Below are 72,089 nucleotides of genomic sequence, written 5' to 3'. Positions count from 1 at the left end.
TAAAGCTTCTGGGTGTGCCCTCCAGTGTAAGCCAGCAAGCAGGCAGTGTCAATCCCTCTGCTACCCTGCTCCCTGTCAGTCAGAGCTGTGTCTCTGCAGCCCCAGACTGCCAGGGGTTACCCAGCTTTGGGGGCTGATATTAGGATGTGCTCTGCAAAACTAGCAAGGAAAGAGAATGATGAGCCTAGAAGCCATCTGAGAGAATCTGGGGCCTAGTGTCCAAACCTTGTGGAAGATGTAGACATTGTGACTCATTTGGTGAAAAATCGACCCTGGTTAGACCTCTGGTGTACCAAGACCATTGCCTACCATGCTGACCAATACTGTCTCACTGATTCCTTGTACTCTCCCATCTGACTGTATGTACCCATCTTGTCTTATACTTAGATTGTAACCTCTTTGGGGTAAAGACTGTCATTCCGTTCTGTGTTTGTACAGCACCTTGTGCCATGAGGTCCCGGCCTTAACTAGAGCTCCTAGATGTTATGGTAATACAAATAGTAAATAATAATAAACAATGAAGGGAGATACAGGTGTAACATAGCGCCACCCTATGAAATTAATGGGGCTATTTACAGAGTAAGGTACTAATCAGCATGAATAACAGTGGCAGAATGAATAAGAATCAGATCTTTGTGTGCTCATCGCAGAATAGTCTTTACACACCAGTTTCATGTTCTTATTTGTTCCTTCTCTCTTGTTCTGCTTTCATTCCTCAAGGATCTTGTAATGAATGTTACTCAAGGGAAAATTCTACTCCTGGAGACTCTGCCTGGTAATATTTTAAGAAAGGAGGAGAGCCCTGGTTTTTGGCCATGATAATGCCACCTTTCATGTTCCTGTGTTTGCTTATTATAAAAGGTGTGGTCCAGGCACAGGATTGGAAACCAGGAGCTCCCAACTTCTTAACACAACTCTGACATTGACTCTAACATTGAGTCTAACATTTGGCATTGAGCAAAATTATATACCGTCTCTGGGCCTTAACCTCCTCATACACAATGGGAATAATAAAGGTTTTCCTATCATTTTGGAGATGAAAAGTCTGTTAGACATATATCTCAGGCTGGCTGGCCCTTTAAGGTAAGCTGGGCTCAGCCTTACCTGTGACCAGACAGCTACCCCTGAACTGACTATGATGGAGACTGACCCCAGCTGTGGGGAATCAGAGAGATGATTATTTAAACAGCGCTGAACACAGAGTGGGGAGGAGACCCAGAATAGAGGCGCAAAGGTGGAGAACTCAGGCTGAAAACATCACAGGGAGCAGAGTAGGTTCTGTGGAGGGGAAGCCATGATACAGGGTCTGCAAAGAGCAGGGAAGTCCCTGAGGGAAGCTGCCCGAGTACCCGGGGGGGCGGCAACGGGAGAAACCCTGCGGGGAGCAAGCAGCATAAGAGCTCTGAGAAGGGGCCAAGCAGCAGAGAACTTCAATAGATATGTGGACACAGCTGGCAATGGGCTTTGTTGCACGGATCGGTTCCTGGGTTAGTGTTTTTGTTGTGTGGTGTGTGGTTGCTGGTGAGTACTTGCTTCAGACTGGGGGGCTGTCTGTAAGCAAGGACTGGCCTGTCTCCCAAGGTCTGTGAGAGTGATGGGTTGTCCTTCAGGATAGGTTGTAGATCCTTGAAGATGCGTTGGAGAGGTTTTAGTTGGGGGCTGAATGTGACAGCTAGCAGTTTCTTTACAGTTGGTATGGCAACACCCATTTTTCATCATCTGTGTGTGTATATATATATATCTTCCTACTGTATTTTCCACTGCATGCATCTGATGAAGTGGGTTTTAGCCCACGAAAGCTAATGCCCAAATAAATGTGTTAGTCTCTAAGGTGCCACAAGTACTCCTCGTTTTTTTCTTTATGTGTGTTACTAATATATGAATAAATACAGTAAATTAACAGGCAATAGGAGAACTTTCTCATGAACTCAAGATATATATATCTTGAGAAAGTTCTTATATATATATATATATATATAAGTTTAGGGGGTTGATCTAATGTTAGTACCAAAGCACTGGAGTAAAGATGGTAACTATGGGTCTATCGAATGTTTAATTGTAGTATTCAGCTCATTACAGAAAATTTGTCAGTGGCATTTGGCTGAAGCTGAATAATAAATAGCCCAATAAATAATACAGTCACAAATAATGTGTATAATCACTTATTTCAGCAGGATGTTCCTAATAAAAACCAGTTGTTAGTCATCTTCATATCCTCACCACATAGGCAATTAGTTAGATATTATTTTCCCTACTCTATTTTAATAAATTGTTACCGTCCTCATCACACAGTATGTGGAAAGCACTACAGAAAGAACAACGGCTTTTAATTAAGCAGGTGGATGGGAATTCCATTACCCAACCCCCTAATAACCACTAAAGGTTGTTATTTCTATTTTCTAGGAAGACATTTTAGCAACTGAACCTAGTCTGAAAAGAATGACCTGCTCTTTTACAAAACGTTTGAATGTTTGTTATTTCTTTCTAAATGCTAAGCAGCCTTTTTTTCTCTGGAAAGACCAGAGACCTCGCTCAGGATTAGAACGAGGCAAAATTTTTCAGATGAATGGTTTATTTGCTGAAAAAATGCAGTTTTCAAGCTGGCTGAAAGTGTTCATGAATTCATGGCGAATTCAGAAAATAGCTTTCGGGAGGAGGGGCCTCCATTTGGAAATGATGTTTCATCTAGAAATGAAGCTAGATGTAAAAAACGAACAAGTGTACAAGCAAAATCCAAAACCAAAGTGCCACTAAAAAAAATTAATTTCCAGTCGAACATAACATTTTGTTAAACCCAAAACATTTTTTTTCCAATTTTTCATTTTAATGAGAAAAAAACAAACCAAAAAATCCATTCTGGGTCAACTCAAAACTAACTTTTTTAATTTTATTTTTCAGTTTGGTCACTGACCTCAAGAATCAATTATCTACTAAACTCTCCTCAGAATGCTCATTTGCTCATATCACTGCCCTTCAGTTACGATAATATGTAAGGCCCAGATCCACAAATTGGCACTTCTGTAAATCTAAGCCTGGCCACCTACTCTTATTGCAGAGGGTACCACCAAGTTATGGTCTGGAGCAAGCAGTCATGGAATGGACTCCTGACCATAACAGCTGGTCAAAAAATTTCCATGAATAAATTATTCAACAGAAAATGGCCTTTTTATTAAACAGAAATTTTGGAAGACAACTTCTGCTTATATCAAAAAAGTGGGGGTTTTGTAAAAGAAGAAAAGCAAAACACTTTTTCTCTGTTTTTGACAACTGAAAATGGAGTTTTTAATTAATATTCTTAGTTCAAAACCAACAATATTCAGTTTTACAGTGAAAATGTTCGTTTTTCATATTGCTAAAGACTGAAAAAATGTCAGTTCAGTTTCTTGTGGCTTTTTTCCTTTCAAAAAATTTGACAAAATAAGGGGGGAAATTGTTCTCATTGAAAATTTTCATAGGAAAACGTCTTTTTCCCACTCTCTCTACTGACTACACTAAGGGTTGGTCTACACTTGAAACTTGCATTGGTATAGCTACATCCCTCAGGGATGTGAAAAATCCACACCGCTGAGATGTAGCTATGCCAACCTAAACCCCAGTGTACACAGGACTAGGTTAATGGAAGAATTCTTTGTAGACCTAGTTACTGCCTCCTGGGGAGGTGGATAAACTCTAGCAATGGGAGAACCCCTCCCATCACCGTAGTCCATGTCTACACAGAAGCAGTACAGCTGAGCTGGTATAGAGATTTAAGTATAGACATAGGCCAGGTCTACACTAACAAGTTAGGTCGACCCGACTAAGTTGCTCAGGGGTGTGAGTAATCCACACCCATGACTGACATAGTTAAGCCGACCTAACCCCTGGCGTAGACAGTACTAGGTGGACAGAAGAATTCTCTCATTGACCTAGCTACCACCTCTCGGGGAGGTGGATTAACTACAGTGATGGGCGAACCCTTCCCGCTGGCATAGGTAGTGTCTACACTGAAGCAGTACAGCAGCGCAGTGGCAACTGTGTCATTGTAACGGTTTAAGTGTAGACATAGCCTTGGCCTCAAAGCCCATCCTGCAGAGTTACAACTACTTACTGTGACTCACAAGTGGAATCCCTGGGAAAGCAGTGGGAAGAGTGATCATAAACCAGTACAGGACTGGGCCCTAAGTCTATAGCATGGGGGTCAGATTCTGTGGTTCCCCTTTAGGAAATACAGCCCTGGATAGTGGGGTGGACATGTTAGCTTTAAGTCACCTGTGTGCTCGTCGAGTTGCTCCAAGCATCAAACTAGCCCCAGTGTAATACAGATGTTCCAGAGGCTGCTCTGGGTTATGGTAGCCTGTCACTGGTAATGATGTTGTCTTGTAGCAGCTTGCAGTACAGTCCCGTTCCCCTCCTGCCCACTCTTGTCTGAGCACACCCCTATGCCAGGGCCATTATAGCCAGTGCCAGGGCTGGGTAAGAAGGTATTATCTCTCAGTGCCTGCTGGCTGCTTGCAACCCATACATGCCACCATAGTGTAATGCAGACAAAAAATGGCAGGTAGGAGAATCTCCTTGGCAAGAAATGGTGGCACATCTAAAGTAGTATGTGTGAAAGCTTTTCGTTGAAGGAGTCATACAATTCACACATCAGCTTTTGGGCTCGGGTGCTTTCCCATTTCACAGGTCTTTCCTATTCTAAGTATATGGCCACATGGCATGATTCAGACACCAACTGAGGGGTAACTGCTGGCAAATGCTATAATGGTGACCGCTGCCTATCATTTAACCTTGTTACTCAGTGTTACTAGCAGCATCACCAATCTATGATCTAGAAGAGGTAATGAACCCATAATGAGCTACATTTGCCATCCACAACCTAACGTTAGCTAGCACTTCAGATCCCTACCACATCCTTCCAGTGGTGAAGAAGCAGGTTGATAACTGCTGAATCTGGGTAGCTCATCAGCAACTACTGGTTTATTAGATGGTCCCCCAGAGACACAGGGCATAACCCAATAATTATCCACTTAAGTTACCAATCATTCTGGCTACTATTTCCTCAGGCTTCACTCTAGCCAAAATACTAAGAAACATAAACTAGGTCATTTAACCCATTTCTTGGCATTGTGGCAGGCCTGATCTCATTATTCTTTAACAGATGGCTGTCTAGCCTTGAATATCTGCTCTGATGCTGATTCACATCCTCCCTTGGCGGCTAGCTCCATTGCCTAATTTTTCTTATGAAGTTTTTCCTTAACATTTAATGTAATTTCTCCCTGCTGTCTTGGAAACCCACTTCTTATTCTGTCCTTAACAGCGAGAGGGAATAATTGATTCCTGTCTCCTTTATAACATCTTTAACCATTCCCAGATAATTGCCATCTCAGTTTTTCTCCAGATGCACACACACACAGGTCTTTTAGGTTTCACCTCATAGACCTCATTTTCCAAGGCTTTTATTCTAGTCACTCTGCACAGAACTCTCTTCATTCTGTCTGCCTTATCTGAAGGCAGAATGCAATGTGGTTGTTGTTTTTAAAAAAACACCCCACAATTAATAGTCTGTAAGGTGCCCAAAGAAGAGGAAAGTATAAACCTATTTTAAAAGGAATTAGTTTGGAGGTGTGTGTTAAAATCTGAGAAATCCCTTAAAGAATCTGAGAAGACAAAAAAAAAAGCACCCAGCTTTACAAAGAAGTTTTCAGGGCAGCTTTATAGGGTCCCATTAAATATGGTGCCCAAAATTAAACCCTGTTCTCTTCCAGAGACCTAAGCCAGTACCAGGAGGCACTGTGTACTTCAACCATTAATATACCTGATAGATTTAGATGCAGTGTAAATGAGATCATATACCTCACAATGCAAATCTTAAATGCAGCTCTGCCTAAGAGATGCATAAGCTGTACGAGGAGTCTGTCTGTACTGAACTACAGCGGCTTTGAGTAGCACTAGATACATCTCATTTGAGGTTCTACTTCCTAGGTATAGCTGAGGTGTATCAAAACCTACAGATCAGATGCATCTCAGCTAGGCTGCGTGCTTCAGAAAGAGCAAGGAAAAGTGGGATAATGGCCTTGCGTACTTTTATGCATTGTCGTCCTCTGATCGGGGTAAAGATTCTAACATTGACTCTGTGACCCTGGCAGTCTGCCCTGAGGTTGGTACTCACATTTGTGAGTCACTTGAGACAGCTTGACTGACTCAAAGTAAAAGGCCACTCCCACATGGAAAGCCTGGGTACGTAGGCCACATATGGAGGAGCAATGCGGGGGCTGGAGGGAGGAACAGACTACTTTGGGACTTCCAGAGTAGTGGGGTGGCTGGGAGGGTGAAACCCTCAATCCTGAAGGAGGGGAAGTGAAATTTGTGACTCCTGGGACTGACTAATACAATGTTTCTCTCACTGACCCAGACTCAGCAGAGAATGAGGTTGCGGGTGTTATCTTGGTTTGTGGTTTCCCCCTTTAGGGCTTGCCGTGCCCTTCCTTACAAAGACTAGAGGAAAGGAACGAGCTGATGGGGCCTTCACTGAGAAATGCGGCACAGGGAAAGGAAACAGGTGACAAACTGACAGGAGAAGCAGAGAAGCAGCGAAACTGCTCATTCATTCTCTTATCAGGAATGGGGAAAGACAGTGGAAAGGGGCAAAGCCCCTTGTCCCACTCACCACTTAGCACATCAGCATGCAAGTGTATTACAGAACAGCTATTCCAATCCAGGGTGGAGACAGAAACTGGTAGGGGGAAAAATAAAGTACAAACAAAGCAGCCTTCTAACCTCATCAGTCAAGCCCTGTCAGAGCCAGGGAAGCTTTTAGAAATCCTGCCCGTTGCTGGGAAGTTGGTGTTACAAGGCATAGATATGGCAGCACTTGTGTGTCTCCTGGCCAGTCCGGGTTCTCTCCTTGCACATTCTTAGCAATAGGCTGGAAAACACCACTGCTCATCTACATACTGCATAACACATTTTCAGACGGCGTGTTTAGAAACTTCAGATGTTCATATTCAGCCTTGTGTAGTGGCAAGAAACAGCAGCCGGGATGGCTGAAAGTTGCAGTAGAGATGCACTGTTTTGTATTGAACTATGCAAAGAAACAGATTTCTCGTTTCCTTGATTCGATAGGTATTAGTAGAGGAACAGGCTCTGCCTTCCAAGTCAATTCACCCATTTCTGGCAATGACATTGTCTCAATTCCCCATGAAATAATGAAACTGTTCTACACTTCCTGCCCAAAAAACGACTGTGTACTGTTGCTCTCCACCCCGAGAGGTGACTGTAATATGATGAGTAGAACTGGAGAAAGAGAGTCACGTTTCAGGAGGGACCTAGTTCAGTGTGACACAGCTCATGGTGGGTTGTGGGGGCATCTTGAGCGAGCATAAGTTCGGCCAGCCCTAAGATACAAGGGGCTTGGATAGGCAGGCTGGCTACAGAACTCTAGAGTTCAGCATGTCACACAGACCTCTCGGCATACGTAGTAAAGGTCTGTTTCCTACAGCTCTGCCGGCTTGTCCCTTGTTGCTAATGAAACAGTCACCAAATATGAATAGTGGAGGGAGTGATGCATGGATAGCTTACAAATCACATTGTAAATGCTCTGAGATCCTTCTCGGGGAAAGATTTGTTAGAAGTGGGAGACATTTTCCTTTTTATTATGAGTTATTTACTTTGCATGGAAATCACACGTTTTCACTCAAGCGTTTCTAAAAGGACATGATGACATTGCTCATGCTTTCTACAGGCATTGCCCCAACAGAAACAATAAATAATCCCTGACTGTTCTGTGGGCCACCTACCGTAGGATATACAGTCCTGCATTGCTACATGCTATTGGGCCAGTGACGACTCATATGTTGACCTCTCAGCTACTGCCCTGGCTGAGTTGGAGCTATACAATGCTTTAAAACTTCCTGAAATGTGGGACTAGATTTCTGTATACTCTAGCACAGGGGTCGGCAACCTTTCAGAAGCGGTGTGCCGAGTCTTCATTTATTCACTCTAATTTAAGATTTCGCGTGCCAGTAATACGTTTTAATGTTTTTAGAAGGTCTCTTTCTTTAAGTCTTTAATATATAACTAAACTATTGTTGTATGTAAAGTAAATAAGGTTTTTATAATGTTTAAGAAGCTTCATTTAAAATTAAATTAAAATGCAGAGCCCCCCGGACCGGTAGCCAGGATCCGGGCAGTGTGAGTGCCGCTGAAAATCAGTTCGCATGCCGCCTTTCGCACACGTGCCATAGGTTGCCTACCCTTGCTCTTGCAGCATAGAGGAGCCAGAATGGACGGGGATGACTGGGGACTTCAAGCTCTACAGCATGAGCTAAAAGCCAACTGCCTGTTAGCTAAGGCTATAGAGCAGACTCATTAATCTCTCTCTAAGTGGTCTCGATGCCACTAGAGGGGACAGAACACCACACCCAGAAGGTGTGTGGGTTACACTGGCACCCCTGGGAGATACCCCTCCCCCATGTAAGGGGATACCTAGCTAGTACAGAACTGCTGGAATGACTCCAGGGCTCCACCTTTCAGAGGTAGGGAGTGTGCCGGGGCGGGTAGAGAAGAAAGGGCGGTGCTGGGGTACTCTGCGCTCTGGCTGTTTTCAGCCTTGATGGAGCCAAGGGCAGCATGACTTAGACCAGCTCTAAGACTGCTCTAATTTTTCCATAGGCCCTGGCAGGGCTAGGAATATGGAATGCAAAGGCCCTGCAAAGCCGCTCCCCCTTTGTTCCTGTGATAGATGTGGCGCAGGATGAACGGAGCATCTGGCCCACTGCTATTTCTTTTAGGGTGACCAGATGTCCCAATTTTATAGGGACAGTCCTGATTTTGGGGTCTTCTTCTTATATAGACTCCTATTACCCCTCACCCCCTGTCCCGATTTTTCACATTTGCTGTCTGGTCACCCGAATTTCTTTACCAGCCAGGCGCCCACTCTGCTTGGACCCAGACAGCGAGAGGAAGGAGGGGAAAGAAAGAGTAATCATAGAAGAGAAGTGACTCTGCAGTAATAAGAGAGTGAAAGGGAAGAGCTATGAAGAAAGGGGGACAACTGTTTGTAGCCTGGGGTTTACTACCGAGATCCATTCAGGTCACACTGGTGCCCAGTCAGTCTTAAACGGAGTCTGTCAGGTTAAAAATCATATTTAAAAGAAACAACATCCTCATCAACGTTACTAATAAATCCTGAGATTTACTAAGAGTGACTGAATGTAGGGGAGAGGTTTTTCTAAAACCACGAAGGGTAGTGAGGCCACGTACCCCTACTGACATTTAGTGGAAATCGCACACATACATTATCCTTGTGCCTTGGAAAAATCTCATTTATGTCCCACTGTTTTGTATGTTTATTTCCCCTTTGCCTTCCTCTCAGTTTGGACACTGAAAACAGCCTAGTCAGTTTCACTTTTCTTTGTCTCCAGTTTTAACCCAGTTTCCCTTTCTTGCTCTCATACACTAATATAGCTCACTGGTGTATGTACTAAACAGTGCATCCCACTAGTATGGTGCTGTGGTATTTGGGTTACAAACACAAGGGGAGATTTGTCTATTGGGGGAGGAAAGAGGTAAAATTGTTTCCACTGGGACTGTTTAAAAACAAAAGCAGTTGAAAAGCAGTTTATTAGTCTTAACTTCAGTAAAATCTTTTAAAAACAAACAAAAAAGAAACCTAAAGCTGGGGCAAATTTGACCCAAGAGTGTCGCTTTAATAGGATAAGCATAGTTTCTTATGATGTTGTAAAGTTCCACAAGATGTTGACCTGAATATCAACCCATAATGATAAAAACACCCTGTTAAAAAAACAGGGAAAGGAAATTTATAGATTAAAAATAAATTTTAAGTAAACAGACAAAACTAGACTACATCAGGGAACTAATTTAAATCCATAAAAACAATGAGATCCCAAATTAAGACTGAAACTGCATCCTTAACCCTTCCTGTGCACCAATAGAGTCACTGAAATAATAAGAATAAAACACACATAATTCCTTTACCAACACTAATTAACTAATGCTCATACCACTCCTGTGATATAGGACAGCAATACTATTGCCATTTTAATACTTCAACATTTGTGCAGAGGTTGCTTTGAAAGTTATCATTGTTGTACCACAGTGAGGTAGATATTAGCTCTTTTTCACACGTGGGGAAGCTGAGACATTAAGGGTGGGATTTTTAAAAGTGCCTAAGTGAGTGAGGAGCACAAACCCTAATACAGGCGGTAGGAGCACAAGGTAAGTGCTTTTGAAAATCCCACCCTAACGCCAAAAGTTTCAAACTCGGCCACCTAATGGTATTTAGACTCCATATTCATGATCTGGAGTGATCTGAGCAGTGGATACTCAGCACCTCTGAAAAATCTGTCATTTGTATTTAGCTACTTATATATTGCCTAGCCTTAAATAGCTGCCTTAAATGTTGGCCTAAGTGACTCACCCAGGGTCTCACACACACACAAAATTAGTGCCCGAGCCAGAAATGGAACTCAAGAGTCCTTATTCCAGTCCCATTTTCTAGCCACTGGCTTCTTGAAAGATAGGTTACCTGAAGTACCAAACAGGCTGTGATATCATAGCTACCACAGTCCGTGCTAAGCACAATATTTTGGCTTTTGCTTGGGATGACTCAGCTTTTGTTGTGTTTAAGTTAAACTCTTATCATAAACTGAATGCGGCACTTGACATATGTTTTGCCACATTAAGATAACATTTGACTTCACATCACGTGGGCGCTTTGCCTCTCTGCTCTCTACCCTGGCAGGAAATGTCTTTATATACAACTTCAAACACTAAGGTAAGGTATAAACCCAGGAGATGGAGAAGTGACTGCAAGGTAAACAAAAGGGGCACAATCGTCTGAGATGCACAAAATACCCGAACCCTACCACTCTCTGAAACAATCTTAGGACACTGATCTGCTGTTCCATATCTTTTTTAAATTAAATATATATATATATATACTGCTAAAATCCAGCTTCTTCCTCTTCCGAGCCACCCGTGCCAGAGAAACACCCTTCCTCCTCCTCAGTCTCTGCTGTTTACTAAAATGGATGCATCTTTGCTTTCCCTGTTTGGAATCGGGGGACGTGGCTGGGGAAAGGATAGACTGTTTGGACACTGCATTAATTTTAATATTCTTGAAAGTTGCTTGGGCCTCTCTCTCTCTCTCTCACCTCATTTTGTCTTCTTCACTTGTCTGTGAGGCATTTTTAAAAGGCAAATGCAGCCCGCTTCACTGATTAGTAACGAGCAGAGGTTCTGAGCTCCAAAGGGAAGTCAAGGGACGCTTTTGAAAAGACCCACGTTGGCTGCTGCTCCGGCTCAGGTGGGGGAAGAGCCAAACAGAGAGCTCAGCTCCATTTGGAAGGTGCTGAGGGCATCCTGTGGACGAGTTGAGGGTGCTCAGCACCATCTGGGATCAGGCTCTAAAAGAGGAAGGAGGGGGAGAACTCAAGCAGAATCTTTTGTTCTAAGAATCGATGTGTCACACTTGGAGATTTAAAACTGCACTTTGCCCTCAGTAAAAGTCAGGGGCCCAATTTCTCTGCAGGAGAAACTCCACTGACTTCAATGGAATTTTGCCAGTTGAGGATTCGGCCCAGGGTCAGGCAATTTTCCTTCAGCTTGGCATGACTTACTGTTCACTTTCCAAGCCTTAGTAACAGAGACAAACAGAACTGTGTGTTTGACTGTCTTAAAAGGGCATTTCTTCTGTATCAGTGCACAGCGTGCTTGGCTCATCTCCTCTCTCCCACACGGTAAATGGGACGCACTGCAGGCAGCTTCTCAGGAACTCAGATGTAGCAAACACCCACTTGTAGTGAAGGAGAAGGAAAGTCTCGTATTGCCCCAATGCACTGCAACTACAAATGGCAATTACAGTTACAGTGAACCTCTGCTCAGAGTCAAGCCACTAGGTGAAACAAATGTGGGCTGATTATTCCCAATACCTCCCTGCTGCTTTCATTTTTCACACCCTTCCCCCTTATCATACTGCAGGCATACTTCAGTGGTTGTCATTTCCTTTGCTCCCTTTTGCTACGGCCCCAATTCAGCAAAGTGCTTAAGCACGTGTTTAACTTACTTGACATTAATGAAGCTCAATTGGGGCCTGATTTGCAATACCTGGAAATGATCGTATCCAAGAGAGATAGGCATGTGGATGTCACTGCTGGAACAAAGGTTTGTTTTAGAATTTCTGCTCTATTTTTTTTCTCTGAGTTGATAGGAGTAGGTTGCATCCGGGTGAAATGATGCTATAAGCCAGAAACAGCATATTCAGCAAATGTCATCCTTTTCCTCTCATCACAAATTGTCCACCAGCAGTATGATTTCATGCAAATTAGGCCTCAGTCCGGCTACATAGTTCCCCCTGAAGGATTAGGGCTTTAGTCTCTCTTTGCCCTTGAACAGCAAGTATGTTCTGCTGTCATATATCAGTTTATGGATTATTCACAAACTGTTCATTGCTACTATTCCATTGAGTATCCAGTATTCACAGTTCCCTAGCTGAGCTTTGCCACTGGACAGCTGAGCACATGTCCTGCTCCCATCTGTGTTTACTGATCTGATTGTCAAAGGTGCTGAGCAACCACAAGTCCCACCGAGGTCAGCGGTTGCTGCTGATGACTAGCACCTCTGAAAAACAGGACACATGTCGACTTTTTAATTTACTGCGAGGAACCCTGTTGCCATGGCAAACATTGCCATAGGAATGTGTCAAATAAGTAATGATAAAGAAACGAATGGGCTATAAAGCAGTCAAAACCTCTTTTTCATGTCAAACCAACCAAAATAAATGCATATACCAAAATAAAAGAAAAATATGGGGTGGGCTTCTGATCTCAGTTACATTCAATTCCAATTGCTCAACTGTGAACGCAGAGTAACTCTTCTGGGATTTACACCAGAGTAAGTGAGAGCAGAATCAGACCGATAACAAATACATGAATATCTCAATTATAAATAGGGTGGATTACATGCCTTTAAACAGCTCACAGACAGCAGGCATGTAGGGTGTCCTTGTGCAATATAATAAGTAGTAGTGGGCACTGTAAGATCTTTGTAAACATCATTTATCTTAACCTCCAAAGGGAAGAAAGAATACAATCCCAGGATTAGCAACTCAAATGGAGGTGTTCAGAAAAGATGTCAGTTGTTGGAAGAAAGACTGAGATGCAGACCAAGGCTGATGATTGAGAAGCTACTGGTCCCTTTTCCTCAGCAAAGATTTTGTTAAATGGCCACAAGAAAGATAATCAGTGGACTGAGAGTTAAATAAGAACAGATTTTTCCAATGTTATATTACTATTTTCAAGGGAAACTACTGAAAAAACAGCAGTAATTCTCTGCGAGTGAAATTCGTCCCTGTGAGCTGGCCCAGCTCAAGACCTATGCATCACCTAAACCTTCAAAATAGGGCTTTCATGGTGCACAGACATGGGGTGACTTTCACCTTGATGAGAGCTCCATGGCATTCCACTTGGCAATACCAAGGATTTGAGAAATCAGCAAAGAAGACATGAAGATTAATGCTGTGCCTCTGTCACTCGTAGGATAATTACTACTGCTTGTCAAATGCATTTAAAGAAAGGCATATGCCATTATTTATATCAGACAGTTAATCAGTATAACAAGACACTGACTGGATCCAAGACATTATTCCCACTGCCTCCTACTCCCAGCTGCTGCTCTTTCACCACCCCAACAGAATCCCAGTATAGATCCCCCCCTTTCCCAATTGCTGCTGCTGTCCTCTGCCAAGCTCAACCCTTAATTCCCCACTGACTCCCAATCCCCTGCTGCTGATTCCCTCCATATTCATACACAAGATTGGACTCTTACATGCTCCTCAATCCCACGTTGCAGTCTGCACTCAGGAAGATTTTTAGGCCCACACTTAAAAGCAAAGCATATGCTCAAGCGCTTCCCCGACTAGGCCTGGACTCGAGCTCATGGCAGGATTAGGATGTGAGAGGAGGTAGGTGTGAGAGGAGCAGAGGGAGAAGTGAAAGGGTATAAAGATAAACAAGGCTTGCAGTGTACACTAGAGTAAATACATTAAGTATTTTTTTAAAAACAACAAAGAAGATGGTTTTGAATTGCAATGACTCGGGAACCAGATGAGGTGTCTGAAGATGAAGGGTGAATGGCCACCCTGTTCTGCACGTATGGAACAGTGAGGGGTGGTACTCGGCACTGGCTCTGAGGAGACAATAGCGAAAGGAGCTGAAGTAACTATTATTAGAGGGAACTAAGGCATGGACAAGCGGGTGAAACCCTGGCCCCATTCAAGTCAACAGGCGTTTTGCCATTGATTTCAGCAGAGCCAGGGTTTCACCCAAAGATTATAGCTGATGTGGGATCAGGATAGCGACATATACAGGCAAAGCAGCAGAGGTGGTTATAATCAAGTCTGGAGACAAAGGAAATGTGGGAGGAGAAGATGACTTAAAATCAGTGGTGACACCTAGGTTCAAAGAGCAGAGGGAAACGAGGGTGGGAGGTAGGAACTGGAGTTGGAGTTGTGGTCAAGGACACTTCCCAGTGGAGGCACTTCTGCCTTTGGATCATTCAGCTGAAGGAAGCTAATAGGAGAAAAAGCAGAATAACTTTTTCAAAGCATATAAAGAATCAGAGAAGTCTAGCTCATTTTTCAGTCCTTGATTCCAACACACCACAGCCGCCTTATTTCCCACAGTGCAGAGCTGACCTTAAAACCTTAGCTCCAGCTGCCTAATTCTATTTTAAAACCCCAGGTTGCTTGGTATTTTCTTTTACCGGCTTTCATCCGGTGACAGCTGCAGACTGAGCTGCAGAAGCAACCAGGTCCCATTTAACATTCACTTTATTCTAAGAATCTAAATTGCAGCCAGTGAAGAGGTAGGACTGAGCTTCTGTGTAAATAGGGATGATAAATGCAGAACCCACTGTAATGAAGTTCCAAAGCATTGCTGGACTGGAAACCTTCAAGCAGCTTTTATGATGGGATAGGCTTAAAAAGAGAACATGTATATTAAAAAGATAGTCGTAACTGATACTTTTTTCAATGAAAAATGGATTTTTGACATAAAGGAAATTTTTGCCAATAAAAAATTAGATTTGTTTGTCAATATTTTTTCATGTTGGGGGAAGGAGAATCATTTCCCTACTAGCTCCAGTTACTATTAATATTTTGGCAGCTATTGATATGCCTGAGTAGGAGAGAGTTCTCTCTCCCAAGCTAGGCTTCCTTGCCTGATTTTGCATTTCTGGGCATTTGATGTTCATTGTGGCCCTGAATTTTATTTTATTTTATTTTTGCAAAGGGATTGGTTTTTCTTTGTTTTTCTGTTTTGTTTTTGCAAGGGAAAAACTGTCACTTTGACCTGTGAATTTAATAACCAAAGGTAGACTGAGCAGTTAGGTTTAGCCCTGAGTATAAGGGGACAACGTTAAGCATTATCAGTTCTCATGACTGTATTGTGAGTCTCATCATTTTTCTGATTTTATGGAATGTCCAAGTTCCTGGAGTCATGTGATTATATGTGACTCTCAACCCTTAATTTTTTTTAGGAAGCTCTAGCCCTCATGGTTGTGGAGTAAAGCTTGAAAAGGTGGCACTCCCAACCCCTATCGCAAAAGGCTCCAAAACAAGAAGGAAAATAATAAAAAGAACCCCAACATTATTGAATATTGTAGATATCCAGAGAGTAGGAGCTGTGTTCCACACCAGATCTGGACTCAAGATTGGTGTAAGCATTACTTGACTGAGCAGGGGGATTGGAGAGAGTTTACTCCCCTCTATACTGAGTAAGACAAGGGCACAATCTAGCCCTGAGGCTACAATTGCTAATTTCATATAGCTGTGACCCAAATCAAGTCTTCAGATGTGTGCATGCACACGCACACGCACACACACCCCCTCGCACACTCCCCATTGAGTTCAGAGCAAGTTGCACAGGCATCTAACTATGCAATTTGGACCTCTATGCACAACACTTTGAAAATGACGGGGTGTGTTTGCACCTGCTCTATCATGCCATAGTCACTGGCTATTCACAGAAACTGCTTGTTCGGTTAAATGTTCCAGAAGTTGCAACACTTTAGGTTCAGATCCTGCAGCCATTGCACATGCAAAACTCCCACTGAAAGCAATGGGAGTTTTACTTGTTGCAGGGATTGTACCCTTTGTGGCAAAATCATTTCACATGGCTTATATTTGGAATAAATGTGTGCTGTTGAACGTCCACAGCATTGAAATGTAACAATGATTTCAGTGTTTGAACTGAGACAGGAAACAACTATTATTATCATGAAACCAAAGTCAAGGCTTCTTAACAATATAAGATATAAATGATTAACAGGACAAACAATTCTTTCAGGAAAGAAAAGGTTATTGTTAAGACAAAGAAAATCCCACCACAATAATTAACCAGGATAAAGATTTTGACTGAGATCTTTGAATTCCATTTCTACTAGGCCAGGTATAGAATTTAGGAATTGAGCCCTTGGTGGCTTTTATTCCTTATTGAGAAGTCCTCCCAGTTGTGTAATATTCAAAATTTACCTGGAAAGCCTTGGTTTGTTTCAATTAATGAGTTAAAATAATACTCCTATAATACCCTGCATATGATGCCTTAAAGGGGATATTATTACAGAATAACTACATTAGACATTCAAGCAATTAGAAATATGCAGGGCTCAACAAATAAGGCATTGAAAGATTTGCAAGCTGAACATATTAGTTATGACTTCCTTAGGAGGGATGTTCTATCTCTAATGGGGGACTGCAGCAAAAAGGCCTGGACTGATATGACAACCACTTGTTTTTACTTATATATGTATACGCTTTTCTGTGGTATTCATCCCTGTAGCGTTTCAGCACCTCACAATCACTAATTAATTTATTGTCACAACATCCTTGTGATGCAGAATTATTCCTGATCTCACAGCCTGGGAAATTAAGACAAGGGGTACATCAAGTGACTTGCCCAGTGCCACACTGGAATTCTGTGACAGAGTTAAGTATAGAATCCAGTGCCTTATCCTTAAGAATATCCTGAATCGATGCAAGTTTCTATTGGGATCTATGTTATGTTGATTTATTTTAAATCAGCAACAACTGAGTCTTTGAGACTTTATAGGGCAGGGCAGGGCACTTTGACTCGCCTTTGGCTAATAACACTGTTCCTCTGTGACATGTTTAAATGATGACAGTTTATCACAAGAGTAGACAATCACAAGACTAGACAAGTTCTCAGATATAGTGGTTGCCTTTAGAAGCATGACATCTTTCTTACAAATCACAGATATGACGACATCTATCCAGGGTTCCTAAAGCATTTGCCACTTTTAAACGTACAAAGGCATATACAAAAAGAAGTCAATCCATCTGCTCTCCAAAGCCATGAAAGAAAACAAAAACCACCCATGTCCCAAAATACCAGCCCTCAACACATAAATTCCAGCCCTCAACACACCCCTTCAAAAGCCTAGGTGAAGAGAGAAGCTTTGCAGCATGCCCTCAAAGAATACAGAACTGGCTACTTTGCAGGAGAAGATTCCAACATCCGAAGGGCCTGTCACATCCTGGGGTGCAACGCAGACCAGTGCGCAGTTGTGTTGCTTCCTGCCCTGTAACCCCGAATGCTTGAAATGCTATGCTGTTGTGGCTCACAGTATGGACACCGACAGCCAGGAGAGAAGCATCCAGTGAGTATCCGAGTCCTGAGCAGCTCTGGCTGAGCATGCTGATCCTGCAGCCTGCTTGTAATACTCCAGAAGCACAGTGGTATCCACCAGCCTTGGTTACTACTCGCCAAGTGACCCCAACACGTTCCCAGCCCTGATTTTTTCCAAAACTGCCTGCTCTGCAAAGTCCTGCCCTTTCCTGGACAATGCAGAGGAATAAGGTTTGTGGCCTCCTCTAAAGAGACAAAAAGCACAGTTTATTACTTTAACTGAGGTTAACAATAATTTTAATTCAAACACAGCCCTGGGTTGGTTTAGATTAAAAGTAAAAACAAGTTTCTTAACAAAAGGAGATAGGATTTGAAGAGATTTTCAAGTATAAAGTGTTAGAAATGGTTACAAGGAAATAAAAGTGAAAAAACTTTCTAGAGACTAAGACTTAATAAAACTACAGTCTTGGTTCAACGTAAGGTTCTTACCACATTTCCTTCCAGCAAGATGGCTGACTTCTGCCTTGCTCGGGATCTTTCCCCAAAGACAAAGTTCTTGGTTCCTTTGTCTTTCTAGGTGAAAGGTTACTTGGGATACTTTGCCCCTCTCTTTTATAATCTACTGAATCTTTTACATGGATTCTTCTGCAGGCGAGCCCCCAGAATAAAGTTCATTCCATCACAAGAGAGGAAGAAGACATGGAGACTGGAGGGGAAGGAAGTTCCATGCTGGTGTTTGCTGAAATGTAAATTGACCTTCACCTGCCCTCTTCCATGCAAATGAGTGGCCACTAGTCATGTGTTTGCCAATCAACTCTGATGACACCTGGCTGGTGGCATTGGTTTGTCCTTTGTGTGGTGTAGCTGTGTTCACCCAACCTCCAGATGTGTCTGGTAAACCCATTTTAGTTCCACATTTCCTTCATATGTGAATGATCCCTTGGGCATTTATCATGCAGACACCATGGGAGAATATTAATTATCAGCAGTGGTGCAACTAGGGCAGTCCGGTGCGGTACGCCATACCAGTAAGTTATTTATAGCCAGTACACCGTACCAGAAAGACACAGAAGGAGCAGAACGTGGGGCCACTAGGCGACCCCACACCGGCAGCTCCTCCAGCGTGGCTGTACAACCTCCAGCCCCACTCCCAGCCTCTCCACGCAGCTGCAACTCCCAAGTCCTGTCTGGGGTCTGTACAACAGCCCCACAGGAGGACAGGGTTGGGGGTGGGTCTGGGGGTGGTACAGCCACGCCAAAGATGTCACGTGCTCCCCCTGCTGCCCTGTAGCTGGTGCAGCGTACCAGTAAGAAATGAATTCTACGTCCACCACTGATTATCAGTGTGTTACTAGTTTTCCAGTGATGCCTTACATGACACATATCAGATACAGTGTATGACATTAATGAACTGGGGTACACTGAACCGGTCAGGCCAGCTGAAACCCACTGGCAGATCCCAGTGAGCCCCTTCCCCTCTTGCACTGGGATGCTGCTAGGTTCACAGGCTCCCAGGCAGAAGAACATGCTGCCAACAGTCCTACTCAAGCATCTCCACTGAGGGCAGTTGGGGGTGGCATAGCCTGGGGACAGAGGCAGTCTCTCAAATAGGCATGTCCCAGGCCATTTAGGGTCTTATAGATCAAAATCAATACTTCAGATTCCACCTGGAGATCAACAGACAGACAGCAGCCATCACAGAGCACTATTGTGCCATCCCAGCAGATATCAGAGAGCTGAGATCTGATTCTCATTGACAGGAAGGGTCCTTTGCACCATTCCATCAGGGTAAAGAGGCTTTTGAGGGGATGTGAATGTAATTTACTGTCACTGTAAGGCCCCTTTCCATTGCCAGAGCAGTGTTAAGGGGTGTTAGTATAAGCATGAATCAGGTCTCAAGCGATAAAATATTGGCATATTGCAAGCAAGCTCTCTTGCATGCCGTGACGATGTGAGGCTTCCCCAACTTTGAATCAGGTACAAACAACTTTATGTTCCTGCGATAGAAGTGTCCCCTGCCTTCCAGGGTGTTGAGAGACGGTGAAATTCATTCCCTTCCCGCCACTCATTGAAATCTCACACACAATGTTAACAGAAGGCTGAAAGGTTCCACTTGGGTAATAAAGGCTGGAAGATGGAGTTGGTGACTTCCCTGAATTGATCTCAGGCTGCTGTCTGACTAAACTCATAAAGTGAAATGGCGCAACATTAAAAAGTCAGAGCTGCCCCAGAGCGAGTGCATGTGTGCTGCAGCCTGTTTATAGCAGCATCCGCTCAGTGGTCAGACTGCTACTTGCTCGGGCTCCAGAGACTTTTTCAGGAAAGAAAAGCGTTAACACTTCCAGCAATTGGACTTAACGTGAGCCTCTTTGCCAAGTGCTGCTGCCCGCTCGCCTTGATTATGAAGAAAAAAACTTTGGGTGTGTGTTTTCAATGGCAAAAACACATGAATCAGTTTTCCGATCCCCCCCGCCCTTCATGCACACCTTCGTACAGGGAGTTTATCACAGACAAGGTGGGGGGCAATTTTGTGGGGGACTCTTCTTTAAATGTTAGCAACGTCTCTTGGGACAGTAGCCAGAAAGGGGGGAGTATGGAAAAAGAAGGGAACTGAAGAAGAGGCCTGAGAAAGATGTGATATCAAAGATAGATGGGATCATTGTGCTGATTAGTTTTCATGTGCCTCTTGACTCCTGCTTTCAGACAAGAATAGAAACAGAACAATGGTAATGGTGCAATAAAAGCCATTCATGGCATATTTTTGAATCTGACCAACCACGAAGTTGAAGAAGTCTTACTGTAAATTTGGTTTATTGGTTGTTGTTTCTTCCTCTTTTTTTTCCCTGATTTCCAGCATGATTTGGCGACCAAAGATCTCTCTGGAACATAGTGATATAGTAGTTGAGCTCCTGGAGCCTAACTGTGTAGCTTAACTAAGAAGCTTAAGGGGTGACAGGATCATAGTCTATTTGTACCTAAATGGTGAACAAGTATTTGATGATGGGCTGGCTCTTCAGTGTAGCAGACAAAGGTATAACAAGATCCAATGGCTGGAAGTTGAAGCTAGACAAATTCAGACTGAAATAAGGCATAAGTTTTTGGCAGTGAGGGTAACTAACCATTGGATCACTTTTCCAAGGGTCATGGTGGATTCTCCATCATTGGCAAGGTTTAAATGAAGATGGGATGGTTTTCTAAAAGATCTGCTCTTGGAATTATTTTGGGGAAGTTCTCTGGCCTGTGTTGCACAGGAGGTCATAAGAACATAAGAATGACCATACTGGGTCAGGCCAATGGTCCATCTAGCTCAGTATCCTGTCTTCCAACAGTGGCCAATGCCAGGTGCTTCAGAGGGAATGAACAGAACAGGTAATCCTCAAGTGATCCATCCCCTATTGCCCATTCCCAGCTTCTGGCAAACAGAGGCTAGGGACACCATCCCTGCCCATCCTGGCTAATAGACTAGCAGAGGTCAGACTAGATGATCAGAGTGGTCCTTTCTGGCCTTAGAATCTAGGAATCACTGTCCTTGAATCACATATTACAAGTTCTAATTCAAAGAGTCAAAATAGTCAACCCCTCTGAGGCCTGATTCTTTCCTGATTTTCACTGGTGTGACTCAGGAGCAGCTCCCTCAAAATCAATGGCATTAAACCCAGTGAAGATGAGAAGAGAATCAGGCCCTCAGTACCATTGGTATATTATCCAGTTGCTCTATTTGTGTGGACTTGTGGTCTGCACTGTGTAACCGTTTCATCTACCCTCTTAGTTACAGGACCAGATTCTTGGCTGTTGTAAATAGGTGCGGCTCTGAGTTACATCCCTTTACACCAGTTAAGGATTGGTCCCAGTATATTTAAGGGAGGATAAGGTACATAGAATCCATAAAGTCCTTCTGCCCTAAAAGGGGTATCCAACTCTGAAGAACAAAAATCCACTGAACTATGTCTCTAGTTCTTGAGAAAAGATGATACTTTTATGCAGCTAAGGCAGGTCATTATATGGCACGGACTGTATCCTTCTGAGCTTCACTTTTGTAAAGTAACCCTGGGATGCAAGTTCAGCCCTTCTATTTATCAGCATCATAGAAAGTTTGTGCTTTGTTTTCACCAACAATGTGCATGGAAGTCGTGGTTTTCACTGACCGCGAATGGTCTGCTTTCATTTTATATTAGAATGAATGTTTGATCTTCTGTTTGCCCATGGCTGAGGGGACGGAAATAGCAGGGAATTAGTTTTTAATGCTGTTTATACCTGAAAGCTCTTGAAATCAACTATGCAAGCTTTTTATGAACTCTGAATCTGAGCTATTTACAAAATGTTCCTCTACCATCATTTTCATTGTATCCTTTGAGGATAGGACAAGAAGCAATGGGCTTAAGTTGCAGCAAGAGACGTTTAAGTTGGACTTTAGGAAAAACATTCTGTCAGGATGGTTAAGCACTGGAACAAATTGCCTGGGAAGGTTGTGGAATCTGCATCATTTGAAGTTTTTAAGAGCAGGTTTCCAACACCTGTCAGGAACAACCTAGTTATTACTTAGTCCTGCCTTGAGTGCAGAGGACTGGACTAGATGACCTATTGAGGTCCCTTCCAGTCCCACATTTCTATGATTCTATGAGATTTTGTACACACGAATGGGTGGAGAAGGACTGTTCTTCATACAAATGCTCAAGGCCATGTGCAAAAAAGAGTGTTTCCTAGTCTTTATTTGTTGTTCATAATCAACTATTCACTGTCTGTTGCTTGATTTTCCTTATTCTCTTGTTTAAAAATTGTCAGTCCACCAGTCAAGAAGGATCAACGATACTATGTGATTTAAGTGTCAATTCATACACCATGAACAGTGAATAGCAAATAGTCAATATGATCAGACAGCGAACATCCCATAGGTTAAAAATGTTTGAAATAACCTACTTTGACTAATATCTTTGCAGAAATCAGAGTTAGTTTGTGAATCATTCAAAATGAAACAAAAAAACTAAAATCAGTGGGACAACTTATCTAAAATAAGCAAGAGCTCTGTTGTATATGGGTTTTATAGATACACACATACTTGTACCTCAATCAACCATCTTTATTCAAATTACTGTGCACCTCCTTCTGCTCCCTAATATATATGAGACAATAGAAGTCATGGGCTTTGCAGCGCAAAAGAGGAGTTTGCATGTGTAAAACAACTTACCTTGCTTCAGAAGAGTTGATACATTCTGTACGAAACTTGGGCTGAATTAAAATTGTCGATAATTCAAACTTTAGAGAAATTTGCCTTCCTCCATCCATTGTGTGTGTGTGTGTGTGTGTGTGTGTGTGTGTCTGTGTCTGTGTGTCTGTTGTGAGGATAGCAATGCACATTGCCAGGATATATTCTGTTGAGCACTATATTTGCACATGGTTGTGTGGAAGGATGATGAAATAATACAATAGTCTATTGAACCAGAAAGAAGAAAGGCGATACTGAAATACAAGAGAGATTAGATCATAATATTAAAACATTGGCTATCTCATTCCTTTGCCATGCCAATGAGCAAGAAAGGGGATTTTATTTACAGGTATCTTACACTTACTGATGTGTGTTTGTTCTATGTACAATGATCCTCGATTTTTTTTTAAAAAGGGGAACAGGGCAGCTCAGTAAGGGCATGATCCAAATTTAACTGAAGTCAATGAGAGTATCCATTGGCCTCTCTGATTAGGAGCAGCCCTCAAAATCCCAAGAGAGTTGAGAACGTTTCAAATTTGTCTATACTGGCCATTACAAAAAGTCTACGTGGTTTGGAGTCAAGACAAATGCTGTGAGACTGCGAATAGTCACATTACCGGTTATATGTCTCATTCCAAAAAATGTCACCTACGGCACTTCCCATCATGCTGTGGTGCTGATCCAGAAGGAAAAGTGGTACGAACTGAATCACCAACACCCTGTCCTGTCCCATGTTTAATTTCATTGGGTGTTTCCATCCAATATGATGGCATGGTTTTTATTGTTTGTATTATTGTAAGTCCTAAAGGCCCCAGTTGGTATCGCTGCTCCATTGTGCTAGATGCTGTATATACACATAGAAACACACAGTCCTCCCCTGAAGAGCCTCCATTTTACAGATGAGAAACTGAGGCTCAGAGAGTGAAATCTTGTCCTCAGTGAAGTAAATAAACTCACGGAGGCTTCAGTTAGGCCAAGATTGCATGCAGAAAGAATAAGTGACTTGCCCAGGATCCTCCAGGAAGTCTGTGACAGAGGCAAGAATTGAATCCACACCTTCTGAGGCCTAGTCCACTGCCGTCACTACAAGACCATCTTCCTTAGCTTTAGGAAGCACCCAGCCTCAGGTGGTGTAATCCACATCGAGTTAATTTTCACATGTCAATCAACCTGTTAAAATATAGGTTGCATTTTACAATTTGCCATTAGAAATTCTGTAAAATACCTAATTCATCCCTATCAAGGAGGGTTCATATCTGGGGCAAATTCTTTCTGTAACATGAATCAATTTATTAATAAATAGGGCCCAGCCAATGAGGTCAGATGAAACAAAACCCAATTCAAATCTTCACAGAAAACTTGAACCAAACCCAAACTTTTTTAAGTCCAAAAGTTTGGGCTTTTATTGTCATTTTCCCAAGGGTCTCTGTGCACTTCCCAGTTTCAGCTGGGACCGGAAGTAAAAATGCAAAGCTACTTTGGGAGCTGATTACTAGCTTTGTTGTGTTTTTTATTTTATTTTAAGAAAATATTTAACCCGCAAATTGTAGTTGGTGGACAGCTGGTGCAGCTTGTGTATATGTGAACACAAAGGCGACTTCCCGTCCTGTTGGCTCTCTTCATATTGTGTTTCAGTCGCCTTTCTTTCCTTCTTGTATATGTTTTAAGTCTATGTGAACCCAAGTAAATAAGAATCTAAATTTAACTTGCCGCAGGCTGTAACAATGAGATGCAGATATGGAGACGGTAAGGTGCCGTCTGCTGGCCTGAGCGGAGAACTGTAAACCTCAGTTCTAATCCCAGCTGTAGTAGAATATGCCTTTAAGAGACCCAGTAGTAGACCCCACCAGGTTGGGTGTGGGCATAGTTCATGCAGCATGATCACTGAGCAATGAAGATCAGCTTACTGGAACTAGCTGGGTTGTGCCTGTGTAGGTGGCCATGTCTACTCAGGAAAGATACAGCAATTCAATTGAAGTCAGTTTTCAATCTGATTTAGTTAAATGTTGCACACTTGTGTGGGATGCTCCATTTTTGGTTTGCTTTGATTTAGCTTAAACCTTTTCCCCCCACTGACTTAAGCTAACCTGCAAATGCTACTTTTAAACAGAAATAAGAACGTCCACACAGGGGATTGCACTGGTTTAGCTACATTGGTTTAAATTCACATCTTAGGTCAAACTAATGCAACTTTCTCGTGCAGACAAGGCCCACATTAGTTGTCTCTGTGTCCAATACCAACCTGGGGATGTCACACTGGCTCTGCCACTGATTTTTCCTTCTAGCCTTAGTCAAGACAGTTGATGATGGTGTGCCTCTGGTTTACCGTTTTATAAAATGTGGATTATAATGTTTACCTCCAGGATAAGGGTGTTTGTGAGTTAACTACTTAAGGCTTATAAAGCACTTTGAAGATAAAGAGCTATAAAAGTGCTAAATTAGGAGGCTAATACAGGACTAACTAGACTGTACAGAGAAGAATGAATGGCAGCTGTATTTCTCTGATAGGTGAGTAATAGAAAGGCATAATCTTCTGGGAGAGAGCGAACAGCTCACTAAAAATATCATACAGGTTCTTGATTCTGATACAGTTTAACAATGGGAACAAGGAGTAAAGGAGAATTCTCCAAGGCTATGTTGATGATCTGGTTCAGTGTTTCTTAACCACAGAGTCACGACCTCCAGGGGTCATGAAAGTCCATCGGAGGGTTGTGAGGTGTTAAAAATGTTATTACGATGTAAAGAAAAAGAAATCTGGCTCCCCTACTCCCCACACGCCCCTAACCTTCCAGGTCAAATTTTCTCTATCAACCTCTCGAAATACATAGACACACACATCAGTTACATAGGCTTTTTTAACTCTTATGGCTGGCCTATGCTTGGAATTTACATCGTCATAGCTACGTTGCTCAGAGGTGAGACAAATCCACACCCCTGTGCCGAGTAGTTAAGCCCCGGTGTAGACAGCACTAGGTCGATGGAAGAATTCTTCCATTGACCTACCGACCACTTCTCTGGGAGATGGATTAACTAGAACGATGGGAGAACCCCTCCCATCAGTTCAGGTAGTGTCTACACTGAAGCACAAGCACTGTAGTGTTTCAAGTGTAGACAAGCCCTCACTTTTAGAATAAATGTAAGGGGGTTTGAAAAATGTTTGGTTTCAGAGTAGCAGCCGTGTTAGTCTGTATTCGCAAAAAGAAAAGGAGGACTTGTGGCACCTTAGAGACTAACCAATTTATTTAGTCTCTAAGGTGCCACAAGTACTCCTTTTCTTTTTTTGAAAAATGTTTGACTTCGAATAAGGGGGCACCAACCTGAAAAGGTTGAGAAACACTGATGCATCTGAAGACGTGGGTTTTTTACCCACAAAAGCTTATGCCCAAATAAATCTGTTACTCTTAATGGTGCCACTGGACTCCTCGTTGTTTTTGTAGATACAGATGAACACAATTACCCCTCTAATACTGGTTTAGTTGACTACCCAATTGGGGGGACTGACAGGCACCCTTTGGGGGGGTCAGGTATCCGCTGCATTCCTAATCATTATGGGAGGCTTCTAAACGTATCCAGTTCATTTCCATTTGAGAGCTATTACATGCAGAGCAGAAAGATGGTTGATCAACAACTGCTCTTTTAGAACTTGAGCCACCACCAACCATGGGAGTCTGGCTACGGATTTCAGTGGGTGTTGGTGCCCTCGTGTCTGTGTGTTTGTGAACTTGACATTTGTCCGTGTGCCCAATACCTACTACTGCATTTCAGATTTGAATCTGTTTACTGTGCAGCCTCCTAACATTGTATTTTAATTGGAATACTGAGTATTAAAATTGAGTGCTATAAGGGTCTTTGCCAGCACAGTCCAAACCACTTGTACTATGAACAGAACGGGAAATTATTAGTAATTATAGCCTTGACTTGCATTGTTTAGAAATCAACGTTCCCAGTTCGGGATCCAAGAATTTTGAATTCATCATTAAGCTTTTCCGTTTCCGCAACATGGAACTCGGGGGCTTTATTTAGCTATTTAGATCCGCAAATAAACATAGGCAAGGCAGCGCTCAGCATCACCACGCCTGACTTATAGGTGCCTAGAAAATCACCTTAGTCTGAGTTCTACACCTATGCCTCCTGTGCAATGAATGGGGAGAGATTGGCGCCTCAGAATGGGGTTCACAAAAGCCAGCGCGTTAGGCAGCTCCTTGCCTAAGCTAGCCAATGGGAGATGCCAAGGAGAGGAGTGTGTCCAAAGCCCTTCCCTTCTCACAGAGATCGGCCCCAAGCTCCCAGCTACAGGAAGGTGCCTCTCTCTGTTTGGCATTCCCCGCTGCAAACCCTCCCGCGTTAGGTGCCGGTGCCATTTTTTTGCAGGAAGTGAGAGAAGGCAGAGCAGCTGCCTCATAACATTTAGCCCAGTGGTTAGGGTCTTCAGCTGGGATGTGGGAGACCCCTCGTTCAGGTCCCCCTCCCACCCACATGGAGGGAATGGTAGGGATTTGAATAGGGCTCTTCCACTTTGCAGGTGCGTGCCCTACGCCTAGGCTTTGGCAGACTCAGCTCGTCCCCCGCTCCAATGACTTTTTAAAAAAAATTATTTCTCCACAGAGGAAGAGCTTCCATGGGAGAGACAGAGGGAGCCTCCCTACCCCCATCAGGGTATCCCACAGCCCAGTGGCAATGGCACCCATCAGAGATGTGGCAGATCTCACCTCAAGTCCCTTTTCCCCTCCAGATGGAGGAGGAATTTGAAGCAGGGGTTTCCTATATCCCAGCTGAGCACCCTAGCCACGGGGCTAAAAGTTGTGAGGGAGGGCGCCTCCTGCTGTCCTTTTGTGTCAGCTTGCCTATGGGGCCCCAGTCTGCTAAGGGACATCTGATCACGCTCACGGGATTAGGCCCCACTAGCGAATTAGGCTGAGGAACACCGATCTTCCGCTCATTTGTGCATCACTCTGGGGCTTAGCAGTGTTACTTCCTCTGAGAAGCAGAAAAAGCAGCCAGTGTACCACCATCAGCAGCACCAGCCTGACCCTCCTCTTCCCCCTCAAGTTCCCCATACCCCAGCGGCCTGACCAACCCTCCAACTCAGACAGCGGTGCACGTGGGGAGCTGGGGGTGGCTCCAGGCCTCTTTGCCCTTTACCTTCTCCACTCGTCATTGCATTCCGGGCCCCTGTCAAATTCACCAGCAGCTGGCAACGGGGGTGGCCCCATAACAACAAACCCACTCACCTGCTGCCAACATAGTGACCAGAGAGCCTGCCTGACCGCACAGCATGCCAGGAAGGAGGGGAAGGGAGCCAGGTCCTCCAAAGTAGGCCGAGGTCTGAGTATTTCTTTCCCTACTTCCCCCTCAGAGATGCAGGAGGCAAAAGATCCCTTTAACCAGCAAGGCAGTACAAAAACCAGGCACCTGACAACCCATGTCCTGCAGAGCCAGAATCATAGGTGCTTAAGGTACTTTTGCTGCAAACATTTTGGCACTGAGCAAGTTTAGGTGCCTTCGGGACTCAGGGGCAGCTGAGCAGCAGTTTTGTGAATCCCAGTGGGGCCTGATTGGGGGATTTAGGTGCCTAAAGTGGCAGTTAGTCACCAAAGTCCTTCAGTGAATGTAGCCCACAATTTCCAAGGGGCTGTACTGGGGATCTGCAATAAGTGCAAATTCTGTTGCAATGAACAAAGACATTCATAACAATAGTAATAATAATAAACCACGCTGTAATTAATTTACGTTGATGTGCCAGCAGTGAACCCAGGGCTGGTGCAAGGATATTTTGCGAAACTTCCACCTTGCGCCCCAGAGAGCTGCAGTAGGAAAGGGAGCGCTCAGAACCGCACAGCGCAGCCTCTCCGGAGAACTTTGCTCCACCGAGGAGCCGGGCGGTGAAGGGGGAGAGGGGTCGCAGGGAGAGGCAGCGGTGCTTAGTGTTTGTGCTGTTGATTACACATAAATCACCAGATTCAAGAGTCATCATGGTGAGGAGCCTAGGCAAGCAATCACACACGCACACACACCCCTCCCGGGAAGATTGCAGCCGCAGCAGCAGCGAGGCCAGGCTGGATGCGAAGCGGGATCGGATGGAGCGCAGCGCCCTGGCAGAGAGAGGGGAAGCCCATTGTGAGGCACAGGGACCTCAGCGGCTCGCTCGCTTTGGAGAGGCTCTTCAGGGAGCTGGGGGGGAGCTCCAGGCAGGAATGGTATGGGGGGGACAGAAGTGCCACCGGAATGGAGAGCAGCAGAGCGCCGGGGGAAGGAAGGCGGGATGGGCGGACAGAGGCACACCCTGGAGGGTCAGCCTTGGGCGTGCCACCTCTCCCCTTCCGACCCAGCATTCCCTGTCCCCTGCGTCCTCTCCCCCCTTCCCTCCATCACTGTGTCTCCTTCCCTCCTCCTCCTCCTCTCCTGCGTTTTCCTCCCTCGCTCCCTCTCCAGAAACAAGGGAAGTGCCTGGGAAATGCACCTGAGGCAGGTCGCCGGAGAGTCAGCCCCGCTGGCCCCTGAGAAGATGCGCCCTGCCTCGGGTCCAGGGCACGGGCTTGTGATGAAGTGCGAGCCGCCACGCCTTGCCGCGGGCTTCTCCCCGGCTGAGAGAGGCTGGATGTTGCCCATGGGGGCGATTCCCAAGCCCCTGGATTCCGGCTCCTTGATTTATTTGCCCCAGACAGAGGTTTCCCCTGGCAGGAGAAAGGAGCAAAGATGAACCCTCCTTGCGTGCACGGCTGGGTTGCCGTGAGGCAACCTGCGCACAGAATGGGACAGAGCTGCCCAATGTAGCGTGTGGAAGCGACAGAGAGCAAGGGAGACACGGGTACGGGGGAAGGCGGCTTGGGGAAAGGACCCAACTGCGCCCCTTCCCATTTTGGATGAAGCAAAAAAATAAGGGGGGGCACCACTTTTTGGCACCCCCAAATCTTGGTGCCCAAGGCGGCCGCCTAGTTCGCCTAGTGGTTACACCGGCCCTGAATGAACCCTTCGCAAGGAAAACCGTCGTGGTAATGTGCCAAGATTCGCACTGGGGAAGTGGTTATTTTCATATTTTTACTACTAAAAAAATCTTTTATTAATATGATTGTATTAAGAATCATTACCGATGTACGGCGCCCAACGTGTGCTAGGCTCACTATACAACAAATAGAAGGATAAAGTCCCTGTCTCAAAGAAGAGCGGCCCAGTGGGAGTTAGGCAGCTAAATATCTGTGAGGATCTGGGCTTCACAGCCTAGTTTTACATGTTCAGGGCCCAGGTGCTGCTTTACATTCTGTGCTGTGCCAGGGGCAGACCAGAAAACAAATTGTGACTCCTGGAGTCAGAATACTTCTCCACTACCCTTTGCTTTGAGTCATGAGTAAGTTACATCAACGCTGTTGGAGCAGCTTATCCCACCTCTGTGTACCTACCTCACTACCTCTGGCCAGTGTGTCCTGGTGGATAAAGCCAAACGTGCTCTTACTTCCTGCTTCTCTCTACCCCATTCCCGACAGACGCCTCTTGCAATTAATGCCTTTCCATCTGTCACTACATGTGCCACTTTATAATATTTACTCTGATATATGCTTATTTATAATAAAATAATAAAATATAATTATTAATTATTAATTGTTATTATTATTTTATTATTCAGTAGCACATAAGATCCCAATCAAACTCAAGGCCCCTCCTGTCCTAGGTGCAGTACAAATTCAGAATAAGAGACAATCCCTTCCCCCAAAAGCTTACTATTTAATTTGGGCCTCCAAGGGTAGGAGAACAGAACTATCATCCTCACTTTCTGGGGTTGGCGGGAGGAGAACTGAATGATGCCATACAACATGATGTTGCACTGTATTGGATGGCAGGTTAAAATCAAGAATCATGATCAGTTAGTGTAGTACAACTGATTTTGTTTATTTCTAAACTGATCCAAAATCCAGCCATGCCACATTTACATAGATAATACATGGGATAATATACCAAATTTGAATGCAAGAAAGAAAAACGTATTCCACATTTGCTTATTTTTTTAGTTTTATGTGCTGTACATGTACTGAACTGCCTTCAACTTTCATATCGATTGGAATCTTGGTTTGGCTCTCTGATCAATATTGCTTCATTAACATGAGAACAGATCAATAGCGATATTGATTGATTGGTCGGGTGAATTGAAAGTGTGCAGTTTTTCATATAGATACACCCCAGGCCTCGTTTCTTATCTAAAGGTGATAGTCTAAGTATAGAACGGGTATATTAGTACATATCTGCTTCAAATATATTCTGCGGTTAGTATACACAACCATCTACAATTGTGTATTACTTAGGCAATACAAAGTAGCACAAAAATAAAAACAGAAAATAGTCTTACATATTTTTGTGTTAGTTTTCTCTCCATTTCCAGTGCCATTTATTTTGCCTAACATTTACCGCAATCCTTTTCCTTTGTTTTCTTCTCCTATTTTCTTACAAAACAGTTTATTAGTCTCTTAATATAAAACATATATATAAAAAACCAGGAAATGACCCCAAAAATGTGTTTAGGTTCAAAAATGTATCTGTTTGTGCCCATTTAGAATATACTCATATACTGAGTATATATAGTCTGTGTTACAGTGTCCCTGAATTTCCCAGTATTAGCTACTCAAACAACGTGGGGTGCGTTTGATTTTTTGCCATTTTGTTTTAAGATGCACAGTTATATACGCAAGATTAACAAAAGCAGACGAGTCACAGGACTAGGCAAATCCTGTTGACACATTAGCGAGGTATTGTTCTCGTTGCCATTGTTATAGCTGCGCTCCAATTTGACTTCTAGTTATTAGTTCCCTGGAGTCCGAAAATTCAGATTTCATTTTATATCTGCAGGCTGCATCGAGGTTGTGCAGGGAGAACAAAAGATTGGAAGATGCAAACGTTTCTGGCACTTGCAGGTTTGATGCTTGCTGAGAACATTTGTGGTGCAGTGTTTTGGGGGTTGCATGCAGTCTAGAAAGCTCAGCCATGTTCCATATCACTAATAACCAATTTAGGTGCATTTATTTCTAAAGGATTCTTTTGTGCCAATAATTGGAGAGAATTTTTTCATGTGCTATTATGCCTCATATTTTATGTTAAAACTTTCTGTCTAGTAAAATCCCTATTATGGGTACAGACAGATCATGTGTCCTAGCATTCCACTGTCACAGCACTTACACTAGTGATTTGAATGTCGTCATCATATATGGAGACATCGGAGGAACGATTCCTTTCCATACAGTGCCATAAATCTGGGGTTTCAGAATTTTAACTTCACCCGCTAGCTCACACGCAAGTGTCTCGTTATTTTGGCCTCAAGCCCATTGTATTTAAGAGCCAGATAGTAAAGGCTAGAGTGACAGGGGGCGAGGAAATGGAAAACCTGAATTAAAAACCATCTGGAAATACTGCTTGTGTGTTTACAAAGAGTCTATGATAGTGATAACATCTTCAGAAATTGATGTGTTTCTTTCCCTGAATTCTTCTTTATTTTGGCTTCATCTCCACCCTTGTGTTAACGTCATCCCCATCCAGATCGTATTCTTCAACTTGGCCACTGGTCCACACCTTCATACGGTCAGTCAGGTCACTGCTTCTGGGAGCCAGGATGAAGTCGTAGATCAGGGCAGCACTTGCACCTCCCAGCATTGGGCCCACCCAGAAGATCTGAAATACAACATCAAACTCAGGTATTTCTTTCAGTGCGTTCCAAAATACTCATTCACTTTAGAGCCATTCTTGGAAACATCCTATGTTAGTCATTCATTTTCACGTTGGATTAGACCTGGAGGTGGTCACCTAATGGATTATGCATGGGGGTGGGAGCCAGGAACTCCAGAGTTCTAATCCTGGTTCTGATAATGAGTTGCTATGTATCTTTGAGCAGGTCACTTCGGCCAATATTGCCAAAGTTGTTGAGTGTTTAAAGTTAGGCACTTACAGAGAAAACATTTTGCATGTTCCTAAGTAAATGTGGTCTGATTTCCACTGAAACTATGGGAACTGCATATGCTCTGTGCCTCCAAAAATCAGGCCACATTCATTTTGAGGTAAAATTTTCAAAAGTGCCTAAGTGACTTAAGCTCCCAAATCCCCTGGATTTTCAATGGGACTTAAGCTTTAAATTGCTTAGGTGACTTTGAAAATTTTACCTTAAGTGCCTGTTATGGATTTAGGTGCCTACCTTTAGCTACACAAGTTTGAAAATTTTAAACTAAACTAACTTTCCTTTATAACCAAAGTTACATTTTTTGTAACTGGGAGATGGATGGCACGGTAAGCAGATTTATACAAGTTTTCTCAACTCTGTCTTTTATCCTTCAGTTTGGGATTTATTGCATGCCCCAAATGCTAAGAATAGCCCTACACGCTAATGTGTAGCATAGTGATCATTAAAGAGAGGGGAGAATACTGCATAAATTCACATTGCATGAGGATTTGTGCAATCAAATCTTACAGGCATAAATATTCATTGAAAGTGATTTTGAAAGTTGTGTGCAATTGTACTGGTGGAAGCCAAATTTCAAATTCTCATGCATGAGTATTCAATTCAATAATCCATGTACACTTATCGAATCAGGAAACAGACACTTTATCATGTGATTTTAAATGGACACACTTAAAGACTTTATTCAAGTTCTAGACAGTTCTAGTGGCATTCACCATTTTAAGCATAGGGAACATCTCTGAAATCTGTAGTATTTCCAATGCCCTGATCTAGGACAGCATGTAAGCAGATGCTTAACTTTAACCACATGAATAGTCCCATTGACTTCAAAGCAACTACTCACATGCTTAAAGTTATTCATTAGCTAAAGTGCTTTCCTGAATTGGGGTCAAAGGCCCCATATATTCAAAGGCATTTAGGTGACTAATTCTCATTTATTTCAATGGGACCTAGGCGCATACATACTTTGAAGGATCTAAGCCTAAGTGCTCCCACTGTAATTGACCAATCACAGCTCACAAACACAGCTTGAATATTGAGTACATGGCCAGAACTATGCAGTAGGTCTGTTCAAAGTTAAAAGATTGTGCAAAATAAGATAAATGGGATAATATTGAATAAGAAATAAAGTTGAGGAGTTTGTGATCTGCATGCAGTTATTTTATGGACTGAAAAAATGCTTTGTTTAACAAATGAAATATTAAGTTATTTGCTCAGCTCTGATGAGAATATATCTTCTAATGTTTGTATTTTTGAAGTGCAGTCATACTTTTATAATGCTTTTTATCCAAAGATCTTAAAGTAGTAGGTATACATGGCAATGCTTAACAATTATCATGAACTTCATCTTAGGTATTTGTCACTTAAATAAATTCCTGTAGAATGAATGATTTGAACTTACCCAGTGATTAGTAAAGTTTCTGCCAACCAAAGCTGAACCCAAAGACCTGGCTGGGTTAATTCCACAACCGGTGTAATCAATCTATGAGAAAGAAAGAGAACTAATGTTAGGGAAGTGATTCAGAATGTTACACGTTGCACAACAACAAAATATATGTGTCTGAAATACAGTTAAATCCATACGTAGTGATCACTTAGCAGGTTTGTGACCAACCAAATATGATTCTGAATGGAATCATCTATGGGGTCTTCTAGGGAATGGAATGGAAAAGAATAAGAATGGAGACTTCTATGGAAGGTGGAGCAGAATTGTACTCAAGGGGCCAAGGGTGGAAATCCGGCCCCATTGAAGTTAATGGGAGCTTTGCCATTTACTTTAATCGGACCAAAATCTCACCTCAGGTTCAGAGCAGTTGTGAATCAATGTAGCTTCAATTTTAATGGAATTATGCCAATATATATCCTGTGAGGACCTTGCCTGGTGCAACTGGGTATTTGGAATCATCTCTTAAAACCTGAGGTTGTCTAGTTTGGATAGTCTCTCTTACTGTCATTATTGAATATTTGCATATGCCATAGGAGTCTATGCCACCTTACAAAGGCCACAAAGACATGGTTCATATCCCAAAGAGCTTAACACTGAGATTATATGAGACCCACAAGAGATGACATCAGGCCAGGTTGGGGAATGGGAGATGTTTACAAAACAAAGCTATGATGTTACTTGACTTCAAAAAAGCTAATTCCTTGTTTTATCTTATTTTGTTATAATTCTATTTTTAAATGTAGAATATTGAATGTTGATGACTCAAGGCAAATCACTGTGGGGAAGGAGTGGGGTTTGGAGGAAGGATTTGAAGGAGAAAAGGACTGCATGGTGTACACAACCTGGGAAGACATTCCAGGAGCAGCAGGGGAGGAGTGCAGAGGTGGTCAGGGAAAAAGGAGCAAACAGAGTCTGGAGAATAGCAGAGCTAGTTTAGTGCAGTTCTTGGTGAGCAAACTGTGTCTTTCACCTCTGCTGGTTCTAGGTTCATGCTGAAGTCTAAGGAATGGCTGTTGCATTTGGAAATGAAGGCATTGTTTGACCTGTGTCTTTATAATTGTATAACAATGTCCCAAAGTACTGTATTAAGGAGTAATGCCATACAACCTGTAGAATTCAGAAGCCTACTTTGTATTAATGTACTTTATAAGGGTGGGTTGCAAAGATGATATATTCAGTCTTCAGTTGGCAGAGCTGGTGAGCATTTCAGGGTGATACCAGCAGGATAAGGGAGATTTAAGGGGAAGATAGGGACTGTGCAAGGTATTTTGGCAGGCAGGTTGGAATGTATGGCCTTCTGGCCATGAACAGAATAAGCTAGCCACTCCTGGAAAAATCCTTCCAAGGACCATTATGTGGGAATTTGCAGAGTATCGACAATGAGAATTAAAACTTACAGCAAGAAGATGTCCTAAGGCAACAGAGAGCCCAATGGCCAGAGGTGCTGATCCTGAGATATCATTTCTTCTCCTGTCTGTGGTGGCAAGGACACACAGCACCAGCTGGAAGGTGGCAATTATTTCAATGCCCAGCCCTTGGCCTGAATTGATTCCCTCTGCAAGCTGTATGGAGACAAGAAGAATAATTTCATCTGACATTCTGAGCCACATGCAGGTGAGACTTGAGGTTAAAAACTCATACTGTATTAGTTCCTCAGTGAGAAATTCTAGGCCAGTCAGGCAATTTCATCTCTCATGTTGCTTTTAATTGACCAAAAAGAGAAAATCTAGAGTTGAAATACCAGCCACTGTACTCATCACATGCCCCGGAACTGTTATTAGATGATACTGTAAGCCCTTCCAGCCACAAGTTAAAACTGAGCTCCTAGACACAGTGGCTTTTGGTAAAACAGCCAATTGCAGGTTTCTGCAATAAGAACATAATTTGTATGCCTATGAGAGACAGAAAGAACCCGGAATCTGCCATCTATAAGTTTAAGTTTACACACATCCTATCCATTGACTTGAGCTCTGAGTGTTCAGTGTACATATTAATTTCTTCCCAAAACCTAGGCATTGTAGAAAGAGATTGCACATTGCTCTGTCGTCGTACAGCATCAAATGCCAAATAAATGCAAGGGGAAGAAATAAAGCAAGGAGAAAGAGAGGTGGTGTGGTCCATTGGGTAGAGCACTGGTCTGGAGGATAAGAGACCTGAATCTATTCTTTACTCTGTCACTGATTTACTGTGGAACCTTGGGCAAGTCACATCATTTTTCTGTATCTTACTTTCCCCACCCTTTAGCTTTCATCTGCTTGAATTGTAATTTCCTCAGGACAAGGGCTATCTATTACTACCAGTTTGTACAATGCCTGGCTTTCTGGAGGCCCCGATCTCTTTTGGGGCCTCTCAGTGCTACCTGAAAAAAAGAGAACACTCACAATGCAAAAATGCCACACAGTTGCTGCTGAACCCTTCCGAAGGAAAGCAAGTTGTGGGGATGGACCACCAGCAATGACAGGCATAGACACAGCAATCTTGCTTCCACTCCGGTAAATCAGAACTAACTATTGAAATCCACAGTGTTACATCCCCACAAAATTGGCATGCATCAGATCAGGCCCTCAGTATCTAACATGTCATTGAGCAGCAAAATGAGTAGGTTTGCTTAGAAAAAAATGAAATTTGCTCATTTTTTGGAAGTTCCCTGGAAAACTTGTGCTCAGGAAACACACATGGATCATGCAGAGTACATGCAGAATGCTGTTTGTACTAGTTCTGTCTGTTACTCACTAAAACAGGGCCTCTTTCTGATCTCAGCTACACCGGTTTCAATGAGGTGTAACTCCACTGAACTCAATGTTAAGTGACACTGAAACTGGAATCAGGCCAATGTAACTGAGAAACAAGCCTGCTCTGCAAAGTTTAAACCCAATGTCACTGTTATCAGTAGGTTATCCCATCTGTCATAGTATCTGCATTAAAAAGTGCAAGGCCATACATGACAATAACATATTATAATGATATTGTGACCCATCTGGAACAAGGAAAGTACAGGAAATCATGTTTGAAAATCTGTTCTCATGAGTTTTCCAGCCTAATTTCCTTAGGAGAGACATTTGGATAACTTCAGAAAAGTATCCAAACTTTTGGATGCTTAACAAATTCCTTTAACTTTCACCCCTCACTAGTCACTTTCCTGTTTTTGCCTTTGCTATGAGGCTTTCTCCGTCTCTCCAGAGAAAGAGAAAAATGATTGGGCTGGAGCCTCATCTGGCCTAAACCAGCACAACTCCATTCAAGTCAGTGGAGCGACATCTCTTTGCACGAGTTGAGGGTCTGGCTTATGAATAACACATTTTTTCACATGTTGCTCGTGAAAAGAGCTGGATTGATAGCCCTACAGTTAGAAGTCATCTATTTCTCCACAGATGTCGAGTAGCGTCAATTGCAATGGTGTTATTGTGCGATGTGGACACCCATTCTCCAGGAAGTGGATTGAGACAACCAAACATCCATCTGAACAGTAATAACAGTTGGGAGCTTCTAGTCTTAACTTAATAAGAATTGATGGCTTGGAGATGAAAACCTCCATTATCCAAGCATCCATACTAAACCCTTGAGCCACACCACCCCCGCTCATCTATGGGTTATCAACCCATTGCATCTGCTCCTTCCCACCCAGCAATTCCAAAAAGGCAGTTTATTTATTTCATCCCAGCTGGCCCACCAGCCCGCCCTTCAAAAAATAAATCACTTTATTTATTTGCAAATACATGGGGCTTGTGCTCCTAAGTCACTCTGGGTAAGTCTACACGGCAGCTGGGCAGTGTAATTCCCAGCTCGGGTAGATGTCCGTGTGCTAGCTCTACTTGAACTAATGCACTAAAAAGAGTGGATATGGTGCCCCAGCCAGCGGCTCAGACTGTCTGAGTACATACCGAGGGTCTTGTTCCAGGGTCATACTCAACTGTGGCCACACTGCTATTATGAGGTGCTAGCTTGAGCAGAGATAATGTGTGCACATTTATCCACGCTGGGAATTATCCCTCCCGCGTGCTGTGGAGAGGTACCCTGAGGTATTTTTGAATATCCCACCTATCTATTGAATTTGGAAAGCCAAATGTTGAAATTTAGAAGCCAATTGCAGGTGCAGGTGCTGACCACCTATGAAAATTAGAACAATGAGACACAGGTCCCCAAATACAGCTATGGAGTCAAATTCTCTGCTGGTGTATCATTGAAGTCCTCAATAGCAGAGCGACAACTAGATTTGCCCTTCATGTCAAAAAATTTATTTTAAAATAAATTGCACCTTGAAAAACAGCTTTAATCCTTATCTATGGGAGGCGGAAATCATATTCTTCCTTCCCGCCCCCCCCCGAACAAAAGAGGCCCATGTTCAAAGGTCATTCTCTGTGTAAATCAACACTTATTGATGGGCTCTGTGGAATCAAAGAAAACCTGGAAAGGTCATAGGAAACCTTTACCAATGTCATAGGAAAGCTTTTCCTTTTGCATGGGCTTGTCAGACGTAATTACATCTGGCCTGAGAGGCACGTGCATTTTCACTGGAATAGCAAGGAGCGTGGGCCATGTTCCAAAACTCTACAAACCTGGACCAAACATGGGATGGTTTGCCCTGTTTTTTTCTCTATTCCTTTGGTCAGATGTCAGTAAACATGTGGTGCTATGGAGGTCTGTCTGCCCTGTCCTAGAGGGTCACTACAGTGATATACAAACTTGTATTAAGGCAATCTGGGGCCCTGTGTGCACCACAACATGGGGTACTCTATGGTTCCATCCCCACAACCATGCCATACATTTGGAGTGGAGACGGCAGGCAGCCCACTTTTCCCCCACAAAGTGGAGCAGGGTAACTTCTCCCCATACTTACCTCAGTAGCTGGGGTGTATCTGCTGGGATGAGTACGCCGGGCCTGCTGAAATCCTTTATCCCTTCCAAATACATCTCCCCCTTGCCAGGGTGGTGCTGATGGATTTACCTCTTTCACACCCCTTTGAGATGCATGAGGCAGTTCACGCCACTCAGAGCTGTTGTTTCAGGCTCTCTACAGACTCAGGCAGACATAACTATATTGGTTACACTTGGGTCAGGTTTGCAAGGTTTTCTTCACAACCATAGAGCTAAAAACTTCTTCTTTTTAAATGAAAGCTTATTTTTTATCTAATCACCTGACTCCAGGATCTGAGGCCCTAGGCATGAACAGAGGTTGCCTATGCCTTCATCTGAACCTAGTAGCATACAGTATTTCAGGATGACAAACATTCTACTGGATTTAACCATCAGAACATATGTAACAAGAAACATCACTGTTTTCATAGGAGCATGCGGTTCTGATGTTAAATTATTCCATTGGTCCCACACATCTGCTATCCCACATCTAGCACCATCTACCACATACCTGACCAAGGTGCTTGTCCTGCAATTGGACTTGCATGGCAATTTTACAGGATCGGAGCCCAGGTATGCAATGTTTTTATTAGGAAGTATTCCTTCCTGGCCTTTGCAGTGGTCAGCTAATGCTCTGAAACATGAGATTTGATCACCTCTCTAGTGTGGTGAGGAGCAGCCCATGTCCCCTTAAACTATGTTTTTGTGGTTTCAATTCAAACCCTTGACAGTTTTTGGCAGGTGAGTTTCCTTTGGTCTTTTTTTTTTTTTAAGCTAATATGCTAAAAAGAAAATTAGGAAGAAAGGGGGCCAGCTGGTTCTGAGGAGGTGGTAATAAAGGGCAGGGCCTGTCGCCTGTACATCTTAAGCTCAATCATAGAACCGTTTGGCACTCAGCAAAAGTCAGTCCCACCTGCCAGCTGTTCGGTGGTTTATGTGAAAGCAGTAGATGGTCCTTGTCCAGTTCCTAATGTTCACATCGCAAAACCCACTAGCCCAGTCCCTCCTCTAGATTGGCAGTTTCAGTAGAGAATGAGAGAGGATGGAAAAGCAAGTAACCTCTTATGTTTACAGGTAGCGCCTCAAAGTCGCGGTAAGTCGTATTGTGACTTCTGGTGCCATTGCCTATGCTGTATCTGACAGGAAGCCTTTGGCCCTCATGGATTCCAGGCCTACAACCATCCTGAGCTCTACATTGTACTGTATACTTGTTAAAACAATGGACTCAGTTTGCTGAACAAGTGGGAAGAGGCAAAGGTTGCTCTAAGCCCCCTTTACACCTCATGCTGGTGGGCCCTGAATTGGCGTCTGGCACAAGTTGTAACAGCCACCGATCTGTTCTAACTTACAGTGACTAGAACATCCCAGGGTGGCTCCAACACACCCCATGTTGGGGGGAAGGGGAACGGGATTCCCCCACATTCAGAGAATCCTCCATTGCCTCTTTAGGGCAGCTTTAAGGTCACTTGGTGCTGTTCCGGCACGAGAATCATTCTCAATAACCATACAGTATGATTTTAATAATTGCAGTAATAATTGCAATATTTTTTGACATCAGAGTCATACAATGCAAGCAACGGCTTGGGTTATACTAGTGCATTTCCGTGTTCTCTTTGTTACTGCCTTGCCTAAATGGAACAAAAATGAATAAAGAATGCCGGAAAGGTAATGGGACATGGGAAAGAGCATACACCACTGTCCATGTTATACCAGGTGCTGTATAAGAACAAAGAATGACCACTCAAAACACAAATTTGAAGAATACCAACTCTAAGAAGAGAGAGGAAATGTTTCATGTTGGAAACGAAGTATCATTGCTTGTAGAGAACCTAGCACAATAGGGTTCTGCTCCTTGACTCAGGCTCCTAGGGTATGTCTACACTGCACACCAAACCTGGGCTCTGACTCCGCTTTCAGCCCAAACCCACCTTCTGTCTGCACACTGACTAGGGTCAGCAAACATTCAGGAAGGTCCTCTTGATTTTGTTATGGAGTGATATCCGAGGGAAAGGACAGTATCACTCAGACACAGCACATCTACCTCTTCCAGAGATAATCTTCATCTGTACAAGCTTCGCAATTGCCCATTTCCGCAATGGCATGGTTAAAAGCCCTGAGCTTCATTACTTGAGCATTGATTATTAAGCGTTGCTCAGGGACAGCACACCGCTCCCTTTCAGCGATTATTTTTATCTATATAACACTGACAACCATTCATTGACTCCGTGGCCATGTAGAAGAGTGTGGTCTCTAAGTAAATCCATTTTGGCGTTCACATGCAGAACTGCAGGTAGTTCTTCCGCAGCACACTCCTGACTTAAAGTAGATAATGTCAAGAAACAGCTGTTTATTTTTGCCAATCTATTTTAATCAACACTTGGGATTACATCACCCACAGTTCAGTTCACACGGCCCATCTCGAGTCTTGGTAAAGGCAAGCAGGTGATGTAATCTGACGGGATGGTTCAACAGCCTGCAAGACTCAATGTACGTTTATTGTTCAAACAGTGATCGCTAGTGATCACGCATGGAGTGAGCAGAATTCCTTCTCTATGCAGTTGTGGGAAACATATGGCAACCACATTGCAAATAGCTATTAGAGGTAACAAAATGCTTCGCTCTTTGATTCGTCCATGAGTGGAGGTATTCAAGCTGCCTTCTTGCTGTTGCTTTTGATGGACATATTTAGCTGACCCATTTCCACCACTGTGAGCAGGAATGTGGGCAATTAATGGCATGTTTTCTTTCCTTTTGTTTTATCAGAGCAGGACATTTCTTAGTAGTCTGACTTCAAAACAGAAACAGGGAATGGGAAAATAAACTGGCCCAAGGTGAACCTGACTATGTACTTTTCTGGGGGCTTCATATTTTTTGCATTAGGGACAAAAGTACATCACGTCAAAACATGGTTCCAATTACATGGACAAGACAATAGAAAGGACATTATTATTTGTTCCCAAGGTGGTTTTATCACGTGGAATTGCCCTGTATCATCTAGCACCCTTCTAGCTATGTAGCATGTTTTTCAGGGGTTCAATTTACTTTTACATATCAGGGGATTGGTTAGTTTCTCATCATTCCTTAAAAATATGGAACTTTTTGCAAATGAGTACGTCACCCTTGCATAGGGGACATATTCATCTTTATCTCTTCCAAACACTTCTCTACGTGCCATACTCATATGTTTTCTCCTGGAATGAAAATTAAGCAATATGGAATGTAGAATTTCATTGACAATAACCTCCAGAGTTACTTTTAGTGCCATTCAATTCTAGAAATTAGAGGTGGAAAAGACCTGTTAGGTCTTCCCTTTAGCAGTACTGGAATTTTCCCTATAGTATGGCTTATCTAGTCTGGTTTTAAGGAAAGGGATTGTCATCACCTCTCTTGGGAATCTATTGCATAGTTTCGTAGAGTTTAAGGCTCAAAAGCAACATTAGATCATGCAGTCTGACCTCCTGTGTATAACAGGTAATTAATTTATATCTATATACCCCTATATTAAGCCCAAAATTTTAGTTAGGCCAAAGCATTGTAATCCTAGGAGACTAAACTGTGTGCTGCAATGTACTTTCCTGTCTCCCATCTCTACTGCAAGTTAGTCCCCCTAGACCATCCTAAATAATTATTCTCCCGTCTTCCACTAACAGGTAATGCATATTCATGCATTAACCCTGAAGAACCCCACATATGGCATAGCTTGCAAAAGACCTATATAGGACCGTGAGAGTTAAAAGATTCTTCCATTGTGCTGGGCTGACTGAAATCCTTAATTCCCCCAAACTTTCTTTTAATATTTGTAGAATGTAAATGCAGTGTGCACAGAACCTAGCATCTTTGGGGCAGTACTGTGATATATATCTTAATAATAATAAAATAATAAACTAATAATAATAATTTATAATAAATAATTTTCTTTTTGCAAATACAGACTAACACGGCTGCTACTCTGAAACCAACAAATAATTAGTATCTTTTCCCTACAGTGAACTCATTCTTTAGTATGTTAAGTTCAAGAAGCTTCTAATAACTAGCACTAGACATCCCCATATTTCCCACCATAGACATTAGCTTACCCAGTCCATCTCCCTCCCAGTGCAGGTCTGTTCCCTAAAGAACATTTCCTGCTGCTTTCCCCAGCCCAGTTTGAAGTATGCTAAGTGATGCAGCTCTCCCCACTTCTTTCAGGAGGCTGTTTCACAGACATTCACTCTCTGAAAGTGTTCCTTACTATTTAACCTAAACACTCCCCTCCCTAATCTTACCCTGTTCTTTCTAATGATAACTCTTTGTACCATCTTAAATGATTCATCTCCTTCTTTTCTGTTCATACCCTACAAATATCGATACACTGTTATCATACCTGTTAGTCATTGTTTAGCCAACCTACAGAGATTCATATTAAATTCTATGAATCGCATCTCATAAATCAATATCTGCAGTCCCCCCACACAACCATTTCTGTTGCTCGACCCCAAAGTCCCTCAGTTATTTTGTTGATACAGGATACCTTTCCTTGGACTGGCTCGTCCGTTGTTTCCATTAACTCAGGTAACTATGTCCCGACCACCACAATTCATGCTGCTGTTCCAATTGGATATGAGCAGCATCACTTCCTGTCCTAGCCTGTACTTAGTGTTTTTATGCACTGTGGAACTGTGGCAGCATTTAGTCCCAGTGATGGTGGCAATTCAATGGGGGACCAAAACAATCCCCCTATGTCACATGGTTATTTTTAAAGGACTTTGAGATATTGTAGGATCACAGCACTGAAGTCAATGGGACTGCTCACATGACTGAAGTTAGTACAAGCTGTGTTATCAGGCACTTTACCAACCGCAAAGCTCTACAAACCAGCATTTCTGATCTTCATTGAAAGTCCGGTTTATAGTCCAGTTGGCTCAGGGCCGGCAGGCTCCCTACCTGGCTCCACATGGCTCCCTGGAAGCGGTGACATGTCCCTGTTGCTCCTAGGTGGAGGAATGGTCACAAGGGGGTCGGAGTGTGGGAGGGGGTGCAGGGCTAGGGGTTGGGGTGTGGGACAGGGTGTGGGGTGCGGGCTCTGGGAGGGAGTTTGGGTGAAGGAGGGGGCTTGGGGCACTGGAGGGGTTTCAGGGTGCTGGATCTCAGGCGGCTCCTCACAGGCGGTGACCTGTCCCTGCTTTGTTGCATAGTATTTTGTTGAGTCAGGGTAAAAATGCACTATGCCCACAATCCGGCAAAGCACAGAAGTATGTGCATAACTTCAATCCCATTGAAATCAGTGGGATTACTCGCATGTTTAAAATTCCACATGCTTAAGTGCTTTGTCAAATCAGGGCCCAGATTCTGTGAATTATTATAAAGTTATTAATATTGTGATGAAGTTGTCCTCTTCATAACTCTGCAAAGGCTTTGCCATTCAGATTTATCTTTGTTTGTTACACAACAGGTAAAGCATTGAGAGTTCTCCCTGAGCTGACTATTTAATGATATGAAATCCTCAGTAGTTGGGTAATTGATTAATAATAACATGTTAATAATTGTTCTTCTGTATGGCCTTTTGTGGAAGAGCTCAAACCACTTGCCAAACACTAATTCATTAACAACATCCCTGTGAGACAAGCATTATTACACCCATTATTTATCTGGGTTTGACTTATATAGTGCAACTTGTCACAAATCTCTGGGACACAGAGAGGTTTAACTGGTTTTTTGTCTAAGGCCACACAACAGGGGCATGCTCCAAAGCCCATTGAAGTCAATGGAAATCTTTGGAAAGACTTCATCAGCCTGTCGGTCAGTGATAGGACCTGCAGTAGAATATGGGGGCACAACTTCCTGTCCTCTGCCAGACTCCCTCCCAACAAATACAGATGAGAGAATTCTAGGTGCCAGCCCAGACATTTCGCTAAGCACAACAGCTGTCTTCCATTCTTTGGACAGTAGACAACCTCAGATAATAAGACCCAACCACCATCCTCCCACCCTCTCCACTACATGGTGAGAAACTAGTCATTCCTTTTGTGTTACAGGGCCCCACATGCTATAAAGAGAAGAATAATGGCTTCATTTGTATTAAACCGACGTATATAAATCTAACATATGCATCCAGTGGCAGACAGTAAATGTCAATATATCTACAGGGCTTTCATTAAACATCGCCAGTGTGAGGCAAAGCATTTGTGGAAGAGTCTCATTCCACTTTACCTTTGTGTATTCCCCTGGGAAAGTTTCCTTGTGAAATGATTTTTGATTTTGCTGTTTGGGAATAAACTAGGAAGGTTTTGTTTTCTAAACTGAATTAAAACTGAGTAAACAAATCCTTTTTAGAAGCATGTTTGGAGCACTTAATTATACAGATAAACTATTTGTTACCTCCTTCATTGGTAACTTGTGACTATGACAATCTCCCACTGTATTTAGACACTGGAATAACTATCTGGCTTTGTATAAACACCACAGTGTGGGCACTTGTTGATTGCCTTGGAGTAGCGTTCGTTTTATATTTCTAAACCCAAACGCCAATGAAACTGTGAAATCTTCCTTGGAATTAAGGGGATATTCAGAGACTTCTCAAGCCCGAGGTAGTTTATACCTTTAAACTCCACTTTCTAAAGGTAAAATGTGGCCATATTAATATTCAAATAGGCTTCTGGAGTGAAGACAGCAACTCCTGCTCTCTCATTTCTCTGCCCTGAGCAGCAATATAGAAGCAACATGAGAAAAAGGGCTAAGGGCCAAATTCTGTCTTCATTACATCCACGTCACCTCTGTCTATTCTATTCAGGATATCCTGTGGCCCACATCACCATATATTGTCTTTAGATTCATCAGAAAGGGATTGGGGAGAGAACATGGGAGTGAGAGTGAAGAGCAGCAATAATAAGGGAGCTGTGCCGCAAGTTGGAAGGGTTCGAGAATCGGAGAAAGACCGGCTGTCTGAGGTGTAGATTGTTTTCCCGGTGGAACCCAGGACACAGCAGGATTTCTAGGCCGCATCCCCTAACCCAAGTGGTGGATTAGAGACCTGCGCCTCTGTCAGGGAGAATAACTTTTCAGCTTGGAAAAGAGGAGACTAAGGGGGGTGATATGATCAAGGTCTATAAAATTATGAGGTGTGTGGAGAACGTGAATGAGGAAAAGTTATTTACTTGTTCCCACCAAATGAAATTAATGGATAGAGGTTTAAAACAAATAAAAGGAAGTTCTTCTTCACACAGCGTACCGTCAACCTGTGGAACTCCTTGCCTGAGGAGGTTGTGAAGGCTAGGACTATAACAGGGTTTAAAAGAGAACTGGATAAATTCATGGGGGTTAAGTCCATTAGTGGCTATTAGCCAGGATGGGTAAGGAATGGTGTCCCTAGACTCTGTTTGTCAGAGGGTGGAGATGGATGGCAGGAGAGAGATCACTTAATCATTACCTGTTAGGTTCATTCCCTCTGGGGCACCTGGCATTGGCCACTGTTGGCAGACAGGAGAGTGGGCTGGATGGACCTTTGGTCTGACCCAGTATGGACATTCTTATGTTCTTAACTTTGTTGAGATATTCAGACACTTTTCCCCTCCCATTTGTCTATTTATTTTCCTGTCCAAGACAGAGGACAGGCCCCGTGTAATTGATTTAATGGAATAATATGCTGTCCTAAACTCAGATTTTATTGTCTTCAGTAGAGCTCTTCCCACTTACCATCAGCTCTGAATTCAGTTCTAAATTTCAATGTAATTATTTATTTTTCATTGGGATTTTCCTTTTAGAACACATGGTACCAGGTTCTGCTCTGATTCCCACGTATGTAAATCCAGAGGGGATTTACTGAGTTCTTGTTGTTATTGCTATTATATTGTTATTCCTGTTTGTATTGGGGCAGCATCTAGGAGCCCTCGTCATAGACCCAGGCCCGCAATGTGCTGGGTGCTGTAGAAATACAAAACCAAAATTATAAAAGCAAAAAGACAAGCTCTGTCCCTGAGAGCTTTTTATCAAATATAAGACAAGAGACAACAGATGGAGGCAGACCAACAGGGGAGCACAAGGAAACAATGAGACAATTTGGATGTACAAAATAAATGTCATTTCTCAAAAATGAAATTTGCATCATGATACTTATTTTTTAAAAAAATCCTGGAATGACAAATTCCTAAAATGGCTAATAAAGATCACTTTTACATTTTGAATTTTTTATCAGCCTTTGTCAGTTAGTAGGACCTATTGTTATCTAGTGTTTCCAGTTAATCTAGAGAGTGGGAAAGCAAACACTCAATGACTATAAATCACTGTGAAAAAAGCAGGAAACTTCTATATGAGAACAGGAAATTTTCTACAGCTGTTTTTTCCTCCTTTAAAATTTGTGAACTAATTTGGTGCTCAGAGAGAAAAAAAGGGTTGTCATAGATTTGTCTTTATACAACTCTGATTCCTACATTTTCTAGGATTCTCTTATCCTTTAAATAGCTGCCATCTTCCATCCACCCAGACAGCCACATTTTCGGCTGGCATAAGTGGACACAGCTCCATTGACTTCCATAAAGTTTTACCCATTTACACAAGCAGAGAATTGGACTCGGAGACTCCCACAAGCTACTTCCATTACCTCATTCCTTCCCTCCATCCTGCCTCTCACCAGAAAGACCTCTTCCCCTCCCCATTTATTTCGAGATTACTCCCTCATGTGTCAGATTCCCAGTCCGGATCAATACAGATAGCTACTTTTTTCATGCCTAGTGAATCTCAACTGGATTTGTCTCATCCCTAGAAAGGAAGGCTTGGTAGCCCTGCGTGGCCTGGGGCAAGTTTCACCTATACACAGCTCTGCCAGGGCATCTCTTCCAGTGAAATCTGTGATGCTTGCTCTGCTTCTCGTAGGCCTGGCCTGAGCCTAAAGTGAAAGATGCCAAATCAAAGATTCTAGAAAGTAAAATTCACTGCTTAGCCACAAAACAGGCAGGGTGGTGGCAGTGAGAGTTTCCTACAAATCTTAGCTAACACGTCTCCACTTTAGAATGGAATACTCTAGATCAGAAAACAAATTTCACCAAAAAATTTTCAGGGGGTGGGGGGAGGAAGTTCTGGTTTTTCACTGAGGAAAAAAAAAGTCATCAAATATGTTCCAGACAGTTCTACTCACTCTTAAATTGCTGGGACCTCCTCAAGGGGTTTAAAAAGATTGCACATTTCCTTTTAGTAGCTTGAACAAAACTAATAGGTATGATTAGGTCTATTGTATCCCATTCTTATGCAATTCTATAGATTTTCTATAGATTTGAAGTTAGAGAATAATATTTTGTATTTAAATAGCACATTTATTCCGAGGATTTCACAGCACTTTCCAAACAGGAATGTTTACCTCCTCCTAATACTCCTCTAGCCACCACCATCCAACTGCCAGTGGTCCACTTCCGGGCATAAAACATCCCCAGGGGTGCTCTATTCTAAGCCTAGAGACTGGACTGGCAGGTGGATGGTCCCAAAAAGTGATTCTAGAAGCCAGGGATTGCTACCCCCCTTTCCTCCATCCACACCCACTGTACTATGAGCCAGGGTGCGGTTTAGCAGCTGCCACTGTAGCTCTGTGCCATTTAAGGAGCTCCCACACTGAGGAAATCTTCAAGCGGCCAGTTCAGCTGGTTTTATGGCTGCTTCACTCCACTGGATAGAAGCATTATCATACTGTAGGTTCAGGGCCATCATGTCAATTATATTTTCTTAGGAAGGGGTCAGGAGGGGATAGTTCCATGCATTAAGCAGATGTGCTGATTGGGTGGAATTAATACCTCCAGACAAACCGTATTCCCTAGACACTACGCACGTTGTGCAAGGATCTCATTTACTTAGTGATAAGACTATCTCATACGTATAGTAGAGAAAAAAGCTGGGTTCAGTAATTTCTTTTATTGGACCAACTCTGTTGGTGAAAGACACAAGCTTTGGAGCTAACACAGAGCTCTTCTTCAGGTCTGGGAAAGATATTCAGAGTGTTACAGCTTAATACGTGTTCCAACTTGTATTTAGCTGTGACACGCTGAGGAACTTTCCCAGACGCAGTGTTGAAGAAGAGCTCTGGGTATGCTCAAAAGCTTGTCTCTCTCACCAACAGAAGTTAGTCCAATAAACGATATCACCTCACCTACTTTGTTTCTCTAATATCCTGGGAGCAACACAGCTCCAACAACACTGCAAACAGTTATAAGTATAGTGTATATATTGGGCGTGACTCGCCCATTGCAGAGAGCACAGGACATTTCTGGGGTGGTAGAGAGCAGCTATGCTGCATGAGAAACACTAATCACTCATTTTTGGGTAGGGAAGGAAAGAATAACTTCTCCAAGTGAAACTGCATCAGGACACTAAAAAGGTAACATAGCCAGGAAATAATGGCTAACTCTCTTGTTCTTCCTAAATTAACTATAACATTTACCCGAGGGCTCCAGTTGTATGTCTCATTCAAAAGGTGGATCTTCTCTCACTATGGAAACAAGTTACTAACATAGCAACACCACTGCGGTTTTCAAACAGTGATTTTCTTGTGCTCTGTATCTTATCAAAGTCACCCATCTCCCTAGCCAAATGCTGTTAGCTAGTACTCTGGTATGAAGTTCAGCTAAAAGACTGAAATATTATAAGGACAATTCTATAGGTCTCTTCATCCCCCCCAAAATCTCAAAGAGCTCTACAAATTATATATTGTATGCAAGGATCATTTTGCCCACCACCGAAATGCAGCCACCTCTGGAATGCAATACAGCAGCTATAGTGTGTGTTTAATAATGCAGAACATAACAACACAACAGACTAGGCCAGCAGGAGAGAGAGAATACTGTGGTTAATTGAAACCACAGGGGGAATTTAGGTATGCAGAATGTAATTACTTATGTTGAAATGTGATCAGGGAGCAAGGACTTAAGTCTTTGTCTTATAAAAAGAGTGTCATGCCCTCTATAATGTCTGTAAGAAGTCCAGACCTCAGATTTATGTCTCATCTGTCCAGTGGCACCTCCAGGAGTCCAATACTCCATAACATGGGTCTGGCTCAGAGGAAAAAATCCTGCCTACTTATTCACCATCCTTGACTTTCTAAAACACTGGGGTTTTCTTTGTAAGTTCCACCACTCAACTCCTGACTCAATCTGATTTTGTTTAGTTTAAGATTCTATGAGATCACAGTCTGAGGGCTCAGCCATAATGAAAGAGGGAAACAGGAAAAACTGAATCACCACAGCACAACATATGAGCCCTCCTACCATCCACAGAAGCCACTCCTGGCACAGTGGTGATAACACAGCCTCAGAGAGACCAGAGCTTTCTCTAATATGCGATAAGAGCTGTGTGAATAACTAATTCTTTGGTTTGGTGGCAGAACCAGAAAAAAAAAGTGTTTTGGGTCCACCCAACACTGAAATGTTTTCAATTTTTCAATGAACTAAAAACAGGACAAAAGTTTGACCCAAACCCAAAACGTTTCATTTAATTTTCAAGGAGGTTTTTTTAAGTCCTTTCAAAAAGTCAGCCGAAGTAAAATTCAAAACGAAAAGTCATTTGACATTGAAAAACGGAAACGATTCGTTTAGAAAATATCAAAATGACTGCCGGGCTGAGAAATCAGTCCTGGTGCTGAACAAGACTCAGAGACCACGGCTTGTTCTCCTCAGAGAGTTACTTGCATTGAACAGGTGCGCATGGATTCGCCCTGTAATTGCAAATTGCTGGGGAGGGAAGGGGCATGAAAGTAGTGGTTACTGCCGAGCACTGATCCTGCTGTGGTGAAGAGCTGCTGTTGTGGTGAAGCCCCCTCCTTCCTCTTTTGGGCAAGACTTTTGAGTCATCTCCAGGCCTGGTTAACCAGACACCATAAAACCATTTTGCATCCCAGCTTGTACATTCATGCGTCTGCCACTGTTGATTCATCAGTGGAACACAGCCTACTTGACTATGGGTGTGGCAGAGGGACTATCCATTAGAGAGAAAGTCCAAAGCACACTCGAGGAACAACGTGTAGTGAAACCCATACAAAAGGACACCTTTATTAGTGTGATCTCCTTGGAGACTGCTCCAAAATATCTCCGAATATACTGAATCCAATTGCGTTCTGGCTTTGTTAGAAAGACATCTCCTCTATGTAACCAATTTCTGTCAGTCCACTGCATGCTCCCTTAAAACAGAGCTGATTGTATTTATTGTTCTTGTTTTTCCTCCTCTGTCTAGATTAATCTCCTCTAGTACTCATATTTATTTTCCTTGCTTTAAATTCTTTCATTTAATTTAAGGCAGAATTATCACTAGTTTTCCAGACTTGAAGAAAGGTCTTTTAGAACAAGCAAGGAGCTTGCTTGCTAAGCTTCGCAGTGGGGTTCTCAGCAGCTTTAATAAGTATACAAAGCCACAGAAAGTGCAGTAAATTATGAATTCATGAAGCAGTGCATACATTTTTCACAATCTTATAATTTCAGCCATAGGAAAAATTGACTTAAAATTGGCATAACATATTTTACTGCAATCTGATAGAAGTGTTGAGATAATCATTGATGGGCAGCAAATATCTTTGCTACAGCAGTTATCTGACCACATATCAGTTGCCTCTTGCCTGCTTTTCATTAACTTAAGCAGGTTGTTGACCATTAGTAGTCTGTTTAGCGTAAGTAAATGACATGTTAACAATCCATAGCTTACAGATCTGTCTCAAACATAGAATAGTCAGCTACATTCAAAAGCCAAGGTTGTGTGTCTTGGATTTACTCTGCTCTTACAGTTCTACCATGTGGAAACTAGTTTGGGGTGAGAAGCTGAAATCATCAAAAAATGGATGCAAGTTGATGGAAAGAGATGCTTCCTCTGAACTGCAAACAGATACCTTTCCTGTGTTAACACTGTGTTAAAGACTGACAAGGGAGGGCCAGATTTTTAGAATTGCACATACCCAGCTTGTCTCTTACTGTCCCTCAGCACTAGTGTCTGATTCAAAGCCTGCTGAACGAAATAAATGTATTTCCCTTCATGGCAGTGGCTTTTGGATCAGGCCCTTTTAATGTGGTCGTCTTAGTGTAACACTGACAGGCCCCAGGCATCGGCGGGCAGGACTGAACCTGGGACTTCTAGAGTTAAATGCATGAGCCTCAAGCCATATGGCTCTTAGCTAAGGCTGGAGAGCAAACTCATTAATCTCCTAGTGGTCTCAGTGCCATTAGAGGGGACAGAACACCAGACCCAGCAGGTGTGTGGGTTACATTAGCACCGTATAGTCCCTAAAAGTAAACCCTTTAAAGGAGTTCAATACCTTTCCCTGCTCCCTCCCTCCACCCTCTTTCTCTGCACCCTTGCATCTCTCTTGGTGTGTTTTGTTATAACTGCTGTCATTTTGCTCAGTTTGCTTGCATTTCTTTTTGTCTGTTTGGTTTGCTGTTGATAGGCAGAGAGGGTCACTATTACCACGATGCACACATGCAGGTCTGAGACTGCGTATCCACAGCAGGTGGTCTATTCACTCACCCTTGTCATGTGCAAAGGTGCTTGCACTTTTGGGGGGGGAGGAGGGGGCTCATGAAAACTGAGAAAATTTGACCCTAATAAACTCTGATGATGTTACAACAGAAACCACTCCTCTAGGAACCATAGCCCAGCCTAAAAGCCCCTTCTTTTTTTCCCCCACACATTCAGAGTATTGTACCCTCTCATTCCCACTGAAAGCACAAGCAGCTGAAGCTGTTGGCAATAATATAAGTTCTATCCCTTCCCTATTGTACTCTAGTTAAAGCGGGCAGCACTGTGCAAAGGCAGATCTACATTGTTTCTGCTTATCTTCTGTTTAAGGGCGGATCCAGCCTGCTCTGAGGCTTGACCTGTGCGTTTTTTTCCCATGTGACCTATCGTGACAGGTTCTGAAAAACCCTTCTTGTCAGGGCAGCTGCTGTGCTGTTTTCCCCGGCACCGAACTTAGCCACCCAGCCAATCTGGACTGGCCAGTGGGAAGCAAATAAACTTGTTTTCCTCTCTATTTCTCTCAAAGGGAAAACAACAGCTGCTGCTCTCCCCATCTCCAGGGAGATTCCCCCACCGAGACTCCAGCCAGAACATTTAGCACTGAATGAAAAATCATTTCTTCTGAATATTTGACAATGAAGACCATTGATACTCACGCTCGCGATGTCACCTTAGAGAGCTACAGTAACTGCATGATAAGGGTGCTGACCAGTGTCCTGGACAAATTCCAACTTGGGGATATGGTCACACACGGCGCTGGAGCCATAAAATACCATGGTTTTCCCCTGCAGGGTACTCTCTTCCCCTAAAAGCACAAATTCCATTGAATTCCACTGAGTTGCTGTAAAGACTCAGAGGCTTCCTTCCTGCAGGTCAGGTGGAATTTTTAAGGTTCCTGGGGTAAAATCGAGTCCCACTGAAGCCAATGGCAAAATTACCATTGATTCCACCCCGACATTTTGCATATGCAATTAGATTTAGTACATACATTGGCTGGCTGGGAGAGCAATGGGGTAAAATATTGGCTCATCTGGGGAAAAAATAGTCCCTGATTTTGTGGTATAGTGCCTAAAGGCTGAGGCCACATGCCCAAGTGGAGGGAACATTTTCTCTCAAGAAGTGGTTCTTTCCCTCTCAGAGCCAGCCTGTATTTGCTTTATTATCCCTGTAGGCTTTTCTCCCTGCCTTCTTATCATTCCAGCCCTATCTTCCCAGTCTTGCCCCCTGCCTCCCAGACTCTTCTCTTCGGGGCCCCCAGCTCGTGCAGTGTAACTTATAACTTAGGGGGTAGTCCAAGAAACAAAAGGGGGTTTGTCTGGTGTCATGTATCCACCCAACAAAAGTCCAGGTTCAGGGCTCTGGGATTTAGGGTGAACCAGTGCACGAGGGTTTCATGGCTGGCCAGCGTGCAGACGGGGAAATCCAAATGCTAACAATCTGGGAAACAGACCACCCGCATTTAATGGCAGCTGGCCGCTAGGTATTTGCAGGAAACCTCTTTGGTTACATCATGTCCCATGTGCTTCTCTCCTGCATGGTCTAGTTCCCTCTAACACTGGTTTCAGAGGGAAAGAGTACATACCGTTTTTAGACCCTGATCCAAAGCCTATTGAAGTCAATGGAAAGATGCTCATTGATTCCCATGGGCTTTGTGTCAGGCCCATAATTATTATCAAAATTTGGAAGCTGAGTGGATAGATGGATCATCAAATCCTCTGTATCCACAGATTCCGGAGAGGTAAACAAGCAACTAATATTGCAATAAGAAAAGGAGTAATTTTGCGGATACAGACTAATACGGCTGCTACTCTGAAACCTAATATTGCAATGGAGCATGAAGACCAATGACACCCGCTTGTTTCTCTGGAGTAACTTATTAAATACCAACTTTTACTATATTTTTCATAATTTCATTGTAATTGCCTGTAGACACCACCGCATGTTAAACCACAACACATTATTTGTTCATTTAATACTCTTTGACTTGTTCTGTTTGTTTTCTCTTGCCCATAAAGGGCTTACCTGTAGCAAAAGACACATTCTGATCAAAACCTTCTCTTGCAAATATGCCCCGTGAATTAAACTGGGTGCTGAATATTAATGTCACAAACTGCCACCTTAAATTCTTTATATGGGAGGGAACATCCAGAAGATTTGAAATAAGTGCACTGTACAGAATCAGCTGGAGTAACTAGCCATAAGGGAAAAGGAGTACTTGTGGCACCTTAGAGACTAACCAATTTAAATTGGTTAGTCTCTAAGGTGCCACAAGTCCTCCTTTTCTTTTTGCGAATACAGACTAACACGGCTGTTACTCTGAAACTAGTCATAAGGGAAATCCCAGTTTTAATATTCCTGTAGGTAACACTAACAAGGTGTTTGTGGCTATGTGACTGACATTGAAAATAGGCTCATTCTAAGCCAAACAAATGCTTAAAGATATGTGGATCCATTTAGTTGCCACTCTGGTCAAATGCCAGTGTTTTAAGGAGGAACAGCTTCACTGAAATGATTGGAGCAGCTTTATTGAAATTACTGTCCACAGTCGCACAGCCACAAACATCTGGCTGTAAAAGTATTGAAACCAGGGCTCCTATTATAGACAGTTGCCTCACCTCCTCTTGGACAGAGCAATGCAGAATTCAACATTTCCATAAGTGTATTTCTAAACAAACAAAAACACAAGAAGTGGCAACTGTAACTCGGTGTCAGAGAGCAATTCGGCTCTCAGGGTAACGCAACACGTACATTTCATTGTAGATTTTTGACAACAGGATTTGCTTTGCTACAGATCTCGCTCCCTCCTCCCCCCCCATCTTTTTCTCTTTTTCTCTCTGTGTTTAGTTAGGTACCTATGTTCTTAGCCTCCATCCTGGGGTTATCTGAGCCCCTAATTAGGTAGCCTATACAGAGTAACCTGAAAAAAATAAATATATATATTCGTCTATGCACATTAAATGGCATCACCAGAAAAGATATGTAGATTGAGATTTTCAAAGTCTGCTAAGGTATTTGGATACCCAATTGCCAATACTTTTAATGGGAATTGGGCATCTAAATCCTTTAGGCAACTTTGAATATCTCATGCTTGACGTACAAAAGCAAACACAAACATAATGTGATTCCAGTAACCACCAACATACGACCTTGTTTCAGGAAAAAGAGGACCTTCTCTTTGATCTCTGTCTTATAGAGGATGGTTTGTATATCTGTAAGCTTACAGTAGTAGCTGTACTAGCAAGTGACAGCATGAGCCCTAAAAACTTTATCCCATAGCAATTGAAGTCAAGGCAAAGGCTCCCATTGACTTCAGTGGGCTTTGGATGAAGCCCTATTTTAAACACAGTGTCTTGCATTATGACTGGCTGCCTCAAACAATCTCCAGACACCAGACTGCCCTCCTCAGTAGGTTAGTGATCTTACATTAAAACTTCTGCTTGAAAGTGGGAAAGAAAAAGTTATCAGCTTTACCGCATTGAGCCCAAGGGAGTTGTTTGGAAGAGATGAAGTGACTCCAGAAAGAATCGCCGTGGCTACCACTGCTCCTAGGCACTGGGCAACGATGTACATGAAAGCCTTCAAGACGCTGATCTGACAGCTCAGCAGAAGACCCAGGGTCACCGCTGGGTTCAGGTGGGCACCACTGATGTGACCCACACTTTGTGCCATGGTTGCAATCGCGATCCCAAAAGCCAGCGAGACCTTCACATTGTCTTGAGTGGCTGTGGCTGTCTTGTTGCCAACTACAGGAAAATTGTAGCCCAGTGCTGAGCCAATGCTGATAAAAATAAAGAGGCTCATGGCTAAGAATTCAGCCACTACTGCCCTCCAAAACATTTTCTTTTTGAATTCACTAGCCATCTTTTCTCTCTTTCTCTCTCTCTCCCTCCCTTCCCCTGCTTGATATTTCTCTTTTGAGATCGGAGGAGAAAGCTGAAGAAAAAACAGAGTTCTTGGATTATTTATAGGGCTTTGGGTGGTCTGTAGGAGGAAAGGGGTGTTACACAAAAGGAGGAAAGAACATCTACATAGATTGATGTAAGGCACTACATGCATGCCAAAGTTTTTCTTCTCTTTTTTTTTCCCCTCACTTCCCCTCCCCTCGGAGACTCTGATCTGTGCTGCCATTTTTAAGAGGCTTTTTAAAATCCTTATAAAAGAGTGCTTCGGGGTGCCTCAGGAGTTTTACCATCACTTGGTTACCCTCTATGTGGTAATTCAGCATGCAAGTTGGGCTGCAAGGTTTTACAGGATTTCTCTCTCTTTGGACTCAACCAAAAAATAAGGTATCTGTGCAGGCTTGTATTTTAATCGGTCTCAATTTCAGCAGAGGCTGGCTGTGACAACTGAAAGTGGGTAAATTAAACTGACAGCTAAAAGTGCACTCCAGAGACTGTAAAGATCACATTGTATTTCATTGTAAACCAGGCAGGAAGTGTCAATTTTGCTATCCCAGTGTCAATCTAAAATTATTGAAGTAATATGGAGGCTTTATACAGGTGTAATTATGATCAGAAGCAATTCAATTGCAGAGAATGGAGTTATTCCGTTTTTTATTGGTGTAACTGAGATCAGAATCTGGCATTTTGTGTGTGTGTGTGTGTGTGTGTTGCACTTGTCACTTATGTGCTTGTAATATATATATTTTACAAATAACCTATATTCTATGCACCCATATTATGTCCTTGTAAGGACTGTTAGGGTCTCTCAAATCTTCCCCGGTTTACACACCTATTAGCAGTAAATAAGCCACTCTGGGATCTACTTACCCAAGTCCTGCAGAGAAAGTAGTGTACACAATTTTTTTTAACCCTCCTCTTCCAGAGGGCAACTGTCTTTGCTGTCCCCGGGAGACTGACTTCTGCTGCAGATAAACAGTACTGGCCAGAGAGGGAGACGAAAACGATGTGCTTTATTTTGCATACAAAATTAATCTTCCAATGATGCCAAAACATCTTTAAATGCAAAAGGTCTAAGAGCCTGGGCTGTTACCGCTTTAAGACCCGTGTAATTCCATTGGTTTTATTCCCTGAGTTGTCAGATCTATGTGCACTTGAAAGTCCAGCAATTCACTGTTCTCTAAGTCAAAGTCTCTTCATTTTTCAAATACTGGCTTCAAAGTTTTCCTGTGAGTTGATTCTGATTCAGGGGGTGGGGAAACAGTTCTTAGAGCATAAACAAATTTAAAACCAACCTAATTGTTTTTCTTCTTCTTAAAAAAGAAGAAAAAAAGCTTACTATGAATATGTATTACTGTAAATTTCTAATGTGTACCTACAGTCCCTTTGAGACTTTTAAACTGGTACAGCACATACTATGTGTATGAAAAAAAAAAAAGAAAAATAAACCCACCACTGACAGATACACACACAGATAAAGTTATACAGTCAAGGAGATTTTGTATAAAGAACTTTTAAATCTTATTTAATGTAAAATGCTGACTTTCTAAAAAATCAAAATCCAGATGCTAAGCTGTTTGCAATCTATTGCACTGTGGTTGCATACCTTCTGTTCAGCAGATGTGCTTGGTTTTCTTTATGACCAGCTTTATTCATAGTGTTATATAACATGCCTATACTCCATACCTGCATCAATTAAACAAAAAAACAACAATATAGAAAAAATTACAAATTAATCCTTCATGTTATCTTTCTGATTGCAGTAAGGGTTAATCTGACCCACAAACAAAACAGAACCAAATTAAGTCACCCACGTGCAACAAGGGCATTACAGTACAGAAAATAAATTCAGCACTAGCTACAGTTTAAACAATATAGACTTTCTCACAAACTGCTTTCCAAACCAATTTAAAGTTAGATAAGGCATTTAGAGTTATTGCCTCGTTGTTTCCATGAGCTCCCCCTCTGTCCACTTGCATCCACCTGTCTCTTGTCTTTTATTTCAATTGTAAGCCAGGGATTGGCAACGTTTGCCACGCGACCTGTCAGGGTAAGCCCCCTGGAGGGCTGGGCCGATTTGTTTACCTGCCGCGTCCACAGGTTCGGCCGATCGCAGCTCCCACTGGCCGCGGTTTGCCGCTCCAGGACAATGGGGGCTGTGGGAAGCTTCCCGCAGCCCCCATTGGCCTGGAACGGCGAACCGTGGCCAGCGGGAGCCGTGATCAGCGGAACCTGTGACGCAGCAGGTAAACAAACTGGCCCGGCCCGCCAGGGGGCTTACCCTGGTGGGCTGCGTGCCAAAGGTTGCCGGTCCCTGTTGTAAGCTCTTTGGGCCTGTTTTTGTTCTGTGTTTGTACAATGCCTAGCACTGTGGGGATCTATCCCAGTGCAAACAAACAAATCAATAATACAGAGTGAGAGTACAAAAACTGGTAGCAGTAGGAGAAAGAATTTATGAGATACAGGCATGGGAAGAAATCTGTATTTTCATATGATACCTCTGGAATATTATGCTATGCCATTCAAATGATCCTGTGATGCTATCTTATCTACCTCAAATCCCACACGCATAAAAGTCATAGTATTTAAGGCCAGATGGGACCAGCACATCAGCCTGGTTTCCTGTATACAACAGGCCACTAAACCTCACCCACCACCTCTGCAGTGAACCCAACAACCTGAATTAGATCAAAGTATTACAGCCCTCAAAAGACTAAAATATTGGGTGCCACAAATAGAGAACAGAAAGCACTGTGGTGTACCAGTGCCCAAGGCCCCTGCAATGGCAGGGAATTGATTTGCTGAGATATACCCAGATCCTAGCAAGCAACCCCACGTCTCACGCTAAATGATTAATGTATTACGGTGTTAAAGCACACTAGGGAACCTTCAGTGCACACCAGCAGGGTCTACACAGACCAATTAATGTGCACCATGTTAATATGGTTTAGAAATTACAGTCCATAGAGCACATTACTGCTCCAAGCGAACAAACCTTCAGAAAACAAATTAGTTCATTTGCTTCATAGCATCCCTGATATGCCTAATTGCTCAGATTTCCCTACCATTTGAATGAGAAATGCGATACTGGGCTCTCATTTAAAATGTGTTTTCGTCTGTCAACAAAGCGAACATTGCATCTTTGGGAATTTTCCACTTATGTGAAGGAAGTGTAAAAGTCAAAGCAGGGGCGGGGGGAGGAATGCACACTGTCCCGGAGGCCCAGGTGATCAATGTAAAAAGGCACACTTCATTCAGCAAGCTACCGTTACTCTTTACAAGGAGTAGAGCGATCCCGTGACTTTACCAGCCAAACATTTTCAGGGATGTCATGATGTGACTGGCCCTTCAGTGGCATGTTTAGCGCACCTCCCCAGATGGAGATGGAGGTGGAGAAAATGAGCAATATCAGGACAGCTCATGTGGCTTCATCAGGCCTCCAGGACATAGATAAGAGGATCGTAGAGTCAGAGAGAGAAAAGGGAGATACCAGATAGGAAGCCCTGGGTGTTGCTGCTTGATAGAGAGCAAAGCTGCTAGCAGAAAGCCTCAAGAGGGACAAGATTAAGGAACCCTACAGCCAGGGTTGTGGCTTGGAGTCCTCAAGTTTCCTTGTGAACTTTGTTAATAAACTTAGACCCCACCTGCTAAGCCTCCCCTGGTGCAGCTGCTGACGACCCACCTGGGCTGTGGTGGCCCCACCTGCACTCTGCCTCTTCCCCTCCCTGCTCGGCCCCTTTCCCGACGCCCCCACCACCTGCCACTGCCTGGTGAGTCCCTCCTCTCCTCCACTCCAGGCCCCCATCTCCAGATGTCCTTGCCACTCGTCACATCCCTCCTCTCTTCCACCCTCCTCCCCGTGAGACTCCCCCGCCCCCTGCCACTTGCCATGTCCCTCCTCACCCCCCTGCCCCTGTGAGGGAGCGGGGTCTAGGAGAGGAGGGATTCAGTGAGCAGCAGTGGGGGGGCTGAGTGGGGAGGGGGCCGAGCAGGGGAGAGGGTGGGCCTGGGGCAGAGTGGGGGCAGGGCCTGGGGCGGAGCAGGAGTGGAGTGTGGGCAGGGCCATGAGCGGAAGAGGTGGGACAGGGAACTAGCCTCCCCCAGGGGAAGTTTCACCCGCCGCCTATGCTAGACCCCAAGAAGGGGTGTTTCTTGACAAATTAAAGCCTATATTTAAATTATATTGGGGAGCTCATGGGGGAGAAACTGAGGCAGTGGTTTGCCCCCGAGCCAGACCTGATAGGTGGTGCTGCTATAGTGGGTAACTGGCAATTGCTCTGGTGATTTTACTACACACAGTGTTAGAGCCACTGACAACTCCTCCCCTCTGCCCAAAGTCAGTGGCAGCAGAGTTGGGCCTTCAGTGTAGGAGTTCACTGTCTGCTTTTTATTATAAATCCAAGCTGTGCTTTGGAGCAGGTGCTTTGGCCCAGATTCTGCTCTCAGTTACACCAGTGTTTAGCGAAGGTAAATCCACTGATTACAGTGTTAATCCAGATTTACACCACTGGGACTGAAATCACGTTGCTGGCCCTTTCTTGGCTTCAGCTTGCTTTCTAGTGAGCAGGGATCCCTCTCCTACTTGTTAAGATAGCAGGTATATGCAGTAAGTCCATTTATAAATGCCCAGCAAGTTCTGCACAAGAGAGGTCTGCAGGCCTTTATTGTTATATTATTACACACAGAAAGCCTAACGTTTCCTATTCCTCCTTCTTCATGCTACTTGGGTGCCAGCAAAGAGGGTATTTAGACCTCAGGAGAGACAGTTGCCCTGATGCCACTTCTGGTGCCACAAGGGCCCATGACTGCCAAGAAGAACAATTTCAGGGACCTGCTCAGCTCCTGAAGCACCAGGATGAAGCAGATCTGGTACACAGAGACTGTTCTAAGTATTTAGCTGCCAAACTCCAATGAGTCTCTACTGAACATATGCAAACTGATTTTTCAAAGGCTTGTAGCTTGGCCAAATTTGGGTGGTTTTTCACAGGGATGCCAAAAAAGGCTATCAGTGAATTAGGGTGATTTTCCCTGCCCTCCCCCCCACTGCCAAATGTCAAGTCACTGCCTCAAAGCCTGGAGGAGCAAGGGCATCTCTATAAAACAGCTCTAAGGCTTTTTTTAAAGATAGGCAACGTGACGTATTTTCCCCTAGTCTTGTTTTTGGAAATGGTTTTTAAAAAAAAAAAAAAAAAAAAAATTCAGCCTGAGGCAGACACCCAGCATGGAGCATTTCAGCCCCAGTGGTTAAGTTGGCAAAGTCTGAGAATGCAGTATTATGCTGGAGAGCACTGAGCAACCTTAAACGTGGGTAGTGCTAAGAGCTTATAATTATTATTTTGTTAGCATTGGCACTGGCTGGTGCTACATATGATGGCATAGAAGACATGGTCCCTGCCTCAGTGAGCTTACAGTCATAATGGGAAAACAACAGAGGACAGAGGCAGCCTAGAGTTTCCCAGTGTGCACCATTGGTAGTGGTTTTTGTGGTGTGAACACCTGGACAGAGAACACCAGCATATAGGCCTCTGGACAGTCATTTCCACACTCAACAGTTTCTGAGTAATAAAAATCAGACCTGAAGAAGGACCAAATTCTTTGTGAGCATAAGGGGGTGAAACTCCACTGAAGCTGACAGAGCTGAGCACATTTACACCAGGGGAGAATTTGGGCCCATAAGTGCCCAGAATGATTGTATAATAGATTGCATCTCATGAGGCATCTGATGGACATCAAGCCAAATTCACCGGGGAAGAATAGCTGAGACTTTAGTTCTGGTTTGCTTTTCAGGTTGTATCTCTGCAGTTCTGGGAATATGGTCACAGTGTCCATCCCGGTGAAATATAAAATACAGTAGGACACAATAACACTGGAGAATTTCTTACTCCAAAATGTCTTCTCATGACTAGCCTGATGTAGCCACAGGAATTTGATGGGGTCCTTAAAGGAAGAGACTTTGGGGAGAAAAATTGACCACTGGAACAAGGTTCACCATCATGGCTGCCCACCCCACCATCCCCTGTGACCCCAAGCCTTCATCATTCTAATTGTGAAAAGGTGTCCTGATCATACTGGGTCAGAGAGCAGCAGCTAAAAGCAATGCCCTAAACAACCCAACGCTGGTGCAAGTTTGCCAAATCTCAGAGTGTCTGATAAGACCATGTGTTGTGCTGTGGTTCTTCGGCAATGAGGTTGCAAGTGCAAGTTGCATTTTCTATCTTTGCTGGTCTTTTTTTTCCCCTTTTGTGTGTATGTTTGTCTTCGAGGAAACGGGATCAGACTTTAACAAGAGCAGCAAGGACAGCTCCAGCCCATCTTAAGTAACTTCTTTTCTTTTCCGCAAAAAGGACAGGTACTACTGTCTTTGGCACTACATAAATGACTGTCAAACAAGGATGATTTTCCTTCTAAAAACTCGCTCCAGCTAAAGGGAAGTTGTTAAAATGAAAGCCTTATCTTATGCTTTAAATTGCAAATGCTTTAATTGTTTTCCCTTCTTTTCTGTATCTTTCCTAGAAGGTTATAAAAGGAATTTTAAAAGGTGTGTTTGCCAGGGTACTAAGCATGCAGAAGTGTCTGTATATCAAACCCCAAACCTTGTTTGAATCTGTTTAATGTTTGACATGATTGGGTTATGTTAACATCTTTGACTCTTTGGACCCATTTACTCCATCTAAATTAATATACCAGGGCCCATTCTTCAGCAGGCGTTAATCAGCATAGCTCCACTCAGGATAATGGAGTTATGCCAATTTACACCAGCTACAGATTTGGTCCTGTATCTTTAGGTAGAGTAATGGCACATTTCAATGACTCTTAAACTAGGTTTTTGTACACACCTGTGATTTGAAAGATTGGTCAAATCTTGTCATGTTTCCCCGGGCACTGGGGGAACTGGGGAGGGGAGGTAAGGGGTGAGGGGAAGTGGTAACAAAAGTGAGCCAGCATTGCACCTTCCAGATGTGACAAAGGCATATTTTGAGATTGGGCGTTGGTTGCTGTCTTGTGGGTATGTGCTGTTGCCTGGTTTCCTGGCAACTGTGTGTCAATAGCAAGCACTATGCTTAGCCGCGGGATTAACCACGACATGCATGCACATATGTGCATGCACACACACACAAATGCACATACACACACATCTGTTACACTGTGTGGACCTGATTGTTCCATCAGTTGCACAAGCAAGGATGAATGCAGCCAAAGCTGCTTGTATTTGAACAAAGACAGGGCAGATACATCAAAATCCTTCAGCCTGTGATCATTGCAAGATGCCGGCTGAGCTTCACACTGGCTGCACTCCCTTGCAGCGTGCAGAGCCACACCAAAACGGGGCATGGCCCTTTGCCAAAAGTCCTACACCCTCTGATTTCCTCAAATGGTGCCTGTGTGCAATGGTGCAGTGAGGGCTCAGATGTTTGGCGATGAATGTATTAGAACAGATTTGATTAGATTAGAGTAAAACAAGCATCTTGCAATGCAGAGCTGCATGCAGCTGTGTGGCTCCAGGTAAAACATCTGCACAGGGGCTTTGTGCAGGGGATGCAAGTCCCAGATCCCCAGTAGCACATTCTGTAAGGACAGATGGCAGGGAAATGTGGTGATCTTCAAGGAAAAGGGCAGCTTGGGAAGGGAAAACAAAGAGTGTGATGTAACGATAAGGACAAGAGACCTGCAGTGTGGTTAGCGTTACTTTGGGGCAGAGGTCAGAGTGGAACTAAAAAGGCGGTGCTACTATCCCAAGCTCCACCCACAAAATAAACTCCACCTACCTCTCCACACCGCTCATCATGGATGGTGCAAATGGCTGAAATATGACCACACATGCTCTCTGGACTTCTTTGGCTCTGAAAACATGCATGGGCGTCTGAATACACACATGGGCTCGCCTTGGCTCCTCAAGCTATAGGGCTCGTATGCCCAGTTGGGCTCCTTGAGCTCGGTTCCCCCAGGGGTGTTCAGATGTCCAGCTTGGCTCTACTGAGCTCCTTAAGTGTGTCTCTGTCTTGACTGGGGCGGGTGGGGAGCAAAACATGGCAGTTCACTCATAAGCACAAAATGAGCTGTCCCTCAGAGCAGGGGCTGGACGTCTTCATGACACCACCTCCTCCTCTCTCCTTTCCGGCGTGCTTCAAAGGGCAGTGAAACGGTGGAAACCATGTGTACATTTAAAGTATTGTGATTGGGCCTCTGAGCTAGCCCTCGCTGAGATGAATGAGGCGTGTTGCACCTCTCAGAGCTATTGTTTCAGGGTTCCGCAAAAGCAGGCAGACATCGCTGGTATCGGTTACAATTAGTTCATGTCTTCAGGGCCATCCCCACAGCCAGGCGAGGTAGAGACTGACTTTTTGTTTGTTTGTTTTTCAGTGAAAGCTTAGCTACTGTAGAGCAAGAAGGCAGCATGAACGAGGTGATGGTGTACTGCACCTGTGCTTACTGGTTGAATCTGAGCCCTGCTTTTGGGGCACTGAGATACCACTCTGTTAGGCTGTACGGACAATGTATTCTTTGTTATTTATGATGTCTATTAAAATGGAAGCCCCAACCAAGAGCAAGCTCCGTCATACTAGAAGCTGTAAAAAGGCGTAGTCAGAGACAGAGCTTGGCCGAAACAGCTTGCATTCTCAATGGACAAGACAGACAAAGGGTGGGAGATTTTGATCTGATTTTGCAAACTGGGAACGGAGGCACAGAGACACACACCAAGTGTCACCCAGTGAGTATGTAGCAGAGCCGGGAACTGAGCCCAGCCCCGTTGAGTCCTAGTTCAGTGCTATCCTTCTCCAGGCAGAGGTTAAAGGGACGGTCATGGCACAGTCATCACACAGCACCACACATGCCATGTGCTCCTGGGGACCACTTCCATGCCCTACTGCAGCCCGTGCCCGGTCATGCTGTCCCACGTTCTGCAGGTCTCCGAGTGCTCTGCTGCCTTGTCGCGCTCTCTATGCAGGAGGCATAACCCTGATCCGCCCGGTTGCTTCCCATCGCTGTTGATCTTGCTTGTGCAACATTTTTGTGAGCAGCAACAATCCCAGTCACAGCTATTTGTGGCCCTGGCAAACCCTCCCCACAGTGCTCGTGCTCTGTGTTAGAGGAGGCACAATGCACACTGTAGTTCCCATGCTATTTTGGATACTTTCAGTCACTTTGAACACAATCCTGCAAGATGCTGAGCAACCTCAGTTTCTTTCAACTTCCACGGGAGCATCCAGCACCCAGGCAGGACCGGGCCCTTTATGCCCATTCTTACAGTTCCCCACATCTCTTGTCCTCCCTCTTTCCCCACTCATCCCTCAGTCCCAGTCTTCCTCTTTTGCCTGCGACATCTCCTTCTCTCTCTCTTTCTCAATCCCCTTCATGTCCTCAGAGTCCTATTCATTAGACGCCAAAAGCACATTCCAGGAGCGAGAGGTGCGCTTTAACATTGTTTTTCTGCATCTCTTAATGAGAATGCGATGACACCAGTAAAGCCATCAGCATAGGAGCCAATTCATTAAAAGTGGGATAAACACGGTAACCAGCTCCCCCTCACTAGATGACACTAATCAAGACAAACTCTCTAGAGGTCATTGCAGCTTGAGATACCATAAAACGATATCCTTTTGGGAGGAGATCAATTACTCTGTCCAGGCTCAAGCAGTGGTGATACCCCGGGGCTGTTTCTCGGACCACAAGATATCATAGCCCTTCATCCCCACAGAAATAGCAGCATGCAGAACCACAGGATCCATAACAAGCCCTTGCCAAAGTGAAAGGTTTCACCTTGGCCTCAGATGCATGGCTTTAAATACCAGAATCACTTAATTGTACTAGTCCCAACTTTCCCTCCGGGAAATACAGCTGAGAGCCAGGAAAAAAAATAAGTTTCAATCTTTCCCGCGTTATCTCATTTGTCCATTTTGCAGTCTGCTCTCTCACTGAAGTGGGTGACAAAACGGCAGATGGAATTGAATGTTGGTGAATGAAATGAAAAAATAATCCCAACATACAAAATGGTGGGGTCTAAATTAGCTATTTCTACTCAAGAAAGAGATCGTGGAGGCATTGTGGATAGTTCCCTGAAAATATCCACTCAGTGTTCAGTGGCAGTCAAGAAAGCTAATATGCCACTGTATAAATCCATGGTACGCCAACACTTCGAATATTGAGTGCAGTCTGGGGACTGATCTCAAGAAAAGATAGAATAGAATTGGAAAAGCTGCAGAGAAAGGTAATAAGAATGGCTAGGGGTATGGAACAGCTTCCATAGGAGGAGGGATTAAAAAGACAGGGACTTAGCTTAAAAGGGAGATGAGTAAAGGGGGATATCACAGGGGTCTATACAATCATGACTGGTGTGGAGAAAGTGAATAGGGAAGTGTTATTTATCCCTTCACATAGCACTAGTACTAGGGGTCATCCAATGCATTTAATAGGCAGCAGGTTTAAAAGCAAACATAAGGAAATATTTCTTCACACAATGCACAGTCCACCTGCGGTACTCGTTGCCAGGGGACGTCATGAAGGCCAAAAGTATAAATGGGATCAAAAAAGAACTAGATAAGTTTATGGAGGATAGATCCATCAATGCTTATTAGCCAAGATGGTCAGGGATGCAATTCCATTCTCCAGGTGTCCCTAAACCTCTAACTGCCGGAAGCGGGGACTGGACAACAGGGGATGGATTACTGTATAATTGCCCTATTGTGTTCATTCCCTCTGAAGCATCTGGCACCAGCCACTGTCAGAAGACAGGATACTGAGCTAGATGAACCATTGGTCTTACCCAGTGTGGCCGTTCTTTTCTTCACAGTTCTGTCCTAACCTCCCCAGTAAGAAAGGGTTCCCTTCAAAGTCCCTTCCATTCTTCCACCTCCCCCTCATCTCAATGAGGAGATACGATGCAAGTGGGCCAGGATGTAACCCACACTGACGCTAGTGAAGAGATTCCCATTGACCTAAACCCAGGGCTTTTAGTATAAAGGTAGGCCTAAATTTAAATGGTGCATCGGTGCGGGTGCACTGCTCTAGCGCTTCAGTGAAGATGCTACCTACGCCAACAGGGGGGCTTGGAAACAAGTATCTTAAAAAGGGCAAATCCATTCAGAAAAACAAGCCTAGGCTGAGCAAATCTGGACAAAAATCAACGGACAGCAGTGCAAGTTGTCTTAAAATATCAATATCTATCAATATGTAGATTGAGTTAAAGAAGCAGCTGGTGGGATGAGAGGGAGCCAGGAAGTGGTGGAATCCAGGCCCAGCCCTGCCACTGACACAATGTGGCACGTAAGTTAAGGACAATGGACGACATTTTGTGGGTGATCTAAATGAGAGGGCACCAAAAGGAGTTTCCTGTTCAAATGGCATAGAAAATCTGAAAATGAAGCAGATCACTGATGGCTTTAGGATAAAAGTCAGCCTCAGGACTGGCCCTTCCCTTCCCCCCTCCCCCCACATCAGCCACACCGCTGACAAGATTATTACTATGTATAAGAGGAGAGAGAGCAAAGCGAGAAGGATGAATAAATAGGGCTTGCTCTAGCTCCCACTGATGTAAATGAAGAGACTATCATTGGCTTCCATGAGGGATGGATCAGGCCGATAATGAACACCACGACTAATGCTGCACTCCAGCAGACAGCCACTGAACCCCCACCCTACATCCACAGCTAGTGAGGAGGGAGGGAAATCTTACTGACTCCCCTCTGCTGCCCTGTGTGGAGGGGAGCGAAGGTCTCCGGGGAGGGGGTGGCAGAGCAGCAGGGGACAGGGGGCAAAGGAAAACAATGCACCTCCTCGTCCCGTGGCTGTGAGAGATGTAGCCCACACAACCCCCTCACTCTGTGAAGAGAAAGAAGGAGCTGGCAGAGGTGGGCTTATAGGCACAAAGTAGGGGCTTCAGGGTTTGGTCCTGTAAGCATGAGCCCTACTTTAGCTAGGCTGGTTGTCTGAGATGCAGCTCACCACCCGAGGTTAAACTGTGCTCTGCAAACACCCAAAATAATGGAATCTGTCCCCGTAATTAATGTGCCTCACAATAATGCCTAGATTGTCAGTGCGAAGAGAAGATGAAGTGCAGCTGGATGACTGACTGTATTCAGAAAGACAATCCAGATAATAGGATTTAGTGGACTTGAACAAACTCCACCAGATACCTCAAAGAAGCGGGTCAGCTGTCTGAATGCAAATATTGGCTCAGCCTGCTTCTCAGATTCCTCAGTCGGCAGTAGAGTGCATCCCAAGCTGCAAACCACAGGGATGGGTGGTTATAATTATTATAACAACATTTCTATTAGGCAGGGTCATGGCCCCATTGTGCTGTGCATTACACAAATGCAGGTAAGGACACAGGTCCACAAAATTATTTAGGCACTGAATTAATGGCAGAGGGGCACCTAGCTACCTCTGATGACCTGGGCCACAATCCCTGCTTCAGGGAGCTTCACCATCTAAAAGACACAAGAGGAGACAAAGGGACAAGGACGGGAAAATAACACACAAGCAAATGTACATGGTGATGATCGGCGCAGCTGAGTTAGTGGTGTGTTTTGTTGTTACCAATGTTGGGATAGGAATAGGGAGAGGGGGAAATGGTAGGAATGAGGGGGGAGTTGGTCCGAGAAAGGAAGTTTGAAAGGAAGCAAAGGGAAGAAGAACCATCAGAGCTTGCCACCTGCTTAGTCACTGGTCAACAGCCAGAGTTTCGCTTGGGATCTGAGAGGCAACAATTTACTGGATCTCTGTGTTTACTTTCATCTTCAGGGCCACTTGCTGAGCCCTCTACATGAACCGAGAGACCCATGCTGAAAAGGGGAAAGTGGTTCAAGGTAGAACCACTGGAATAGGTTACCAAGGGAAGTGGTAAATTAATTGTCCAGCGCATGGAGTCTTTAAATCAAGACCACGTGACTGTCTAAGAGCTATATTTTAGCTTAACCGCAAGTTATACGGCTTGAGGCAGGAATCACTGATTGAGATTCTATGGCCTGTGCAGTGCAGGCGGTCAGCCTCGTCGTTCATAGTGGTCTGTTGTGGCCTTAAAATCTATGAAACAAAGACAGATGAACATAAAGTGCCAGCAGATTAATAGTCATGTGCAGCTGAAGGCACAGTTTGGTCTAAGTTGCACAGCCAGCATTTATACAGCCTATTCCTACGTTCTCAATATCTGTGACAGGAGTATGCAGGTAATATCGCCACTAGGATAAAATGTTCTTGAACAGCGTCCCCAGTGTATTTTGCCACACGTCTGTCCCATCAATATTAGGTGTGGAAGTCTTACACTATAGCACGTATTTTTCCAGTTTACAGTGGCCAATACAAGAAAAAACCATGTTCTTTAGTTCTGGTTTGGTACCTTTCTGTCCCTCTCATGCTAAATCAGGGCTGTGTGTGTATTGCACAATAGATAAAGCTCCTGTCTATACAGTGACATAGGGCAACTACCAATGTTTGGGATTCCTGTACACCAGGTATCTCTGCCTGCTGGAAATGGGAAGGATTATTTTTTAAAACATATCATAATGGCAAGTAACAGACTCTGGGGGGACCTTGCCCAGCTAACCAAAGTGTGCAGTGATTCCTGCTGTAGGGAATATGAAGGTAGCAACTTTTACGGCCGTGGAATTGGCAGCATCATGTCAGTGACACGTAATGTTTTGTTCTATGAAACACGCCCACTTACTCCTCCATTAATGGCTGAGGGAGCGATTCAGCCCTGTACGGAGGCCCAACCCAAAGCTTATGCATCATTTAAGTCCCACCTACGTCCTATTTGGGGTCTCAAATGGGATTTCAGTGGTGTGTAGGATTGCGCTGGCCCTCTGCACACTGAGGGGGTGAATTTCACCTTGAAAGAACCCACAGAGTTTAAAGTCTACCCTTTAATGCTGGTAGGATTTGCACAGTTATCCTTCATTGTTGATAACGGGGGGCTAGCTGCACAAGGCTGAGATGCATGCTCAGTTACTGTCTATGGGGGACTAATATCCCCTATATTATTTTTACTCTGCTACACATTTCAAAGGTTCAGTGCTGGCAAACAGCATAGGGAAAATGAGCCCATTGAGGCTCATTAATGTCCATCTGATATGATTTCATTATATGGGATATGTTTCCCAGAAAGGGAGAGAGTACACAAGCGGCCATTTGGGAGAGAGGGTACCATGATTGTGTGTGAGATTTCACTGCTTCCTTAAGCTCCCTTCTTAAGTTATTTCCTTTTGCCCTTGAGAGGCTGTTTTGTTGCTAGCAGTGGCCAAGAGCATTTCACGGTTTTTCTTCAGATGGGGGTTTTCTTCCTCTGCTCTCCTAGTCTTCGAAATCTTTATGCCTCTTCAGAGAGCACGAAAAATGAAGACGCGCCATGGGCTGCTGTGATAGTCAGTCCCCCATCCATGTCCATGAAAACATCTCACCCGGGTGTATTTCCAAGGGAGCCCCACCAACCCTACAAAGTTTAGCTCATTAATTGGATTCTCAGACTATTCCAACTGGGGACATTCTCACAGGACCTGAGATGACTTTTAAATGAGTTTTTTCCTGTTCTGAGAACTCCAGGAGCAAAATTAGGCTCACCTCCAGTTCTTCTGGCAGCAGGGAGATAAATACATTAGAACAGAGCTGTAGTGAGGTGAGGGTCATGTCAGGAGAGCGGAAGCTCACCAGAATGCTCCCTTTCTCCCTGTAGAAACTTATTTGCAGGTAAACCACAGAATTGGGGTCCCCCTGGTTTGATGGGAAACTTGGGGGGGGGATCATAGGTGGTAAGATCACTGTTTCCTGCAGCATAGACCCTTCCCTGCTTCAGTACTCTAGGGATATTTCAGCATAAACTTTTTTGACATGCCTGTGTTAATGTCTTCTGGAAGGTAGAATCTATGGCCATCACTAGTGGAAACCCAGCAGGATCATGGTTTCCCAATGGGGAAGACCAGTTAGGAAAAACTAAGCTTCAGTGGATGGATTGAGATTCATAGGAAATCCACACATATCTTGGACCATCAGCAGGTTGGGAGGGCTAAAGTCTTTCATCCTAAACCTTAGCCCTTAGTTCTTTGCTCTTCCTCTCTGAATTCCTTCTAGTTTGTCTACATCTTTCTGGTGCTCTTACTTTAGAAGCATGGACTTTGAAACAGCGGACATGTACTCTTTCACATGCCATATTTAGATATGAATTCCTTTTCTGCTGAGCCAGTCTCCACGCTAACATCACAGCAATGCTGCTTCCTGAACTCTTAGATCCACCTAATTCCTAAACACAGAAAGCCAAGTGCGTCGGCATCAGATTCTGTCAGCTCTAGATCATCCAGTGCTTTGTTCTGTGAGGTACCTGGGTCCATTCTGAAGGGAACTAAGAAGTCCAGCAAAATGTTTTCATGGTTTTACAGTGTCTTTTGCCAAAGTGGAATTCAAGCTATTCATAATAATAAAATCTTTGTGAACTCAAAATTCCTGTTCTTTTTTATTCTTACCACATACTATAATTAGAATAAAATAATCAGCCAGAAATAAATTCTATGAACTCCTAGCTGCATTCTTCTCTTGCCGTTGACTGAATGAAAATATACTGCTAAATCTTATGAGGATAATTCTAAATGCAAAGCAGTGTTGCAATCAGGGGTCTTGCACCACTGTAAAACTGGTAAGAGATTGGAATCAGGCCCCCAATGTAATAGAATGT

At 43.6% G+C, this 72,089-nt stretch overlaps 1 protein-coding gene across 1 annotated transcript; it reads right to left on the bottom strand.

Annotated features, from left to right (window-relative positions):
• Positions 1-30,731: 30,731 nt before the first annotated feature.
• On the bottom strand, positions 30,732-56,475 carry AQP1 (aquaporin 1 (Colton blood group)). The gene is made up of 4 exons (XM_074946389.1): positions 56,004-56,475; positions 35,621-35,785; positions 34,179-34,259; positions 30,732-32,496 (listed from the first exon to the last, which is right to left on the bottom strand). The coding sequence occupies exons 1-4, from the start codon at positions 56,391-56,393 to the stop codon at positions 32,317-32,319; spliced, it is 816 nt and encodes a 271-aa protein (XP_074802490.1). The 5' UTR covers positions 56,394-56,475; the 3' UTR covers positions 30,732-32,316.
• Positions 56,476-72,089: the final 15,614 nt, after the last annotated feature.

Source organism: Natator depressus, chromosome 2, assembly GCF_965152275.1.
Source record: "Natator depressus isolate rNatDep1 chromosome 2, rNatDep2.hap1, whole genome shotgun sequence".
Taxonomy (NCBI): Eukaryota; Metazoa; Chordata; order Testudines; family Cheloniidae; genus Natator; species Natator depressus.
The sequence above is the reverse complement of the archived record's forward strand: the minus strand, read 5'-3'. Positions and strand labels throughout refer to the sequence as shown.

Excerpts from the sequence above, each read along its gene's own strand:
- AQP1 (XM_074946389.1), bottom strand. The coding sequence starts at position 56,393 with ATGGCTAGTGAATTCAAAAAGAAAATGTTTTGGAGGGCAGTAGTGGCT. Across the intron at positions 35,786-56,003 it reads ACTCCCTTGGGCTCAATGCG|CTTGCAGAGGGAATCAATTC; the intron begins GTAAAGCTGATA and ends GTCTCCATACAG. Across the intron at positions 34,260-35,620 it reads CCTTAGGACATCTTCTTGCT|ATTGATTACACCGGTTGTGG; the intron begins GTAAGTTTTAAT and ends TCTTTCTCATAG.